This window comes from Quercus suber, unplaced genomic scaffold (genome assembly GCF_002906115.3).
Source record: "Quercus suber isolate HL8 unplaced genomic scaffold, Cork oak 2.0 scaffold_455, whole genome shotgun sequence".
NCBI classification, from domain to species: Eukaryota; Viridiplantae; Streptophyta; class Magnoliopsida; order Fagales; family Fagaceae; genus Quercus; species Quercus suber.
In genome coordinates, this window is record NW_027069906.1 from 83,344 (window position 1) to 149,469 (window position 66,126).

Here is a 66,126-nt window from a genome sequence, read left to right on the forward strand (position 1 = left end):
GTGGTTCAAAACTTATCACTTTGCCCACCTGAACTTCAATCCGTTACTCCCCCGTTGCCCACCTCACCCCCAGACGTTAGACAAACACGTTTTAATTCCAAATTAGAACATATCACGGATCAAACAACACAAACTCACTCTCTTCTCACTCTCTTTCCCTCGCGAGCCCTAGGAACGCGAAAATCCATTTCTGCATCTGATATTGACATTCTGTTGCAAGTGTAAACCCAGACGAGCAACAGGTTGTTCGAGGGACTAAAATCCTGGTAAGAAATCAGTCACTGTTTGGGTTTTTACTTTGGGCTCGTGGTTGTTTATTGTGTTTTTAGTAATCAATCAATGGTCAATGTTACATGTAATGGAATGAGAATATTGGTTGTGTTTGTTGATGCTTATGAAAAATGTGACCACCTGTTCTTTGGATTTGTGTTTATTTGTGGGCATTTTGTCTGTCGTGGTCATTGTGTCTCACAGTGGCCCCAAGTTTCTATTAGCTTTAAATTTTAGTGTTTGCATGTGCTATTTATTAAAACAGAATAAAAAACAAAGCAGAAAATGTGCTCCCTCTGTGTGTGTTATGTGGTCCCTCTGTGTGTGTTGCATCCCAAAAGCAAAACAGAATACTTTGGTGTTTCTATTACTCTTTTGTTGTTTACAATTTTTAATTGTTAATTGTATACGTGTCAAATGGTAATTTGTTATTGCAGATGGATGAGGAAGTGAAATTGGAGGTACATTATGGGGGTGCTTTTCTGTGGAACCCTAGTTTAGAATACTTTGGTGGGAAAGTTGAAATAGTGTATAGGGATCCTGATTTGCTTAGTTATTTTGAACTAAAAGGTATATGTGAGGAATTGGGGATTGATGAACCGTGTAGGGTTCTTATTTAGGTCCTGGGGGCAACTTGGAGCAAGACTTGAGGCTCATACAAGATGATCAAGATGTGGTACCCCTGTACAAGCCTAATGAGGGAGGGCCAAGAGACACCATCATACTGTATGTGAAGAGTGGTAATGCTCCACTTGCAGTTGAAGTTCCTGATGGTGCAGGGGTTGGTGTAGGAGCTGGTGCAGAGGGTGCAGGGGCTGGTGCAGAGGGTGCAGGGGCTGGTGCAGGGGCTGCTACAGGGGTGATGATCTGGAGGAGGAGTTGGATTGGTTGAATGAAGGTCTGGAAGGAGAAGACTTTGCTGATGACATTTTTGGTGAGTCTTCTCCACCTCATCCAAACACTGATACACCTCATCATCCAAACACTGATACACCTCAGCCAAACACAGATGCACCTGGCCCAAGCAATGTTCCTCCTCCAAACATAGATTTAGATGAAGAGTGGGCTGAACCAGCTTTAGAGGATGATATTGCAAGTGTGGATAGTTCTGATGATGAGAGGGTGGCAATTTGGAGTTCAATGAGAGGACTGATATGGAAAATGTTAGGTTGGCAAAAGGGATGAGGTTCCCAAACTCCCAGGTGTTTAGGAAGGCTTTGAGGGAGTATGTAATTCAGCATCACATTGATGTCAAGTGGAAGTTGAATGAGAAGAAGAAGATTTCTGTACATTGCAAGAACAGTTGTGGATGGAGGTGTTATGCCTCAATGGTGACTGGAGAATGCACATTTGAGATCAAGACATTTTATCCTGAGTGTACCTGCCCCTAACATTTAAAAATGGGCAAGTTACATCAGCCTATGTGGCAAAGAGGTATTTGGGGGATTTTTGTAAGAATCCTAATTGGGAGGTCTCAGGTGTTAAGCACCATGTGATGCAGAAGGTTTCAGTTGATTTAAGTCTTAGTCAGGTGTATAGAGCAAGGGCGGCAGCTAGGGGGCTGATTACTGGGAATGAAGAGGCTCAGTATGGCTTACTTAGAGATTATACAGAAATGATATTAAGGACAGATGTAGGAAGTAGGGTGATTCTGCAAACAGAGATGGAAAATGAGAATGCAGAGCCCAATTTTAAAAGGATGTACATTAGGTACAATGCTCAGAAGGTTGGCTTTCTAGGTGGTTACGGGTAGGCAAAGTGAAAACGGGCCAAACCTCAGGTGGGTTTACTGTAATTATCCCTTTAATGAACAAATAAGGAAATTTTAATGGCTCAAGGGCATAATAAAATTACTTTCCTCAAACAATTTTTGCCTCCACAGTAAGTTGTTAAAGCCTTAAAACTACAAACTTATCCTCAAGATACAATCAAAACTCTTGGAGTCCTCAAATAACAATTTTAAAGAAAACATACAAGATTTCGAGTGTTAGACTCTCAGCCAATCGAGAATCTACTGAAAATACAATCGATATATTTTCATTTTGTTTTTCTATTGTTTCTTTCACTCTATCTCTTTTAAAGAGATAATAAGGCTCTTCTACTTCCAAAGTAGAATTAACCAACATTCTTTCACTCCTAAAGTAAGATCAAACTTGCATTACAACTTATTTTAATATACTAAACATCCAATAGTCAAAAAGGGTGCATGTGATGCTTACCACCCTTCCCACTTAGAGGCATCAATCACACCAGTTTAAAAGGAATAAATTACTTCACACGTGTGCTACTCTTCTTGACTGACCATGTAATTTGTTATACATATTGCCAAAGTAGTCCAAATTAATTGTAAATCTATATATTTAACAATAGACTAATCCAAGATTTTTTTTTTTTTTTTTTTTTGAGAAAGACTAATCCAAGATTAATATGTTTATTTAACAAATATATGAGCTTACAATTAATTTGGACCACTTCCGCCACAATATGTGTAACATAAATTAACATAATTCCTCACCATAGTAATTTCACAAATTGGAAGTGTATTTTCCTCTTATTCTTTACCTATGTAAGATAGAAGCCAATGAATATCATAAAGGTACAAATAATAATAGTAACAATAATATAAAACAAAGGAAGAGGTAAATTACCAATAAAATCAGCCACATGATTTATGGGTACAATTTCCAGTAGAGAGCACCCTTGTCTCATCGTAAAAATATCTTTTAAAAAATAAAATAAAATAAAAAATCAACACACATTTCCGTACACTGTTGTAATATATAATGTTCTTGCTCTGTGGTTCTTTATAATAATAGTTTGGGAAACCAAAGTCGTATATGAATGAATGAGGGGCGTGAATGAAGTTGGGATATTCTGAAACACGGCATGGAACGGACACTAAAAAACAATGACCGGCCAGTTACATGCCAAAATAACATCAAACCATTCGTCCCCCAAAAAACAAAAAATAATGCCAAGGGATTGTTCTAGTGGTTTTTGTAACATCCATAAGTCTTGCACTCAAAATCATTGGCCACTATATTGGAACACAACAAAATATTCCTTCTTATAATTACAAGATATATTATGCATCCATTTGAATTAAGCTTATTTTACTGAAAATACTATAGCAAAATAATTTTTAAATGTATGAATAGTGCCGTGGAACTCATTTTTTATGAAAAATTTGCTAAAAAAAGATTTGTGGGTCCCGTGAACAATACACGAGATCCACTGAAAACAACAATAGAAACGTGCTTTCCAAAAAAAAAACATGAAATGCAAATGTGTATCCAAATGCATACTATATGTGTGGAATGAAAAAACTACACAAACTCATAGGAATAGTTAGGTGTTTAAAGAACTCTAGACACTCTAGCAGCAAAACAAAACATAAAATCGAAAAAATTCATATGTTTAGGCTTTTGTTTAGTAAAAATTTTCTCTTTATAGTCATTTTTATTTTCAATGAAAAAGTTAGAGCAAGACCTTGTTAGTTTTGAGACGTTTCTTAGAGTCCATAAGATTTGATTTTGTAATTTTCTCAATTTTTTTTTCTCTTTTGACAATTTCTCGTATTTTCTAAACTAATTTTGTGTCAAACACGAATTAGGATTTTCAATGGTTTCTTAAGAGTCTCCTAATCATATAAAGATTTATTTTCTATAAATCAGTGGTTGTAGCCCATTGGAAATTTAGACTTTGCTTTGTAAAATTTTCTTAGAGGTTTTCTCTTTTTCTTTTTTGGTGGATTTCAAGAATAGACACATCTTATAAATTCAAAATTATTTAGAGGTTTTCTCTTTTTCTTTTTTGGTGGATTTCAAGAATAGTCACATCTTATAAATTCAAAATTATTTTCTTAAGGAAGACATATTTAATACTTCGTGGCTTTTCATATGCGTAAATGGGAATGTAAATTTTAGAGGCTATGCCCCAAATTTTTATTTACATGGAATTTTTTTTTTGAGAGAGAGTTTCAACCTATGGCATCCGCTCTTAATGATAATTTTTTATCATCAGACCAAGATATCAATCAGTTTTTGGTGTAGGCAGAGATTGAACCCCAAATCTTTTATACTTCCATCAGAAACTTTACCAGTTGAGCTAACTGGAACCCACTATTTACATGGAATATTAGTCATTATTATATGATTCATTTGCTCTAAAGTAAGAATAATACACTTAACCACTGTGCACTCTTGGTGCGGTAGTCACTCTACAAGTATAAATGTTTTTGAAGTGTGGGGGGTAAGGACCGAGATTCAAGTCTCTAAGAGAGAGTTTTACGCACATATACACTTAGATTAGGCTAGAGTAGAAATTTTATCTTGTATAAAAAAAAAAAAAAAAGAATAATATGCCTAAATTTAAGTTACAATGTAAGAGCATTCACATTTGCTTCTTTAAAATAAATAAATAAATAAATATATATATATATATATATATATGCTACAGTAACACATGGATATGCCAATAGGGGGGGGGGGGGAATTAAAAAAAATGATATACATGGTGCTACAATAATATTTATTTTTAGACGCTACTGTGGCAACATATATTGTTATCTACAATAATAGATAGCCCAATTAATGGACTGTTTTAATGATTTCGCTTTTTACAATATAATGCAAATTGCACTTTACGTTATCTATTGGAAATGCTCTTGATTTTTTTATTATTCTAAATATTCTTATTTATCACCAAAAAAAAAAGAAAAAAGAAAAAAGAAAATGGGAGAAATTATCTAAAACCCCAAAATGCCCTCACTTTGGGAAAGGAAAAAGCAAAAGGCAAAACAGCCCCAAGGATGATAGGAGTAGGACCACAACAAGAAGTTTCAAATATAAAAGTGAAGCAAGCACATGTAGTGGAAGATCTGGGACAAATCGGATAATGAAAATGGACATGCTTTTTGTGCAGGAATCTTCTTTCACAAACACATAAATATATAATAATTATATATACATTGCATACATGCGTGCGTAATGATGGTCAACACGAAATTTAGCGGAATGTACCATGAAGATTTTCATAATTGTCTGGGGACTCTGTCGACTGTCGAGAAGAAATCATTCATTTTCTTCTCAAGAGGACAACATACAATGATGAATGCTTCTTAATTTTCTTTCAACCTGTTTTTTTCCTCTTTCATTTTACCACCATGGTTGGGTTAACCTTTTCCTTTCTCAAATCCGTCCCTACCTATATATACTGTTGCTTCTAGTCAAATCTAAACTTTAATACCATTTTTGAAAGCTCATGAATGTTAAAAAAAATGCCCATACATTGTACAAGAATGGAATAGAACCAATAGATATTGTCTCTATTTTGAACCACATATATATATTTTGAGTGATTATTTTCCAAAAGAATCTAGGAGGAATGTTTTACGAAGATTTTTAAAGAGTGCTTAATTTTCTTTCAAGCTTTTGCTCTTTCATATTAGCACAAGGTTTAAGCTTGATTGGTTAATGAAGTTAAAGGCCAAGAGTCTACAAAAATTTGTTTAATATATCATCTTTGTGGGGATAGTAATACTAGCTAGGATTCATAGTGGGTGTCATCGCGGTTGTTTGATGTAAAATGTGAAAAACACTATTCAAAATAGAGTTCTTTGGAGTCTTTGAAGGCTCCTACTTCTTTTTTTAGGAGATAACTAGCTAGGTTATGGGTTTGTTTATTTTCGCTCTGTTTTTTTGTTTGTTGTTCTTAGTGGCAAGGTGTTTTGTGCTAGCTAGCTTTACTAATGTTTTATTTTGAATTGGTGTCAGGTTTTAATGAAAATTTTCATTTATTAAAAAAAGAAAAAAAAATAGTAGAATGGAATCAATTAAAGTGAGTATTCTTTTTTTCAATGTGTTTGAAAGTTTATAAAATATGTGAAGGTAAAAAAATAAAATGTTATTTTTAATAATTGTACTTTTAAGTAAAACAACAAAAAAAAAAAAAACAAAAAAGAGACAAAAATATAATTTCTCCATAGTTAATTAAAAAAATGAATCGCTCTCCTAACTCTAGGTGTACATCAGCTAATTTGGAGGAGCTTTTTGGCCGCACTAACCTCGTTGGTCTTCTTAAAACACAAACCGCCACCACACCATTGGATCAAAATTCAGGTTGCATCAATGGTGTTGGTATGGTTGTTGAATGCTTCGATTGCTTGAAAGAAAAATGGAAAATAAAATATACAACCATACATACCCAAACATATCTCAAATGAGAGAGAAAATATATCTAGATCCCAAAACTCAGTAGATCTAGAGATCCAAAAGATGCTATAGTGCAATGGTTCGAGCTAAGTGGTGTAAGAGACCAAAGAGGTGAGGGGAGGAGAATGGTGTGGCCAACTTAGCTTAGGCCAGTTTCATTGATTCCGATCAAAGGTTGAACAACCCTACTGTTAACCAAACAAAATTTTCTTTTAACTAGTTTGGTGGAAGATTTCTCCAACTCACTACTTGGCGACTTAAATGATAATTTGCATGTATTTTTAGTCATATAAACTATTCAATAATCATGTAACTGATTTAGAAAAATGTAAGTACACAGTCATTTGAATAGTCACATAATAAACAGAAGGAATCTCCTTGAATCCGATTTGATTTATTCCTCCAACCTAATTTGATTTAATCAGAGAAGATTCACTAATGAAGTTGACTTGATTTTGAAGTTTGAGCAAGTAAATTTGGCGCTACAAATAGGTGAGGAATCAAATTGAATATTTCCCTACAAGGCTACAATTGGAGGATCGAATTAATAATTTAGCCTAAAGAGAATAAAAGAAAAGAAAAAGTTTTGGTTATTTACGGACTCTGAGTCTCCGACCTGAGAAAAAGGTTTTAAAAAAAAAAGGACCAAAAAATTGTGTAGCACATTTATTTTGCAATGACCGGCCCTCATAAAGGGGAACAAAAAAAGGTATGTGTTCCTGCATGCATGACGCTTTTTTTCTCATTTCTAGTGAAAGGTCCAAAGACTAAAAGTTTAAAAAGCATTTATTGGTAGTGGGCCGAAGTGGGCAACAATGAATTGAGCAATTGGGTTGCTAAAAACCTCGTCCACAATTTTGTACTACGTTTGCGGGCAAATAGCACTCTGCAGTATGTACTATGTCTATCGTATGTGGATCACTCACAGATAACAAATCTGATTTCTGGGGGCTTTTTGAAACTCTCAAAATGCATTGTGTTACTGTCCCTAATCTTCTATAGGATTCAAAGGATCCATAGCCATCTATATTCTGATTAGGTAGAAGGTTAAATCAATTCAACAAGTTGCACTCAAAGGAGGGAGAGAGAGAGAGAGATTGAAATCATTGTTCAAGATATTTGACACTAACTTGACCCACCTCCTGTCCTTAATCTGGACCTCTTGTCCTTAATCTGGACCCTCCAATGGGCCTGACATGGCTCAAGTATGGCCCATGGGTCCATGGACTGAAAACTATCATGATGTTTTACTGAATTTAAGGTCCTTCTGATAAAGCCATCAAAAGAATGCCTTGGAACTCACGGACTATAGCAAAATGTTTCATATAATAGAGTTGTACCATTCACTTTTCTTTTTTCCCCTCCAATCGAGACAAAACTCAAATAAATATGGAACAAAAATCATGCAGAATTAGATAACATTTTTCCCCCCATATTCACGATGAAATAACATTATACAAATAGGGATATATGCTTTTGCTCGTAGTGTTTAACATTTGAGAAGGGCTAACTCAGTTGAGGACTCAACATAGTCCATTTGCCAATTTGGCCTTCCTAGAGTGAACTCCAGATTAAGCAATGTATTCGATGGTGACATAGAGCTAGAGTCCAACCTCTCCTTCGCGCCATCAGACGCATTAACATGGGGGGCTTCAATATTGTGTCCGTCCTCCTATATTAAAAAAAATGATAATTAATCATTATATTAATTTACAAAGAACTGAATATTTTACAAAAAGAAACAAAAATTCAACATGTTTGGTCTTGTTTTTGATGATACAAACATATATATATATATATATGCATATATATATACCTTGGTATCCTTTGCCTTGAAATCAGAATATATCAAAGCATTTTCATGACTTGATCTACTCCCACTGCTTGTCTCCATTCTGCTCACAAATTTATTGAGATAATCAAAATTAATATGTTAGGATTAAGAATGAAGACATTAGCACAAAGACAAACAAGAGAGGGAAAAAAATGCAAGGCTGTAGCAGTGCTAGGTAGTGGTTTTATTGGTAGGTGGGTAGGGATCAATATTCTACGGGCAATTAGTTGTTAATAACTTGGCAACCACAGTACTGAGAGGTTTTAACTTATTTGGAATACTGAGTTAGAAATATAAAAAAAGAATCCTCGGAATCTCAAATTGAAAACCTATGTTAACAACGAGATAGAGACCAGTTAATTTGCGAACAAAACTTTAGTACATTTCTTTAGGTTTTGTCCCTAAAGTTTCTCAATTAAATTTAATCATGCATTTGTATTTTGTATATATTGACCAGTGCCATCAATGTTATCATTTTCATTGATAATTGAATTCAAATATATGACATTTTTGACAATGCAAACACATTTTTGAATTTGATCAAACAATGTAGAGTACAATACTAATGAAATTTAAGTATTATCATGGGATAACATAAAGGTTAATCCTTATTCATCTAGAGAATACAGCATTATTACAGAGAGATAACATCTTCCTTCCATGAGATCATGCTTAATTATCAACTGATGGATCCTAATACTACTAAATCATGAGTAAAAATGCATCTAATATCAAGGTTACTCCTTGTTCATCTTCAAAAGTTAATGCTGCATTAAAACACAAAGCACTAAAGCAGTCCTCCGCATGTACGTTTTTTGTCAGTGTCCACAGCCATGGTGAAATCAAGAAAATGGCAACCAAAGATGAAACTTTAATCAACTACTCTACTCGATCAGCAAAAAGGCAGCCTAGCTATTACAGAGGTACCCTTTGTGAGCTGTGAGTTAAGAAGCAACCTTAATGTACTCTTTAGATTACAACAGCATTGAGATTTGAACCAAACCCTTGACTTTAAGGACACATTGGGATCAATAATTTCAAAATCTAACGGATATGGGATGTAGGACTTGTTAATAAGGGCGAACATTAAAATCACCCTCACTATTCCTATTGAAACCCTAGGCTTTGTTCACCAAAATCTATGACTTGAGACTCTCACTAATAAATCCTCATTATCTACACCATCAACAAAGACAGACACCTTGTTGGACCAAAAAGTCCATCCCCTAGGCGTTTGTGAGTATTCATGCATGTATATGCTTGCACCCAAAAAAAAAAAATGTGCGCAAAAATTAATGACCTATTAACACTAGTATTAACAGTAGTATTCACTATTCAAAGAGGTGAAGTTGCATGTTATAAGAAACAAGCATAGGCATTCACCTTTGGGTTTTTTCTAGTGTTGTGATTGGACTAGCCTTCTCACAAGGTAAGACTCCTTCCACATTAACAAGTCCTGGCCTTTGTTTCAATCCAATATCTGTCTGCCCCAGACCTGCAATATTCATCATAGATATAGAGCAATTGCTCTAGCTTTATCAGACACTGATCCAATAATTCACATGGGACTAAGGTCAGTCCTAGCCCAACTCACTGTGAATCAAATGATAGAGTTTCTGTCGCACTTGGATATATAATATCCAAGCTAGCTCAACAACAAAGAGAATAACAGGAAGATAAATAATGCTTGGTGGGGGTCCTTAGGTGTGGGGAAAATCCAATTACCTGATCCTTTGTCAGTGCTCTTCACTGTTCTATACATCTGCATGAACACCATGGAGAAAAAAATGAGACAATAGTCCACATTGCTAAGATTACCCTCTAGATGCCCTTTTGTCCTTACCCTTTGTTTTCACATCCCTCACTACAAATGGATTTTATCAACTTCAATATAGAAGAATATGTATGATAACTAAAGAGTGAAAAACAAATCTATGTTCAAAGAAAGGGTGATTTAACAGTACATTAACCCCACCTGCAAATGGCTCTTCACGTGAGCTAGGGTTAGATCCTTCACATTCATCAACTCTAACACAGACTTTGGTGTTGCTCCTGTTAGCAAGGGGAAAAAACAAAAAAAGTGAGCTTATTAAAATGTAAAACAAAAGATGTATAATCAACACATTTGTGCTACATAAGGAAAAAAAAAATCCTCCTAATAATCATGAGAGATAGAATAAATAGGTCCAAAAGCTATTCACCAAGAACTTGTAACTTAGTGACATTCTCCAATTCTTCTTATAAGAAGAACCGAGGTTCAAATTGCCCTCCCCACTTGTTAAAAGCAAAATAAATAAATAAAAATAAGAGTCTAGGACTTGGTCTATATTATTACTTTCATGGCCGCCGAGAAGTTCTACTGCGTGAACAAAATGGGCATGGAGGGTCGTAGTCCATCTCATTCTTGGAGCTCTGACACTTCTTTTCACACCACTAATCAATCTTGCATTTCTCTTGAACTCTCGGCCGTAGATTTGAGGTTGATGATTGTGGTGATGATGGTGCTGGTGCTGGTGATGGTGATGTTGATGATAGTTTCTTGGTAGTTGTAGAGACGGGGGACTCAAATCTGACATTTCGAACCCTAAGCTTAACGTGGGCTCAGTAAGACCAAGATTATAAGCCCCAGCTGGGTAGAAGCCGCCATTTTCATGGCTTAAATCGCTTCCACTGCTTCCAGAATCAGTGGTTGAGCTCCTATCACTGTGGATTACTGCTTTTCTTGTTATCAATCCATCATAGCTCACTTCCTTAGCTTCAAAATCTGCTGAAACTGAAGGTGGGCTGATCTGTAAGGAAAGGTCAGGTAAGGGTGATGGAGTAGTACTGCTAGTAGTTCTCATTATAGGGTTTGAGCTAAGAAACATGAGGGCTGTGGTGGAGATCTAATAGCTTAATCAAAAGACCCACTTGGGGTTCTTAAATAAACAAGGAAATGAGAGAGCTATGGAACAAATAAGGAAAAGCAAGAATTGGGATGAGAGAGAGGTAAAAAAGAAGGGTGTGAGTTGTGATTATATCATGAGTGCCTCATGATTTGCATTGGTATTAAGAGAGAGAAGAAGAGGCTAATAAGGTAGGCTTTTCAGTAGGATCCTATATACTAGGGTTGATGGAATAGCAAAATATATAGAGAGGTTAATAAGAAGAAAAAAAAAAGCAGAAACTACAAGTCAGATTAAAAATGCAGGAAAAAGAAAGAAAGAAAGCAGAGTTTTTTTTTGGGGGGGGGGGGGGAGATGAAGGCTTGAAGGAAAAGTTTGTGAAAAGGGTAAGTTGTGTATTTATGGGTGCAGAGGGATCAGAGACCTTTCCACAAAGACAGTCACACAGTAACAGAGAGAGAGAGGTCCGTTTTAATAAATACGGAATGATAAAGGAGGACCAGAAATATAATGGTGGTTTCTGAGGAGGATTGGTTGGAATTCGAGAAAACAAAAGGGGTACTGTTCTAAGGAATAATGGAATGGGAATTGAGTCACAGTCTCTCACTCTCTCTCTCTCTACATTGATGGATCGCGACCCATTTAAATTCTCCCACTCTTTTTGTATCTATCAGATTCTATTTTCATTGTTTCTCAAAAAAAAAAAAAAAAAGATTCTATTTTCATTGTTTATTTCTTATAAGCTTGTCTTGATTTGGTATATTTCTTTTTTTTTTTTTTTTTTCATTAACGAGGATTGACTAGCAGGGCTAAAATATCCCTGTTCAAAGTTTGCCCTTATTTAGTTTTTGTTCTTGTGGACGTGGCATGAATGATTGTGAAAATTTTAAGGATTTTTTATTTTGAAAATTCAACACAAACATTATGACTATGTTGCTCATGTCATGATGGCATTGTGTTAAATTGAAAATAAGAAATTTAAGGATTTTTTGTTCTTGGCTTGTTTGGGAATATAGGCTTAAGAAACAATGTTTTGGACATTATTATGAGTTTGTGACTATAGTTACACCTTCAAATAGCAAGTAGGAACAAGCCCCCGCTGTTGTGGAGTCTAATTATATTTGATCCGGTTGATTATCCAACCCAACTCGAATAATGTTGCGTGATTTTTAATGAGAGATTTTCTAAAACTTAGTCCATTGTGAATCTTGTGCGCAGAATATAGAAACCGTTTTTTTTTTTTTTTGTGATTAGAGTTTTGTCTTGTTGTTGTTTTTGAGAGGGTAAAAACACTGTAGTCGTACTCTGTATTTTTTTCTGATAATAGTAAAATCCCTACAACTCTGTGGACATAAGCAAATTGTCGAATCACATAAATATTGTCTTGTGCGTGTAATTATTTTTCTTTGGCTTGTGTTTTCACTATTTTTGTTTCTCATAGGTTAAGAATTTCGGGTTAATTTCCTACACCCACCACTCAAGAAAATTTATAAAAAAAAAATGGTTGAAAAAGATTAAGAACTTAAATATCGATTTTGTGGATAAATTATTTAAATGTGACATATATATGGCCATTAATGATTTTGTTTAAAATCTAAATTCGGAAAACGAACTTGGTATCATTTTTTATTATTTTGAATTATTCTAGTCAAGAAAAAGACCATTATATGTGTGATTTTTTTTTTTGGGGGGCCGGGGGGCGGGGGTGGTTCTTGAGGCATAATGTAAATGACTAAGGGTACGTTCGGTAGACTGAATGGAGATTACAACAGGAATTGTAATCTTTATTATTAGTAATAAAATGTGTTGTAATGTAATAACTAAACATATTCATTAGTTTGGTTATGAGTTATAACATCAGAATGAAATTTAACATTTATTTTTGGAAATATCTTACTCATACAATTATATTTTCTTAAAAATTGTTATTTTTAAATTTAAGAAAGATATTTTTTATTTTTTATGATTTTTTATTTTTATAATTATTAGATGTATATGGAAGGTTTGTTTATTTGGAAATATATTAAGTTTTAAAATTAATGCACTTACTAAGGAATAACTAATACAACATTTTAAAGAGGAATAATTATTCCTCATTTTGAAGAATAACTATTCATAAGGAATGACTATTCCTTGTAATAAAAACGTAACCAAACTAAAGAATAGCTAAATCATAAGAATAACTATTACATTACATACCTATTACAATCTACCAAACATGCCTTTAATAAAATCTAATTTCCCTTATTATTAAACCCTAAATAATTTCCTAATGATCACCAGAAAAAGAGCCCTCCATATCTTGGGATTCAGTCCAACCCTATAACTCAAGCTAAACCGACCATTGCCAGCCCTAGCTAGGGTATATAGTTTCTCTCCATTGACATGAGCAGAAGCCAGTGTTAACTGGTCTAAAGTCTTTGGTGCACGCAGCAAATTGCCAATAAATATCGAGCTGTACACGTGCGAACCTTATTTAACAAAAACAAAATCAGCAAAATAAAAATGGCCTCGTGAGAATTAAGGAGAGGAAGGAATATCCGAATATATATATATATATATATATATGGACTAATAGAAAAGAAGTAGTGTCAGAGAGGCTGGGGTGTCCGGCGACACCAGGGTCGCAGCCCCACATGCCATTCTCGATGACCCACTTCTCATTTTAATGTATAGACCTACGCGTTTTCCTACTCTCGTGCCACCCTATTGAGTGTTTACTGTGCTTAGTTTACTAGTCTCTTACCATCACCCCCTACCACTCAACCTACCGTCAAAGTCTTCTGTAATAATTGAGAGCCAAAAAAGTTTGCTTTCTTCTTTCATTTTTTTACTAGAAAAACTGGAATAAGAGTGGTTACAAGTAGAACTTTGTTTAAGTATGAGATCCCTTGATATGTGTGTTTCTTATTTGAATAAATCCAGTGGTATCTCATTGATCACTAATATAACAATAAAAAAAATAATGAATAGTTTTAGGAAAGTACTTATATACTCAATTTTATAATTTGTTGATTTGTGCAATTACGTCTAATATACACTTTTTGCTCACTATATATTGATTATATGAATCTATCACTTTTTATTAACTACTCACAATCACACAAGTTAACAAACTGTGACAAATGAGTGACAAATAATTGTGTCTGCAAGTAAATTGATCAAAATTTAATGTGCAACCCTATAAAAAATATACAACTTTGTTAAAGATGGAAGACAAGCCTTCCATTAACTACGATTACAACTTATCATATAAATTATTTGATTATTGTATTTCATATGATAATATCATTATTTGAAATAGATCAGTTTCATCGTTTAGATTAAATTTATAAATATATAAAGTGACACGTTACTTAGAATTCTGAAATACATGACACTGCCCAAATGGTTAAAAATGTAGGAAATAAACTCTCTCAATATGAAACTAAAAATAGAGAATCTCGTTCCAAGTTGAGTGTATAAGTTTAATGCCACAATTGAGCTTTGCCTTTAACATAATGGCATAAAAACCCAACCCAAAAATCATGTATAGTTGGCGCGTGAGGTAGAATGATGGTGAAACATGCAGGTGGGTATAGTAGTAGAGTGAAGTATAAAAACTTCTTAAGGTTTCAATTGAAACTTGAAAGGCTAGCTAGTGTTTGTCTAATCTATAATCAATCTCTCTCCCTTCCCCAATATTCCCTCTTCCGTGTCCAATTATTCCTTTGGCTACATCCATCTGTCGAGCCCCACCCGCGCGTGCATGGGAACTCACGAAGCGATCGAAAGACCATATTCCACGGCGTCAACATGGGGTTCCCATCACGTGACTTATAGACGTGACCTTGTCTAGGTGATAGGCTCTTCTTTGTTCTCTTCCTTTGTTTCTTACCTATTCTCTCCATCTCTCCCGTTTAATATGCTGCATATTCTGTGTTTTGTTTACTTGTATATTTTATACATATATGCTCGAAAACCCATGCTCCTTTTGCCTAAACTTTTTATTCCATTTGTTTATATTTGCTGATTACAGTAACAACAAGATGACTAGAAAACGTTAATCATTTGTTAATACTTTCCGAAGCTGCGGTCAGCGCCTGATGCGCTCTAGATTCTCCGGGAAATGAAACTTTTCTAACTTTTTCTATCTACTTTACACTAAATTATTAGTGTTAATTAATTCTCTCTCTCTCTTTCTCTGTGTATCACTCTTTTTTTCTTTGGTTGGATTGTTGAATACTAATAAAGTTTTGCAAGAGTGGGTATTATCCGGTCAACATGTCTCTGTATGGTTCGCTACTTGCAAAAGTTGTCAAAACTTTAGGGCTATATTCCATTATTCCATGTGTTTGTCCTATAAGACCATTTCACAGTTCCTACTCTCTTTCCTATTTTGGATCTCATATACCCATTAGTTTGTTTTTTTTTTTTTTTCTTACTCTTTTATTTTCTGATGGAAAAAAAAATATTTGGTGACGAAATATTTCATCACTGAAAGTAAGGTTTAGTGACGAAAACATTAGGTGACAAAAAACTTTTGTCACCTATCATTTTTTATTGGTGACGAAAAAATTTCGTCACCTATCTTTTCTTTTTTGGTGATGAAACATTTTCGTCACCAATACATAAGGTGACGGAGCTTAGGTGACGAATGTTTTTTCGTCATCATTTCGTCACCATATGTATTTGTGACGAAATAAGGACATATTGTGACGAAATGTTTTTATCACTATAGCCCACTTTTGTTGTAGTGAAATATCGAGCTGTACACGTGCGAACCTTATTTAACAAAAACAAAATCAGCAAAATAAAAATGGCCTCGTGAGAATTAAGGAGAGGAAGGAATATCCGAATATATATATATATATATATATATGGACTAATAGAAAAGAAGTAGTGTCAGAGAGGCTGGGGTGTCCGGCGACACCAGGGTCGCAGCCCCACATGCCATTCTCGATGACCCACTTCTCATTTTAATGTATAGACCTACGCGTTTTCCTACTCTCGTGCCACCCTATTGAGTGTTTACTGTGCTTAGTTTACTAGTCTCTTACCATCACCCCCTACCACTCAACCTACCGTCAAAGTCTTCTGTAATAATTGAGAGCCAAAAAAGTTTGCTTTCTTCTTTCATTTTTTTACTAGAAAAACTGGAATAAGAGTGGTTACAAGTAGAACTTTGTTTAAGTATGAGATCCCTTGATATGTGTGTTTCTTATTTGAATAAATCCAGTGGTATCTCATTGATCACTAATATAACAATAAAAAAAATAATGAATAGTTTTAGGAAAGTACTTATATACTCAATTTTATAATTTGTTGATTTGTGCAATTACGTCTAATATACACTTTTTGCTCACTATATATTGATTATATGAATCTATCACTTTTTATTAACTACTCACAATCACACAAGTTAACAAACTGTGACAAATGAGTGACAAATAATTGTGTCTGCAAGTAAATTGATCAAAATTTAATGTGCAACCCTATAAAAAATATACAACTTTGTTAAAGATGGAAGACAAGCCTTCCATTAACTACGATTACAACTTATCATATAAATTATTTGATTATTGTATTTCATATGATAATATCATTATTTGAAATAGATCAGTTTCATCGTTTAGATTAAATTTATAAATATATAAAGTGACACGTTACTTAGAATTCTGAAATACATGACACTGCCCAAATGGTTAAAAATGTAGGAAATAAACTCTCTCAATATGAAACTAAAAATAGAGAATCTCGTTCCAAGTTGAGTGTATAAGTTTAATGCCACAATTGAGCTTTGCCTTTAACATAATGGCATAAAAACCCAACCCAAAAATCATGTATAGTTGGCGCGTGAGGTAGAATGATGGTGAAACATGCAGGTGGGTATAGTAGTAGAGTGAAGTATAAAAACTTCTTAAGGTTTCAATTGAAACTTGAAAGGCTAGCTAGTGTTTGTCTAATCTATAATCAATCTCTCTCCCTTCCCCAATATTCCCTCTTCCGTGTCCAATTATTCCTTTGGCTACATCCATCTGTCGAGCCCCACCCGCGCGTGCATGGGAACTCACGAAGCGATCGAAAGACCATATTCCACGGCGTCAACATGGGGTTCCCATCACGTGACTTATAGACGTGACCTTGTCTAGGTGATAGGCTCTTCTTTGTTCTCTTCCTTTGTTTCTTACCTATTCTCTCCATCTCTCCCGTTTAATATGCTGCATATTCTGTGTTTTGTTTACTTGTATATTTTATACATATATGCTCGAAAACCCATGCTCCTTTTGCCTAAACTTTTTATTCCATTTGTTTATATTTGCTGATTACAGTAACAACAAGATGACTAGAAAACGTTAATCATTTGTTAATACTTTCCGAAGCTGCGGTCAGCGCCTGATGCGCTCTAGATTCTCCGGGAAATGAAACTTTTCTAACTTTTTCTATCTACTTTACACTAAATTATTAGTGTTAATTAATTCTCTCTCTCTCTTTCTCTGTGTATCACTCTTTTTTTCTTTGGTTGGATTGTTGAATACTAATAAAGTTTTGCAAGAGTGGGTATTATCCGGTCAACATGTCTCTGTATGGTTCGCTACTTGCAAAAGTTGTCAAAACTTTAGGGCTATATTCCATTATTCCATGTGTTTGTCCTATAAGACCATTTCACAGTTCCTACTCTCTTTCCTATTTTGGATCTCATATACCCATTAGTTTGTTTTTTTTTTTTTTTCTTACTCTTTTATTTTCTGACAACAAGGACCTCGATCCTTTGGTTTCTCATTGAAGCTATCTCTTGCGTGTTATTGTCATTAGGAATCTTTATTTTCTTCATTCTTAACTTATTACATATATATACATATACCTTAATCACCGTTTGCTTTTTTCTTCAAATTCGAGATATGATACACATGCCAAAGATCTCATCATTGCCTAACCACACTCTTGACTATATTTCAAAGGGTAAATTCGGATTTGACTTATCAATAGGAGAATTCCACGGTGCATACTTCTTTTTTTTTTTTTTTTTACTTATTATACATACCTAATTAACCTAAATCATTAGATAAGATATTGTCTTATTTCATATATGAACTTGATTATGTAATGTACACATGGTAATAATAGCATTTCAATTTTTTTTGGGCTAATATGAGTGTCCATAACTCTTTAAAATCCTAGCTATATATTCTTCTGTGTGTATAATTTTCTTATCCCACACATATCAGGTAATTAAAAAGAAGAAATCCATAGTGTGCTACAAGACTTGAACCTAGTATCTCATGGATTAATACATGACGTGCATTAGACCATCCCCTTGAATTGACATGTCAAAATTATTGATAATGTAGTAAAACTATATGTGTGTACATCATGTGAGTAAATTCATTAACCTTCAACAAAAATACTAACAGAAGTTTTGATTTGTCATAAATCTAAAATTCAAAAGTCTAATTGCTCAAGTCGAATGTGCAAGAATCAGATTGACAATCATGTCAAAGTTCATGGGTGGTACTCTTTATCAAAATTTTCCAACAGATACATTCATGATTTAAATCTCCCCTCCCCTCACTATCGAATTTGTAAACAATTAAAAATCCCTTATCCTTGCATTCATTCCTAGTTTAGTTTAGTTAACACAAGAATAGACCTATTCAGTGTTGTAAATCACCTAATTAATTAATTGTACTATTGTAGTTTTAGATTAGACTCCTCCATCTCAATCATTAAGTACTTAAGTAGAGTGGAGTTACCAATATCTTTAATATTTAAACAAACATTAGATAGCACAACTTTAGTATATATTGAAATTATTGATGATGTGGTAAAATCATTAGTTAATTGTGAATTCCATAATAAGAGAAAACGTTTCAAACCTCTCTTTTTTATGCAAGATTTTCTTTTCTGCCTGTCCTCTCTTTTTGGTTGGAACGTGGCTTTGATTAATTTCTTAGAAAGGAAATATTAAAATGGAGCTCAAAAGAAAAAAATTAGGCCAAAAAAAAAGAAAAGAAAAATTGGGAAGAAATGGATAGGTACAGAGGTTGAAAAAGGAGGGTATCCTCAACCCCCCAAAAAAAAAAAAAAAAAAGAGAGAGAGAGAGAGAGAGAGAAAAAAAAGAAAAGAAAAGGGAGAAGGTGAAAAAAATGAAGATTTAAATTCCTTGTGGTAGTGGATAAGACAAAAATGGAGTTGGAGAAAGGGAAATGAGGGCTTCATAATTAAATCTTGGTGTTCCCAATCTAAGAAAGTCAATGATCCTAATAGAATATATTTGTTTTATTGTTTATTTATTTTGAGAAATATTTAATTTATTGAAAACTTGACAAAATCAAAATCATTTATTTCACATATAATATAAGTTCGCTTTTAGTTTTCATTTTGACATTTTATTTATTTATTAATTGCCTCAAAGATATAAGTTTTATCCAAATTGTGTGAATAGGAATAGATGATTTCAAATCACAAGATTTTAAAATTTCCCACGTTTTACTAAAAGAACCCCACCCGTCCATACTTAAATCTGCAAGACTTATTAATAAAATCTGAAGGTTTTACTCCTCTAGTTTGAATTCTTTCATGTAAGAAAACATATAATTTCTTAAATTAAATTAAACTAATTACTCATTTTTTATGCATATATATCCTTGTGATGAGTGAGCGGAAAAGCAAAAACTAAAAAGACACTAGTTTGCTGGTTTGACATATAAGATGAGTCCAGCCTACGTGACCATAAGCTAGCAATTTTTTTTCTTTTTCTTTTTCTTTTTTTTTTGGTTTTTGGCCTAGCTAATCGGAAGAATATTAGCTTCTTCATGGTTATTCGTGAGATTAGGATACAGCCATACAAGCATGTGTTGCTTTGAAATTCGAAACTCAACTTCTCCACCCTCATCACCCTCTCCCTTTGAGTATCAATAAAAAGACAAAAAAAGAAAGAAAGAAAGAAAGTTATCACCGAAATCAACGCCGTTTAGGCTCAAGTGCACCGCGACATTACATCATTTATATTCTACTGGGAATAAATTTTGGTCACTATTCCCAGGCAAAATTTCGTCATGTCTTGTGTAGTATGTATTGACTATTTTTATCTTCTCAAGACCCTATAATAAATAATGGTCCTGAGATTTGAGAGCAATGTAAGACCAAGGCTTAATGATAGTGATTTGCTAACAATCATATTGTGATAATAATGAATTCATGTGGAAAAAAAACATGGATACATAGAACTAACTTCAAAATTTTCAACAGCTTTATAAAGATGTCCATCACTTTTTCTGGAGAAACATAGTTGACAGCAACATTTAATCAATAAAGAAGTGGGTTCACTGCTTCACAGTTCACCCACACACCACCAGAGCCCACCTAGCTCAGCAGCTGGAGCAAGCTTGATTGCAAAGTGGCTATAGTGAAACCAATAAATTTAGGAGGATATGTACAACAAAAATTATTAATTTTGGCAATTACTAACATGTCCTTTCATAATTTGCACATAATAAAACTAATATTAATGATGTAAAATAGGAGAGTGACGCTACTCTTATCATTCATTAACGCCTTAGTAAGTGGTGAAAAAAGTTATGTTCATTAACACTTTGGTGCATAATAAATTATCTTTCTCACTATAATTAATTTAAAAAATAAGTGTTTTTTAATTAGCTCTTTACTAAGAATTAGTAAAAATAGAGCTGTACCCAATTTTTTTTTTTTTTATGAAACAGTAATTTAATTAACAGTGAAATAAATAGAACAATCTGTACAAAGACCAAAGGTCACATTCCTAACTAATACAAATTCCTTGTCCCACTACAAGGCAATAAGTAAAATAACTATTTAAAAAAAAGGCTAATTCTAACTGATATAGGTCAGATCATAAGCAAAGTAGCAAATCTCACATAATTAATTTTTGATTTAGAAACAAATCTCAAAGCTTGTCACTTTCAAGATTCAACGCTTTTCTACTGTCGGACACCACTAGCAATAGACATCCTATTCGGCAAAACCCCTTTGCCGTTTGCTTTTCGTCAATTAATGCCCACATGGCTAGGGAATTAATGAAATATAAACTAAAATTAAATTATATAATGTTCTCAGGCTGACTTTTGGCAATTTGTTTATTCCTTTTTTTTTTTTTTGTGCTATATATAATTCACTTTGAGGAGTACAACACAAGTTGAAAACAAAATTTAAATGTGCATAGACACAAATAGCGTACTAAAGAAGTCTTGGACTTTTATGTATCCTTCTTATTAGTAGGAAGAAGAATGTTCTAGTTGCAAATTAAGGTCAGGTCCACGTAAGATCACTATAGCTTGTTAAGGACTTTATTCTTTTCTTTTGAACAAAATAGGGCAAGGGCCATGACGGTTGATTCCGGCTAAGGGTAGTGACGGTCATAGATCCGGTGACCGCAATACGAATCTAGGTCATTTGGCAACAAGGAGAGGCAGAGATTTATTAGACTTGGACGGAGATATTGTCGGAAATGGGAATTTTCAAAAAAAAAAAGGTCCGACGAGTCGAGTGTGTCAAACCCTATGCAGAAACTTGACACATAGAGATCTATTAGCCAAGGATACACAAAACTTGAATTTTATGTATCCTTCTTATTTGTTGGAAGAAGAATGTTTTAATTTTTATTAAAACTGTTAATATTATTATCATTATAGTTACTAATATCTTATATATTAGTATTATAATTTATAGGAAAAAATTAAATAATTTATTAAAAATGAAAAGTTTCATGAATTACTTAATATTTAATTTAATTAATTATTCAATTACTTTAATTTTCTTAAAATGTTTCATTTTCGTTTTTATAATGTAAGATTGCTAATATAGGCATAGAACATCCAAAATAATGTCACTCTGGCCAAGACATACCTTTATTTTGTTTTAAGTTATAGTATTTTGACTTTTATCCTAAGGATTTTCATTCACTTTTGTAAAAATTCATAATAAGGATATGACTACATTTATGTTAAGGATTGTGAGTTAGCAAACAAGTTGACATCTTGACGGCACATTGCCATAATTTTTAAAATAGTTATAGATTGACACCAAGATGCTAATTAGACTCATTAACATCTTTACCACATGAAACTATTAGACCTTGCTAAGAGCCTTATAACTCAACTGGTATCTCATGGTTTTCTAATAAAGACGTTTGTGTATAGGACGTAAGACTAATTTGAAAAATCAAATTTTATGTGTATAGACACATGAATGTTAATCATTTTATGAGTTTAAGAAAAATGAGATAACTTATACTTGAGTTTTATCTAATTTTTGAAAATTAGTATATGATAACTATAAATAAATTATTAATTTCAATGAAAAAATGATAAAGTTTTCCTCCAAATTGATTTGGAGAAATCTTTTCTGACCAATACGTGGTGATTCATATAGTCATCTCTGCATATTAAATCACATATAAGGTTACTAAAAATATACGTGGATGATCATTTGAATCACCACATAATGGATTAAAGAATTTTACTCCAAATTATAACTAGTTTGAAAGTATTCCATATCTATATGGAAATATTATTGAGCAACTTGTTTATATATACTGAATATGTTATCTATTTTTGAGTTTTCTAATATTGAAGCTCTATATGGTATAGACATAGTATAATTTTATTGTCCAATTGATCTCAGTATTTTTATCATTAATGTGTATGCATTGTGGGTGTGCATAATGTGTCCCTACATATGTCTATGTATATGAAAACGTGTACGTACGTTACCTACAAATTTTATCCCCTTTAATCAAAATTTGACTAAGCCACTGGGGTGTCCCTATCTGCCCCTCTTTCTCCTAGGGGTAAAAAAGTGAGCCAGAAGATTACCAATTGCCATTGACCAAGGCTTGTCAAAAAGTCCCATTAAATTTCACAGAAGGCCCACAAGATTGGCACATAATTCTTTCTACATTAATGGAGACTTGAAATGTATATATCACTATCCTTTCATGCGAGTAATAAAGCACGAGTTGGTAAAACTTTTCAAGAATTTCAAGCCCTTTGTCGTTCGTATTTCGGTTTCAATCACAGTCACAATGGAATTTAGGTGCCATGAAGCTGATGGATGAATTTGTAACATATCAACCAAAGTAGTCCTATCTCTTTTTCTCTCTACCATAACATTCATGTTTTTCAAACCTTTTCTTTTATATTTTCTTTTGGGTATTTTTATTTTCTTTGGAATCTAAATAATATGGTACAGAATGATTCTTATCTCTTAAGAACTGAAAGTAAAGAGCTCTAGGAATAATTTTTGGACTGGGGGATGAGATCATATTCATGAGAATGAACAGACAGAGAGAGTGGACAAGGCCTACTATTCTAAACCAGGTCTGAGAAAACGTTTTCCAATAGGACAAAGAAAAAAATGGTTTATATGTTTAGGCCTGGGAATTGCATAAAATGCTGAGTTTGAGGTCCTCTTCTTCTTTCTTTTTTTTCTTTGTTGCTGTATAACAAGGTTCGACTATTCCTTTGTCAAGGGACCCACAGAGAGGCAGATCATCATGTGGGTGTGGCCAGAAACCAGTTCTCGTTGGGTTTTTCAGAATGGCCACTGAAATCTGGCCCGTTCATTTTTGGTCTCCAGAGCTGCCCACCTGACCCAGTTGCCAATTATCTTCGATGCATTGAACATGAGAAAGATAGAAAGGTGAAAACTTTATCACCATGGAGGTGGTGAGGGTTTTACCAATATAATTTTTAGCAATGGCATCTCTATATATTTTGTCGTATCAAATTGTTATTCATGCTAAAAATCTTATAACTTAACTAATCAGTACTTCTTGCTCATCACAAAACATTTACGGTTCAAATTATAATTTATTATTCTTGTGAGAATTTGTACTTAGAACATATTTTTATATATGTCATGAAGTTAACAATTATGAAAAAAAAAAGTTATAAAAAATTGGTTTTGTTAGATTTATTGTTAATTGTCATGTTTATCAGTTTATCTTCAAAAAGTACTCAACAAGTTCTTTAGAGGAAATAAAAAAGGTTCTCAATGAAGCATTTCATTTTCTTTCTTTTTCACTCCAACCCTTTCGTTTTCGTTCAATTTTCTTACCATTTCCCTAAGCTCCAAACCTGGCATATGTCAATGATCTTCTGGTAGTCCAATACTTTATTAGGTACACCAATTACAGAGTTTTGTAGATAGCTTTTTCGTTCGAAAAAATTGTTGCTTTGGTAATTATAGAATCCCATCCCCATCGCTTTCATACTCACGTCCCCTCCTACTTTTCTTTTTCATTACAAATTTTTTATTTTTTATTTTTCATTTTTCCTTTCCTTTTCTATTGCCCGGAGAAAGTGCCTTTAAAAATACTCGTGAAGCTGTCTCTCTATCATTTTCCCACTGTCGTTGCATGGACCACACGAGGTACAGTTTTTATATGTTTAAAAAAATTTATTTGGTGCATTGCCTATGTTTTTCATTTCCTCCATTTGAATCATTCTAACAGTGCCATAAATAAAGAATGCCACTTTCATATGCTGTCAATTGTCTTGCTCCTCATCAATAATATATAAGAAAAAAAAAACTAAACTTTAAAATTGTCAACATCAAACAAAATAATTCCTCAGGATGTCTGTGGGTTTGAAATTTGAACTTGGTTCTATATAAATTCACCGATAACTAGACAATTAAGCATCATGTTTAAATTATTCAAACACTTCTAGTAGCAATGTTCTAGTTCTAACATTTGCAAATAAATATTATTCTTGAAACAAATACATTTGAAAAGAACAAAAATTGTTGTTAACGTTCTAATTGTGTGCCAACAATAATGAAATGACATAAAGAGTTGAAAGTAGGCCCAAAAAAAAATAAAAATAAACGTCGTTTCTGTTTGCCGTTGTATGTGACTTTGCAAGAGCACTATCCTAGAATTAAGAATTAAGCAAAGTAGAATAATGTTTTTGAAGAAGCAAAACAAGCTAAAAATATGGTTATCTTCTTGTTGTACTTGTTGAAATATCACACCCACTTGGATTCTCTATGATATGGTCAATGCAAGGAATGTATTTTTTTTTTTTTACCTGTCATTTCAATTGTGGGGAGATTAATAATTAGAAAAATACAACTAGAATAGTAGAATCTCTCAAAATGGGAAATGGAAGACACATGACTATATCAGATTCTTAAGTACTCCACCCATATAAAAAAAATGAAAAAAAAAGAAAAGAAAAAGAAAAAAGAAAAAGTCAGATCAAGTAGAATTCATCCAAATGTAGCCTGGAAGGAGTGTCACAGGGTCACAGGCACAACAGCACTCGAGCCAAAATAGAATAAATATAGATCATGTGAGGCCAGGGAGAATAGATCCCTAGTCAATGATATCAATGATTTAAACAAAGATGGAGAACTTGGGGCACATAAGATGGTCCAGGAGTATAATTGCTGGTTATTTTGAGTGCGAAATTGGTCATATCATTGCTGCACAGATGGTTAAGCTACAAAGTCCCTAGCTAGATCCTATTAATTATCTCATACACACTACAAAAAAAAGGGGCTATAGCCGCATTTGAAAAACGCAGCTATAGACCCTAAAAACGCAGCTATAGCCTATAGCTGCGTTTTTATAGCCGCGTTTTGTTGAAATATCACACCCACTTGGATTCTCTATGATATGGTCAATGCAAGGAATGTATTTTTTTTTTTTTACCTGTCATTTCAATTGTGGGGAGATTAATAATTAGAAAAATACAACTAGAATAGTAGAATCTCTCAAAATGGGAAATGGAAGACACATGACTATATCAGATTCTTAAGTACTCCACCCATATAAAAAAAATGAAAAAAAAAGAAAAGAAAAAGAAAAAAGAAAAAGTCAGATCAAGTAGAATTCATCCAAATGTAGCCTGGAAGGAGTGTCACAGGGTCACAGGCACAACAGCACTCGAGCCAAAATAGAATAAATATAGATCATGTGAGGCCAGGGAGAATAGATCCCTAGTCAATGATATCAATGATTTAAACAAAGATGGAGAACTTGGGGCACATAAGATGGTCCAGGAGTATAATTGCTGGTTATTTTGAGTGCGAAATTGGTCATATCATTGCTGCACAGATGGTTAAGCTACAAAGTCCCTAGCTAGATCCTATTAATTATCTCATACATTTTGAATATATGCACTTCACATGTGAAAAAGGAGGATACTGATATATGAAATACATCCACATTGAAAACACACATCCTCCTTTTTCTTTTTCTTTTTTTTCTTGTTTTTGTTCAAAGATAAGTATGTGATACGGATAATCTTTCTCTGTTCATAAATAAAGAATTTAAGATCAATCACAAACTTTTGTGTCACAACTTTGATGAGACAGATAATAAATAGTAGGTCAATTTGCCACAAAGAATAAGTATGGGAAATGGTGTGATAAATGTTATGAATCTTATGATCCTAGATTAACTCATTCATAAATCTGCCAACTTGGATGGACGGAATTCGATCTAAAGTGTTTGATGGATAGCAATGCAGAATGCTTGTGTGTGTGTGGGTGTATTTTTGACTGGTCAAGTTTGGAATTCTATACCTGGGCCATGATAAAAGAGAAGTCCTAGTATTTTTATGATTCTGTTCCCCTTTTTTGGGTCCAACCCAAGCTTTTTCAATTGGTCTCTCTCAACACCAATTATTTTAACCGGTCACCAATCATCATGTATAAATTCACTCTTTCAATTGTTAGGCTGAGGCCCAAATCTAAACTAGAGGCCATTCCTTTGTTTAAGCTGGGCCTAGACTGACCTCAACTGATTTTCTATTGGGCCTAATTCAAAATCATCAAACCAGATCGTGTGGACTCCAAGTCCACCATCCCTCCGTTTTTGCAGAGTATTAAATTTCGTCAATTATCAAACAACTAGGCCTTATTTTATTTTATACAGGATGACCTCACTAACACACTACAGGCTTGTTTTTGGTAACCCATAGCCATTGGGTCTAGTGATTCTCGATGGCTCATAAGACCCATGAGTTTTTGGGTTCAAATTTTCTAACTAGTATATTGGGACCATTCTGAAAGGATTTAGAGGGGTATGTACTAGGAAATACAAAGTTACGCACACATGAAGAAATGTTCAAACTCTCAAAGAACTCTAAAAAGTCATATTAAAACTCTAAATACTATGTCTAACCAAATTTTGATACGCACTACTTTAATTCACCTTTTTTTTTTTTAATTATTATCATTTTCACATATTTATTTTTTTGTTCATATATTTTCTCTTTTTACCCATGTTTTCATCTCTTTCTTTTGTATTTGGGAAAACAACATCATTTTGTTGTACTCTCTTTAATATAAAGTGGAATTTAAAAAAAAAAAAAAAAAACATTCATAGCAAAACAATACTTCATGTTGCTATACTTTCTCCAATTATGAAGAGAAAAAAAAATTACTTCTTTTAATAATTCAAAAGTTGGAGAATGAGACTATCTCCTTTAGAAATATCAAATGTAAGAATCAGTTTTGGGTCCCTAACTCAAAAGATGAACTTAGGTTCAAAAATCTTAATATGATGAATTTGTAGAGAGTGAGTTGGAAAACTGAACTTTAATGAGTTGGACAACAAGTAAAGTGAATTCAGATGACAAGAAAATGAAGATGGACTAGTTTAATCTAAGAAAATTGTCCTCAGTATAATCCGAGGATATCAATTCTTATATATTTCTTTCAAGTTTGATTACAAATTCAGTTCTTAATTGCTACAGTCTTTTTCTCTTAATTTCTCTATCATTTTCTCCCAGAGCCTCCTCTCTATTTTATACTATCCTCCTCTCTTTATCTCTGCCCTTCATGTGTAAATTAGATTGTTGTCCTGATCCCTGTCCCATCAACCCTTTCTTGAAATTTTTGAGAAGTAGTTGTAAGACTAAAAACTACTGTTCAAGTATCACTTCCTCATTAATGCGGCCATAGAGTTAGCTACAAAGCATTTAATGCGGTGGTAGCAACTTTCCCTTAGATATTTTTCAGCTCCCATTTGTCTTGTATGTTCACAATGCATATCCTTATCAACAAAACTTCCTAGAACGTCATTCTGGATGACAAAACACACTTTTTGACCTCCAACTCGTTACCTGAGGAAATACTCCTCCTCAGCACACTTCCCCCCTCATTTACAGTCATAGCTTGCTCGTAAAGTTCATTTGCCTTACTGTTGATCTACCCTTGGACTACTGAGCCTCCTCGACCAAGCCCAAAGCCCAACATATATTTTTGGGCCCCTTGTCCCTCCATTAGAATATATCAATCAAGTTACAAAACTCTTGAAAAAAAAAAATCACTCATAACTCGTAGCAAAACAATGCTATTTTAGCATAATAAATGTCAATCAAACAATATTTTCCCCTTAAAATAACTTATTAAAAATCAAAAGTTGAGGTTTAATTTTCAAGAGAGCTTCTTTTTTTTTTCTTCTTTTTTTTTTAATTTTAAATAATAATAACTTATTATTATTATTATTATTATTATTATTAAATGGTAAGTGGAATTTAAAAAAAAAAAAAAAACATTCATAGCAAAACAATACTTCATGTTGCTATACTTTCTCCAATTATGAAGAGAAAAAAAAAATTACTTCTTTTAATAATTCAAAAGTTGGAGAATGAGACTATCTCCTTTAGAAATATCAAATGTAAGAATCAGTTTTGGGTCCCTAACTCAAAGGATGAACTTAGGTTCAAAAATCTTAATATGATGAATTTGTAGAGAGTGAGTTAGAAAACTGAACTTTAATGAGTTAGACAACAAGTAAAGTGAATTCAGATGACAAGAAAATGAAGATGGACTGGTTTAATCTAAGAAAATTGTCCTCAGTATAATCCGAGGATATCAATTCTTATATATTTCTTTCAAGTTTGATTACAAATTCAGTTCTTAATTGCTACAGTCTTTTTCTCTTAATTTCTCTATCATTTTCTCCTAGAGCCTCCTCTCTATTTTATACTATCCTCCTCTCTTTATCTCTGCCCTTCATGTGTAAATTAGATTGTTGTCCTGATCCCTGTCCCATCAACCCTTTCTTGAAATTTTTGAGAAGTAGTTGTAAGACTAAAAATTACTGTTCAAGTATCACTTCCTCATTAATGCGGCCAGAGAGTTAGCTACAAAGCATTTAATGCGGTGGTAGCAACTTTTCCTTAGATATTTTTCAGCTCTCATTTGTCTTGTATGTTCACAGTGCATATCCTTATCAACAGAACTTCCTAGAACGTCATTCTGGATGACAAAACACACTTTTTGACCTCTAACTCGTTACCTGAGGAAATACTCCTCCTCAGCACACTTCGCCCCTCATTCACAGTCATAGCTTGCTCGTAAAGTTCATTTGCCTTACTGTTGATCTGCCCTTGGATTACTAAGCCTCCTCGGCCAAGCCCAAGGCCCAACATATATTTTTGGGCCCCTTGTCCATCCATTAGAATATATCAATCAAGTTACAAAACTCTTGAAAAAAAAAAATCACTCATAGCTCGTAGCAAACCAATGCTATTTTAGCATAATAAATGTCAATCAAACAATATTTTCCCCTTAAAATAACTTATTAAAAATCAAAAGTTGAGGTTTAATTTTCAAGAGAGCTTCTTTTTTTTTTTTTTTTTTTTTTTCTTTTTAATTTTAAATAATAATAACTTATTATTATTATATATTATTATTAAATGGAATTAAGATTTTGATTTTATAAATGTACTGGTTTACTACTTTTGATTTAGTGGAGTATTTTGTTATTATGAAAAAAGTAATATATCATTTTGCATATTTCTTTCCACAACAAGTCCTCACAACTGGTCTGGCACTGGCACACTGATCGCAATCAGATTAGAAATTAAAGTTAAACAAATCAGGCCACAACTCCAACCCTCTGTTTCTTATCAGTCGTTTGTTAAATCTCACTATTAATAGTAATTTCAGACAGAGAAGAGAAGAGAGAGAAGAGAATGACGGTGTTTCATTTCTTCAACTGCGCAATCCTCACGTTCGGCCCCCACGCCGTTTACTACTCCGCCACTCCCTTGTCAGTTTCCCTTCACTTTTATTTTTTTAGAATTTACATCTGTCTTCTTCTATTCATATTATTAATTTTCCCGATCTGTTACATTTCCGGAGCTCAATTCTATTACTATGTTCTAACGGAAACCCTAACTTATTACAATCCCGATCTGACTATGCAACCCTTAGGGTGTTTCATACTCTGTAAACTTATATTCTATTTACTAGGATTTTCTGTTTATATTTAGCTCAAACTTTTGTGATAATTAGACATGAATTAATAAGATGAAATGAAACTTTTCTGTATAGAATCAAACTTTTGTGTAATTTATTTGTTTTGTCAATGTGTAAATTGGTTTTGCACTAATAATAAACATGCGTGTGCAGATCCGAGTACGATACGCTCGTACCTCTATTAAGGCAGCTCTTGTCTATCTCGGAACAGCTTTAGTAAAGGTTCGACATCGTTGTTATAGATGCAACTTCTAGCTTACGTTTGGTTTTTCCCTGATGAGCTATATATGTTGTGCTAATGCTTTCAACCACTCTTTTTTTTTTTTGGGTGAGCAGCTTGTTTGTTTGGCAACCTTCCTAAAGGTATCCGAGAATGATAGCTTTGATCCATACCAGGTACAGAATGGTTTTATTTATTGAATCCAAGGCTTATAAATTTCACNTATTTATTTTTTTTAATGTTCATATATATTCTCTTTTTACCCATGTTTTCATCTCTTTCTTTTGTATTTGGGAAAACAACATCATTTTGTTGTACTCTCTTTAATATAAAGTGGAATTTAAAAAAAAAAAAAAAACATTCATAGCAAAACAATACTTCATGTTGCTATACTTTCTCCAATTATGAAGAGAAAAAAAATTACTTCTTTTAATAATATCAAAAGTTGGAGAATGAGACTATCTCCTTTAGAAATATCAAATGTAAGAATCAGTTTTGGGTCCCTAACTCAAAGGATGAACTTAGGTTCAAAAATCTTAATATGATGAATTTGTAGAGAGTGAGTTAGAAAACTGAACTTTAATGAGTTAGACAACAAGTAAAGTGAATTCAGATGACAAGAAAATGAAGATGGACTGGTTTAATCTAAGAAAATTGTCCTCAGTATAATCCGAGGATATCAATTCTTATATATTTCTTTCAAGTTTGATTACAAATTCAGTTCTTAATTGCTACAGTCTTTTTCTCTTAATTTCTCTATCATTTTCTCCTAGAGCCTCCTCTCTATTTTATACTATCCTCCTCTCTTTATCTCTGCCCTTCATGTGTAAATTAGATTGTTGTCCTGATCCCTGTCCCATCAACCCTTTCTTGAAATTTTTGAGAAGTAGTTGTAAGACTAAAAATTACTGTTCAAGTATCACTTCCTCATTAATGCGGCCAGAGAGTTAGCTACAAAGCATTTAATGCGGTGGTAGCAACTTTTCCTTAGATATTTTTCAGCTCTCATTTGTCTTGTATGTTCACAGTGCATATCCTTATCAACAGAACTTCCTAGAACGTCATTCTGGATGACAAAACACACTTTTTGACCTCCAACTCGTTACCTGAGGAATACTCCTCCTCAGCACACTTCGCCCCTCATTCACAGTCATAGCTTGCTCGTAAAGTTCATTTGCCTTACTGTTGATCTGCCCTTGGATTACTAAGCCTCCTCGGCCAAGCCCAAGGCCCAACATATATTTTTGGGCCCCTTGTCCCTCCATTAGAATATATCAATCAAGTTACAAAACTCTTGAAAAAAAAAAATCACTCATAGCTCGTAGCAAAACAATGCTATTTTAGCATAATAAATGTCAATCAAACAATATTTTCCCCTTAAAATAACTTATTAAAAATCAAAAGTTGAGGTTTAATTTTCAAGAGAGCTTCTTTTTTTTTTTTTTTTTTTTTTTAATTTTAAATAATAATAACTTATTATTATTATTATTATTATTATTAAATGGAATTAAGATTTTGATTTTATAAATGTACTGGTTTACTACTTTTGATTTAGTGGAGTATTTTGTTATTATGAAAAAAGTAATATATCATTTTGCATATTTCTTTCCCACAACAAGTCCTCACAACTGGTCTGGCACTGGCACACTGATCGCAATCAGATTAGAAATTAAAGTTAAACAAATCAGGCCACAACTCCAACCCTCTGTTTCTTATCAGTCGTTTGTTAAATCTCACTATTAATAGTAATTTCAGACAGAGAAGAGAAGAGAGAGAAGAGAATGACGTGTTTTCATTTCTTCAACTGCGCAATCCTCACGTTCGGCCCCCACGCCGTTTACTACTCCGCCACTCCCTTGTCAGTTTCCCTTCACTTTTTTATTTTTTAGAATTTACATCTGTCTTCTTCTATTCATATTATTAATTTTCCCGATCTGTTACATTTCCGGAGCTCAATTCTATTACTATGTTCTAACGGAAACCCTAACTTATTACAATCCCGATCTGACTATGCAACCCTTAGGGTGTTTCATACTCTGTAAACTTATATTCTATTTACTAGGATTTTCTGTTTATATTTAGCTCAAACTTTTGTGATAATTAGACATGAATTAATAAGATGAAATGAAACTTTTCTGTATAGAATCAAACTTTTGTGTAATTTATTTGTTTTGTCAATGTGTAAATTGGTTTTGCACTAATAATAAACATGCGTGTGCAGATCCGAGTACGATACGCTCGGTACCTCTATTAAGGCAGCTCTTGTCTATCTCGGAACAGCTTTAGTAAAGGTTCGACATCGTTGTTATAGATGCAACTTCTAGCTTACGTTTGGTTTTTCCCTGATGAGCTATATATGTTGTGCTAATGCTTTCAACCACTCTTTTTTTTTTTTTTTGGGTGAGCAGCTTGTTTGTTTGGCAACCTTCCTAAAGGTATCCGAGAATGATAGCTTTGATCCATACCAGGTACAGAATGGTTTTATTTATTGAATCCAAGGCTTATAAATTTCACTTGTAGTGGGTTCCAATATGTCAACAGCAGAACTTCCATTATTCACATAGAGAAATACACTTTATTGTTTCCCTCCAATCCTTCCTGCCCCAAAATGTGCGTGCGCGTCTATAGTTTAGTACTCTAGAATCACTTATCCATGCTAATTCAGGGCAGTCTTCTGTTGAATCAAGGATAATCTAATTTTGCTATGGAATGTAGATAAGTTGTAAAAGTGTGTGTGTTTGGGGAGGGTGGGGGGGATTGAGAAAGAAAGAGTCCTACATATAATGAACTTTTTGAATTATCATATAAATTTGAATGTTAAAATCCATCTGAAGGTTGCAATGCTTATTATGTCTCCCACAAATCTCTGAATCCGTTGGTTTTCTCAGCAATTTATGCATGTTGATGGATTGAATAATCTCATATCTATATTAGTTGTTGGTGTATATTACCTATCAAAAAAAAATTGTTTGTTGATGTATATTGGAGAGAGAGAGAGAGAGAGAGGTGCTTGAATTACTCAAATTCAAGTTGACTAGTCTCTATAAGTTAGCCAAACCAAACATCTTAAACCTCGAACTTTAGAGGATTCCAGTTTTCTGAATAGATATACTTATCAACAGTGTTTAAGGATCTTGACGAAACAATGAAAACAGTTAATGGTCTTACTCCACAACTTTGTCCCACTCACCCTTCACAAGTCTCTGTCTCTAAGTACAGCTCCTTCAAAAGAAAGCCCTAAGCTACCAAAGAAAAATATGGCAAGAGGATCTGCTCAGGAAACCCCAGATCTGTTGCCATCCTGAAATGCTTCAGATTCAATGTCACTGCCTCCCCTGCCACTGCCTATGCGCTCCACCTCCACCACTGCTGCCAGTTCACATTGGCTTTCTCAATTTCAACCAGTTTTCATGTTGGTTTACTAGATTAGGCTGCTGTTTTGTGGTATCAGGATCTAGTTGTGACTGGCATTTGGGTGTGGTGGTTTGGTGTCTTAAGATTTATATATATAGATGTAGGTATATTAATTTGGGTTGGTTTGGAATTTGGGACTTCGGTAGAGATGAGGTTGTTGGTAGTATAGGTTTTTTTTTTTTTATGGAGTTTGTGTTTTTGTAGAGTGGTTATGGTGTTTGGATTTGGGGATGTGTGTGGGGGTTTTGTATTTGGAGAAGAATGAGTGGAAGATATTAGGTTTATTCCTCCTTGGGTCTAAACTTTTCTTTCAGATTTATCTCAAAGAAAATTTCAAACTAAAGAAAGTGGTTTAACCGCTTCTTCTTCTTCTTCTTCTTCTTCTTTTTAAATTAAGAAAGTGATTTGGTCCACGGCACGTAATCATTTTCCATCATTCACAGCAAATTGAAGTGGGATGAAGGGTTTAATAATATCATTTTTGATATCTCACGGATCTATAAAACCATAATTAAAACTACAAGGGGTCTGTTTGCAATTGATCAACCCAGGGGGTCTTTTTGCATTTTGCCGAACATGGTGATATATTCAAATGCTCGTTAGGAATTTTCATTTTTGAGGGTTCATGTGCATCACATCTGAGAGAACTACTTCTGCTAATAACAAAAACCAAGTGGCCAGTGAGCTCTAGCTTAACTGGCACATTTTCCCCTTACAAGTGTTAGGCGGAGGGTGAGGTTGTAGGTTCAAAATGTAACTTACCAATAAAAAAAGTAATAATAATAATAATTATCATAACTAAAACCAAGTGATTTTAAGCGGTGGCTTTGGAGGCCTTCTGTCAGATGCTTGAATATACAATTCTTGATTGCTCTTTGGACTTTGGGCAATTGTGAATAAATAAAGCTCCAGTATAGTGTAGTTATTTTTGCTTTGAAACATTAATTTTCTTTTGTATTGACTATGAGTTTGAGTTGTTAACCTTAAATAAATAATGCCTTTCATTTTCAGGAACTGCTGAAAGCTCTGATTGGTTTTGTAGATGTCGCTGGGCTATACTTTGCCTTGACTCAGTTGACTCACAGGAACATTGCTCAGAATCATAAATTTCAAGCAGTTGGACTTGGTGAGTAAAAGATTAAAATATCTATTTTAAAAACCAGTTGCTTTTTCTTTGAATTCTAAATCAATTTTCAAGCACTTGTCATCTTTGAATATTATTTTTTGTGACTGCATATTTGTCAACTTATTAGGGCTATGACACCTTTTCTCCTGTTGATAGGGTGGGCTTTTGCTGACTCTGTTCTGCATAGATTGGCACCTCTCTGGGTTGGCGCTAGAGGACTAGAATTTACATGGGATTACATTTTGCAAGGCATTGAAGCAAATGCGAATCTGGTATATATATTTCTTCTTGTTTCTCATCTATTTTCCATTTTCTGTGGCAGCTTCAGACTGTATCCTTATTTTAGTTCTAGACTTCTAGATTAGGGGTTTTGGACAGATATCCAGTTTGACAGTCCAAAGATTTAGGGGTTGCGTGCATTATATTGTGTATTTGGCAGAACACAATGCTCAAAGCTTTGAGGACCATAAATGGACGATTCCTGAGCTTAAACTTTTTCTCTTCAAAACTTTGTTTAATTGGATGTTTCCCTTAGGCTCTTTCTCTGTGTGTTTTCTTCTGAATATACTTGATCTTTGTACTCTGAGAGCATGATTTTATTGTTCCCATGTACTCCCTGTGTACTTGGGCCATTTCTTTCAACAATAAGATTGTTATTTATCAAAAAATATTGGCCAGATTCCAGGAGATTATAGGTCATTTTGTTGATGTAGAAACTTGGCTGTTCTATATAGCTTCTGACAATATCTGTAGTTCTAGACTTCTAGGTTAGTGCTTTTGGGCAAATGCATCCAGTTTGAAAGTCCAAAGTATTCGTGTAATGATTTTGTATTGGTCAGATTCCAGGCAATTGTAGGTCATTTTGTTTTTTGGTTTTTTGTTTTTGATTAGTGATTGTAGGTCTCTTTTTGTTGATGAGAAACTTGTCTGTTCTATATTTTAAAGTGTTATTTGCATGTTGAGTAAGTTTCTGTGTGTTTGTTGGTTACTTTTTCTGCCATTATCGGTTTTTTTGAATCTTTCTGAATTCAGGTGTTGAGTATATCCCTAGCTGCATTGGGATCTTTGATTTGGCTCCGGAAAAACAAACCCAAGACACTGATTCCCATAATATATGCATGCGCAGTGATTGTGGCAACCATGCCATCTATCACAAGGTATGCTCCTCAACATTCCTCACCAATGTCTCATTTAGAAGTTTGGGTGTACTTTTGCGTGGAAAACCATTGAATTTGAACCGTTATTATCACACATCAAAATTTGATTTACCTTAACCATGATTAAATCACTTTCATAAACTTTTATAATCCTAGCTTCATTACCAACTACTCATTATGTGTAGTGTAACTCCTGTAGCAAAATGCACTCTTATGTGTAGTGATTCATTCTGTATATGCTTGCCCACCCCCCACCCACCTTCTGTTTTGCAGCTATTTGAGGCGAGGTTTGGGTTGGCATTTTCCAAAGGTGGTTGGCTTTGAACTGTTCACCTCACTTGTGATGGCTTTTATTAGTTGTCAGCTCTTTGCTGCGTGTCAGAAACCCTCTGCCTAAAGAAGCCTATTGTTACCCCTCAATTTGGCAGATTGTTTGTCAAAGAAAGGTCAACGAGGCAACTTAATTCTCAACGGCACCTAGATTTGATTACTCATTCCCCCTAAGGAGGCTTAGCTGTTTTGCCTGAGCTTCACATTATTTTTAATTTGGTCTGTAGAAATTGTTGGCCTATTTTCTCTGTAGATGTAGACACTCAAGTACACATCTTCGAATAGATTTTCTGCTGGGTAACCTCGGTAAAATTTGCTTGGATAGAACTTATCAAGATTTTGGATGAAAATTGAGTTGAGTAAGCTTTACATTCCATGCCTTAACTTTGAGGACCATCCATCCTTTAAGCAAAATGGACTTAACAACATTAAACCATTGAACTTCTATTTGTGTTTCGTGGACAAACCTGACCATCTTCCGAGGCATGAATGTTATATCGTTGATGATAGAAATGGAGAATTGGAATACGAAATAAGTGTTGTATCTAATAGGTAATTTATGGGAAATAATAATTTTTTGTTCATTCAATTTCATTTTTTTCAAAGCATTACTTCTAAGAGAGTAAAAGGAATACTTCACTTTAAGAAAATAAATGAACTTAAAATATCAATTATATCTATATTTTGAGAAAAGATGATAAAACTGAATACTAATAGGAAGTTATATTTATTTATCATTCTTTCTTTTATAAAACCATAAAACACACTTAAAAAAAAAAAAAAAAACCCATAAGTCATAATCTAACCAATTTCAGTACATTCAATCTTTTTGTCAACTCCCAAGCATTGTGCTTCCTTTTTAGCTCCTGCTCGAAAGATATGAACTTGCATCACAGTCTGCGTGACAAACTCAAAAATGAAGGTGTCACCTGCTCCAATCTTATTCCCTCTACAAAAGTCAGGCCAACCATTTGTCATGTTCAAAAACCCATCAGCCACCAAATCAAGTCTAATGGGCCATGGGCTTCCAGTTGGATCAAGAAGCATTACCCTCTTCTTGCTAATTAGGTCTTTCTCAATAGCTACGAACTTTGGAATGGTCTGCAAATTTGAAGCATCAAAATACACAAAATTTAAGCTCTTAGACATAGCTGTCTTAAGACAAAGAATATTTTATTCTTGCTAAGCAATGTGTCAAGGAACTATACGCTAAACTCACCATGTAGTATTGGCTATACCAAGTCCAAGTTGCAATAAAGTATGAATTTTGTGATTTGAATGAAGATATTGACTTCATTCCTAGTTCTTCTATATCATCGTTAATAAGTTCTTCGCCAGACTTACTACATCCAGCTAAACACCAGAAATAAGACGTAATTACACATATGATATGAGAGATGCAAATTAAGAATACTACAAATTTTATTACATAATCTTAAATCAGTCACTAGTAATAAAAAAATTAATTCAAACATTTTTTTTCCTGGAAATAACACAAATCATATTTATCGTTGCTTTATTTAATAAAATTTGTAATAATATTAGCATATTCCATATAAATTTTTTATAATAAAATATATATTAACAATAGTATTTTTAGAGTATAAAAACACAATAATCAAAAGAGAAACAATAAGAAATAATTTAACTCACAAATTATTCTGTTGGAGTTGATTGCTTTTTGTCCAAAGCTCTCTTTGTAACAATCAGGTTTGAGTTCCTCAATGATGGCGTTTTCTTGAATTTGTTTACCTTTCTTCATAAAAGGAATTGGATATTCTTCTTCCCTCTTGGCTAACCTCACATCCTTCTCGCATGTATTTCTACCATATATCTTGACTTTGAACATTGTTGAATTACCATCGTATTTGAAAACAAGGAAATCCCCTATGTCCAAAGAATTATCTTTCACAAAGTCATGCCAACCACTCCAAAAGAACAAGCCATTGTTCCCTCTCTTTTCCACTCGTACTATGTAAACTTTTCCAGTTGAGCTTCTAAGCGAGCATTTGGAAAGTAACCTACCATTAAAGTTCTTAACAAAAGCAGGTGGTATACGCTACATATAATTGAGCACAAGTCAATTAAACAGAACATATAAACTCAAGAAAATTTATTTTGGAAGGCAGATGTAAGGAAATCGAAGTATTCTTACTTTTATTTATATATATAATAGTTGAGAAAGATATTTGAATTTTAGAAATCTTTGTTAGTATTCTATTAATCTAAGAAAAGAAGCGAAGTACATTACCAGTTGCTCAGAGAAGTCACCAATTAAGACCTTGAAAAATGATGGTTTATTACTTTTGTAACACTCTGGTTTTATAGCCATTAAGAACTCTTCAAGAATACGATCAAACTCAAACTCAAATCCAAATGTTGATACTTTAGGTTCAGTGTTAGGCCTAAGCAATTGAGAGATAACGAGATTCCACCCGCAGCTAGCTTTATATATAACAAGGCCTCTGAGAAATTTTTTGAGAAGCTCAATGGTTAATTTAAGTGCATAGTTCATGCATCTTTGTTTCACGGTGGTTCTTTACTAAATAGGAGTGATTTTAATGAATCAAGAAAACAATGTATAGACTTCCTCAAAAAAAAAAAAAAAAAAAAAAAAAAACAATGTATAGAGGCAAATCAAGGCCACGTCAAAAACTCTTGGTGAGTGCAATTTCTTTTGACATGTACTAATAACAAACACCATTTTCTGTGGTGTCTATTGCCTCTTCCTGTTCCCCAAATTTTGCATTAGCATGTAGTTAGGTGAAATGAACACAGTAATCAGACTAATTCGAGGAACGGAAATTAAAACACTAATTAAGCAGTAACATTAAAAAGGGGTTTCAATTATCCAAAAAGAAAAAAACATCAAACTCCAAGGAATGGAAAAGAAGGTAAAATGGAATGAGATCTACCATTGAAACGTGTTGCAACATTGAATTAAATAAATAATGACATTACCATCCGATTCTCATTTCAAATTTGTCGTTAAATAAATAATGACAATGACATTACCATTCGATTCTCATTTCAATTTTATTAAATAAATAATGACAATGACAATGACATTACCATTCGATTCTCATTTCAATTTTATAACGACAGAACATTCCATTCTATTCTATTCAAATTTCATTTTTAATTTTTTATTTTATATTTTTAATTCAAGGACTGAGATCAACTATTGAAATGTATTGCACTTGGTGCAATCAAATCTTGATTAAAACATCAAATCTTAATTTGTTTTAATCGAGCATTGTTGGGGACAAACATTTTCAGAATCTTCAACTATTCACATGGCGCGTTGTGATTGGAACGGCAATTTCACTTGACACCACCACGTACATTACTTTTTATTTACAGAAATCACAACATACCACCTCAACAATTATTTAGAAGATTGCACAAAATTATTTTGTGTTGCTACTCGCTAGGCAGATTGTTTCAGAGAGTGATAACCAACCACAAAGCAAAATTATATAATTAGAGAGGAGTCACAGACTCACAGTGCATTCCACTAAACATATTTACAAAACAAGGGTCACTAAACTGCTAATTACTGAAGTCCCCTTGAAGCATCCACAATAACAGTAAGTAGTCTGGAAATAAACTTATTTGAGTGCACAAAAGGCTAGTATGTTACATAAAGTGCAGTCCACAGATAGCAGAACAATTTTCCCTCCTCAGATATTCTAGACCACAATGAGGTTGCAAATCTTGTATGAATTACAAGCTTATGCTTCAGTGGATCTTGATTGAATTTTTCCTACCCCTTTTTCGTGGTGGAGTCAATAAAGTCCGAGGGCTAATCTCTTCGACAACCCTGAAAATGCTAACATCCAGGATAGTTGAGCCATCCATTTGACCAGCAGGCTTGAAGAGGCAGACATCAAATTCCTCAAGGTTGTTGTCTATAACAAAATGTTTCCACCCTCCCGTAATCCCTCCATAACCACGAACTCGATTATGGTTATATCTTGATCGCCATGTGTCTGTTTTAAAACGTAGGTGGATTTCTTGGTTTTCCAGTGAGAGATGATTCGTCGCCCATTCTAAAGGGATGTACTAATCAAGCAATAACCCAAGAACAATTAAGTATATTCATTGAACACCAAGACAGATTTTCAAATAGCAACAAGTACATCCATTTACGTGAGAATTTTGTTCAATATTAACCTGATAATGTAGAAGCAATACATGAAAAAGGACAAAAGTAAACAAAATGACGAGATTAGCTATATAATCAAAGTTTGCAATAGAGAACACTTACCACAAAGAATCTCTTGTATACATGTGTGGGTCGCATAACAACAAGGTATGTATCATCACTTGATGCCGCTTGGGCCAAAAGCAAGGCATTCTTGATCTCATCTTCAGATACATGCCTTCTATTTGACGAATATTGCGGGCCTTGTGTCCAATTCTTAAAGATGGGTGAACATTCAGCATCTGAACCATTCATAAACAAAATACTTCTATCAAACCAATATATTCTTGAACTACACGATTCGTTGTTTAAGGATGGCAGGTAGCAAGGTACTATAAAAGCCACATGCAGCTAAAAAATAGTGGGAAGGGGCCTAAAAGGTAATTCCGTATCAAAAACAGATATGCGTAGTATCATATGCGTTAAAGAGGTTTACCTTCACTTGCAGCAGACTTCACTCCCTCTCCACAAGTAGCAGGTTCCTTACTCCCAACACTCCTAGCACTCTGCCGGGTCCTTTTATTACTGACAAGAGAGATGATACATTGTTCTGAAGGCACTGTGACACTGTCATCACTTACATAGTTCAAAGGTGAAGGGCATGCAACACCATCATCCAAAGGGGTATGAACATCATCATCCAAAGGGGTATGAACATCATCAATAGAACCTTCCCTTGTTTTTTTCTTTGTCAAGCATCCATTGTCATGTTCAGTTGGCCCACATTTTCTGACAAAATACGAAGCCCCTTTCTCACACAAGTTCTTTCCATCAAAGATTAAAACGTCAAATTGTGACCAACCATTGTACCTAAAGACCAATAAATCAGTCTCTTCCAAAGAATGATCCTTGACAAATTCTTGCCAACCATGGTTAAAGAACAATGTATCATCAATAGTCTTCAATTCTACATCCCATGTTAAACCACTAGGACCTTTAAGAGTCACACTTTGAGGCAGCCTCTTTTTCACATTGTCAACAAATTTTTTGGGGATGGCCTGCAATGTCAATACAAAAATAAGCAAACTAGACAATTGAGGACAAAGCTGCAAGAGAGGGGCAAAGTGTTGCAGGAACAACAAACCAGAACTTGTAATAATTGACCCAAATGTGAAACATTCCCAGCAAGATATAACCTCAACTAAAATTCATCAGTTGTAGCAAAGATTCACTGAAAACTAACTCAAGACTTCTATCCAAAAAAGAAAAAGTAACTCAGGACTCCTTGACTCCATGTTCTCTAAAACGGGAACAAACCCCCATTCAGTTTGAATTTAGGATTCTCTCTTTTTGTACGACCAAATTCACAATGAAGATCTTATCTTTTGTAAATCCTAAAATGTCACATCATTCAAAATTTCATTAGTAACTGATTTTAAATAATGTAACACCACGTGCTCCTCAGGATTTTGGGAAAAGAAAATCTTCACCATGGATTAGCTTTTGTCCATTTCATAAGCAAATACAGAGGTTCTGTGACATAAAATACTGATGTGCTTCTAACTTAGAATGTGCTTAATTTGAGTCCAAACTACATTTAAAAATGACTGAAATCATGTTTTTACATACAAGCACCCCCCCCCCCCCCCCCCCAAATCATTTATTTTTTCTTTTCACTGGAACTGGGTGCACAAAAATTAAAATTAATCCAAAAAAATCATTTATTTTTTCTTTTCACTGGAACTGGGTGCACAAAAATTAAAATTAAAAAAAAAAAAAAAATCATAACACTCTAAAAAGAGAGCTACCAAGCAGAGGAACCTCAAAGCTTCCAATTATTCCATGTAAAAAAAAGGACCTTTTACATTCTAAAAGGCATGTTCAACAACCTTTCTAACGACCATGCAAAGCTACCACCGTTAGTGTTTTTCACAAACATAAAATTTCATAGATCCAAAAAGGTAAAAAGAGAAGCTTAAAAAACTTACAAGCTGGCGATCATAACCACCGAGGAGATACTGAGAGAAGTGAATTGTTTGGAAGTGGGTCCAATAGATTTCCTCTGCCCATTTGCTCCATTCTTTGCATGTTTCTCCCATTTCCACTAATCAATGGCTCTGGAGTAAAAAATTAAAGATAAAAAGTCAGGCTTATAATTATATCTATAAAAATAAACCAAAGATAACATTTTTAAACACAAGAAGCTCCAGACATTGAAAGATCAAAGAAGAGTAGACCCACTTCAGCAATTTACTTACCAGAAGCAACATCCACCTCAAAAATTGAAGAGAATTTTTTGCAACAAGTGAAAGAAACTAACTTTACTAGTAGAGAGAGAGAGAGAGAGAGAGGATAGATGAACCAGGTACAGTGCAAGTGCTAGCTCTTTTTTTTTTTTTTAGCAATAGCATCAGCCGTTCCTTCAAAAAAATAAAAAAGGAAACTATTTTGACGCGTAAAAAATTCATTTTATCTATTTTAACACAATACTTTACCATACATGCTACTTCAAATCTTCTATTAATTTATTTAAATATTATTTTTATTCTTTCTCTCTTCTTTTTAATTCTTTTTGGTTCCCAAAGGCCCAACGTCACACACACACGTACACAGACAAGAGAAGTAATAGCCACCGATCGATGGAAATAACTGAAGAAAGAGAAAAGTATGAATAAAAAACCCTAAAATATTAATAGCCTAGTTGTTCGTACGATGCTATTATTATTATTATTATTTTTTTATGGGAAAGAAAGAAGTCATTTTATTGCAAATGAGAAAGAGAGGTTACATCATGGATGAGAGCTTGCACAATATAGTAAGGGTTCTTTTCAATCCAAACTACATAATTATCTATGCTGGACGCATTTTTTGCTAATAAATGTGGTGGAACATTGCCCTGTCTTCGAACATGTGAAAAGTCTACACTCTGAAAGTCCCCACAAATATCTTGTATTCCTTGGACCATTGTATCAATAGAAGATGGGGTCGAGAAAATATTGCAAAGTGCTTTATATACTATCAGTGAGTCTCCTTCCAACATGACATCACGCATGCCAATGTCCCTAGCAAACAGTAGACCCATTTCAAAAGCCTTGGGCTCTACCTCAACAGCCCCTAGAGGTGCACGGATCTTTTTGCTTAGTGCTGCTTCAAGTCTCCCTTCCTCATCTCGAATCACCACTCCCACTCCCACTGATTTCTGCTTCAAAAAAACCGCCCCATCCACGTTAATTTTGAAGTGTCCAGCCCTTGGAGGAGACCATGCGACACCATGCTGAGGAACGGGTGTTGCTGGATTAGTTTGAGCTACCACCGCCCTATACTCCAACAAATAGTCCGATGCCCAACGTGACAATTGCTACCTTGACTTTCGAACTCCACCATATCTAATCTCATTTCGGTTATGCCACAGTGCCCATGCGATGGTGGCTGTCAACGCTACATGGTCATCTCCAACCTTATCCGTTAACATCATGGTCCACATAATGTCTTGGAAGGACAAGTTCGCTCCATCAGTTGGCTGAAACACCAACTTAGAGCATTCCCATGCCTCCCTAGCTCTCGGACACTCCCATAGAACATGACCCACGGACTCCGGCGCCTCCTTACATCCTTCACAAACTTCCTCCCAAAGAATCTTCCATTTCAGCAAGTTTTGTTTCGTCAATAACGCGTCGCGACACGCTCGATAAACAAAATGGCAATTTTTATGCGGAACCTGCATGCTCCAAATCCTCCTCCAAAACCACCTTAGGTCGCTTGTATCTGAGCTAGTGCCTCTGTTTGCTTCGTGAAACTGGTTCATAGCTAATTTATAAGCGTTGCGCACCGAAAATAGCCCATTTCGTGTCTCTGTCCAAATGATTTTGTCAGGTGGTAAGCGAGAGCTGATGGGTATACTCTTTATAATCTCAGCCTCGTGGGGTAGGAATAAAGAATCAATGACCGTGGCTTTCCATTTCGCTGTAGTAGCATTAATCAGTTCTTGTACCTGAGTGTCTAAGTGCAGGAACAATCTGGGAGAGCTTATCCTATATGTGGAAGGATTTGGTAACCACTTGTCCTCCCATACACGGATACTTGCTCCATTTCCAACTCTCCACCTCAAACCATCTTTGACTAGTTGTTGAGCCGCCATAATGCTACGCCACACGTACGATGGGTTCTTGCCAACTATAGCATCCATAAAATCACACCGTGGGAAATATTTGGCCTTTAAGACTCGATAAGCTAAAGAGTCATGGCCTACCCAGAGTCTCCATCCTTGTTTTGCCAACAAAGCCAAATTAAAAAGTTTTAGGTTCTTGAAACCCATACCTCCTTTTGCCTTTGGTTCACACATCTTCTACTAACTCAACCACGGGATTTTATTTTCATCCTTCCTTTGTCCCCACCAAAACTTCCTAATCATGGCTGTCAACTCATCACAAAGGGAATCTAGCAACTTGAAGCAACTCATGATGTAGGTTGGTATAGCTAGGGCCGCTGCCTTGATCAGAACTTCTTTCCCAGCTTTAGATAACATCTTCTCCTTCCACCCAAAAAATTTCCTCCCTAACTTCTCCTTTATGTCATTGAAAGTACTTCTTTTATTTCTTCCCACAAGGGAAGGCAAGCCTAAATACTTTTCATGCTGTTTGATTACTTGGGCACCAAATCTCCTTTTAATCTCCTCCTGGATTAGGAGTGTTGCTACTGAAAAATAGGGAAGTTTTTGCCTTGTTTAACTGTTGGCCTGAAGCTACTTCATACACTTCCAGAACTCGTTGAAGCATGTCACATTTTGCTAAGGATGCTTTGCATGCAGACTCAAATGCACTAAAAGTCAGGGAAGTCTGCACCAAATTTTGAAATGAAAGAGGATATTTAGCCATAGAGACAGAAGATGATGGCTCACTATCTCACAAGTCTAAATCTTGGCATCATCTTGTCAGAGCGGCCACCGTCAAAGTAGACCAAAGGCTATGAGTCCAACAATGCTAGCAGACTTCTCCTTCAGATTTGCGGAAAATCCAAATCTCATTTCACAAAACTGACCCCACAAGCATCTCAAACGGACTTCAATCTCCAAAACCCAGAAAGGCCATCAACAACGGAACTACCACGCGCTGCCACGCGCCACCACAATCTTTGAGGATCGCAGCCTACTTCCTCCAATTCACAAAAAAATCCAGACTTCATTTCGTTAAAGTGGCATCATCACTACATCCAGCGGCCTCCGATCTACAAAACCTAAAACATTCAAGCCCAAAAGCCTAGCCACGCGCCTCCACGCGCCACCGTAGGCTTCGAAGATCGTGGCCTCCTCCTTCACTTCTGTGTAAATTGGGCCACCAATTTAGAAAACAGAAACTACCGCTAGATCCAGCGGCCCTAGATCTACAAAACCCAAGAAAATAAACTCCAGAAGCCCAGCCACGCGCCTCCACGCGCCACCAGAAGGTCCGCCAATCTCTGCCTCAACGAACACGCGCTCCCACGCGCCTCCAGCTTCGTTCACGCGCTCACACGCGGCGGCTGTTTTCTCACGCGCTGGCACGCGCCTCACGTCACCAATGACGTCAGCCTCCGCGGGTTTGACCCGTTGTCTAGATTTGACCCGATCCGACCCGGTTTTACCCTGACCCGGTCCGAACCAACTGAAAAAAAAAAAAAAAAAATGCTTTGACCGAGTAGACTTTTGACTTTGACCAAAAAGTCAAAATTTTCAAGATAGGCCTGTCCCACTCAGTTTTTCGAGTACATTCCGATTTTGGGATCCGTTTCTTCATTCGAAGCTCAGAAATTGTGCAAACATCCAATTTCCCAAAAGTTGACTTTTGCGTAAATGTTGACCAAAAGTCAAAATTTTTAAGATGGACCTATCTTGCTCAATTTTTCGCGTACATTCCAATTTTGGAGTCCGTTCCATCATTTGAGACTCAAAAATTGCACAAATGATTCAATTCCAAGGGAGTTGATTTTTGTGTTGACGTCTACTCAAAGTCAAGATTTTCAAGCCAGACTTGTCTTGCATAGTTTTTCGTGACTTGAAAATCACCAATCTGACTCACATCTCCGAAGTACTGACAATGTCCAAAACTAAAGCTCTCAATATCAAAATTTGAGATTCATCCATTTAGTTTGGATCCCCTCAGGGTTATTCTCCAGACTTCATCAAGGCTTCCCTTTCAAAGTACAGATGAACTCTCACAAGTGTATCTTGAACTTAAAATCACATCGGGTCACCCGTCCAACCTACCACTCCCCTTTCAGTGCCAAACATTCCCACCTACCATTCGGCATCTACCAGTCAAGAATCTACCATTCTCACCAAAAATTTCCATCCGCCATTCTTGACTACTCCATCTACCATTCTTCATCTCTCTGCTATAAATAGAAGGGCCGGATTCACCAAAAACTCATTCAGAAAAACCCTAAGTCATGAAATGAAGATTTGCTTCTTTCAAATTTTCAAGTCCTCCTTCCCACAGCCATTTCTCACTATGGCTTCATCGTTCTCAACACTCAGCAACCAATATCGCTTCGTGATCAGTTTGAAATCAACCCTTTCATGGTTCGATAGGAACCCTCTTCACAGCATCATTGTAGTTTTGAGATCCAAACAAATTTTGTTTCTCCACCTAACGACCACGGTTGTCCATAAAATTTCTCATAACATAGCCCGTATCATTGTTCCTTGTAGTCTCAGATCTACCCAATCAAGAGATCTAAGGCCAACTGAATCTCCCGTACCCTAGCTCAAGGAGCTTCCTAACTGCTTTGAGAACTCCATAGTCCTTCTCAAGTTGTTTAGTCTTACAGCAAAGGTAGAGGTTCGGAACAAACATCTTTCATTTTGTTGTGCTTTTCCAACAAGTGTCAATAGGTGAAGATGGTAAAAAGTGTTGGGGTATCCTACAAATTGTCTTTCATCCAACACTTGAGACGACCTCCGGGGCACCAATTCATCAGAGTTCAACCTTTGGGGCTGGTAAATGGTTGCCAAAACCATATTCCATGTTCCCATCAGCGTGGGATCCAGAGGTCATCATTGCTAGTACCTCAAAACACACTTTCTGGAATTACTCCAACTTAAATTCAACTTGAAGTATTTCAGAATGCACTTTTCTGAAATTACTTCAACTTAACGTCTGTCAGTATGGTCCAATCACGCATGCACATTCTACGACTCACTGTCAGACCACATGCAACATACAGTCAGTCCCATATTCAAAGGTGTATCTCCTAGAAACACCTACACCAGAGGGGCCCCAACATACAGAACCAGTACCATGGTGGCGTATGTTTCACCCATTCGCTTTGCTTCATCCCCATCTTCTTCACCACCAACATCACCATCTCCAGAATCCATAAACTTCTGAAATTACCTCAACTTGACCTAAGTAAAGCGATGACACATGCGCACTCAATCACTTTCCCACATGGCCTCGCCGTAATCCGAAGTATACTCTTCTGAGATGACTTCACCAGTGGTTCTTAAAAGCACGAGGCTAGCCCCATGACTCTGTATGCTGTACCCAGCCACCATCCTCGCATCTTCCCCATCTTCTACACCATGTGATCGCCGCCAACGATCCAAAAACACTATTCTGAAGTTACTTCAACTTAACCTCTGCTAAGAAAGCTCGGTCATGCAAGTACATTCAAATACTCGCAGATCTCTTTTCGGCCTCATCAAAACCTTTCATATGGGTGGGTCTACTCCTCGAAAATTATCTCATCCTTCTGAAAGCTCCGCCACCTTCAATTACTTCATTTGAAGAGCCAAGAGTAAAAGTTTGTTTTCGAAACTCGTTCTCACACCACACTCTGAAACTGTGTGTGTGAACGAGTCTCGAGGGGGCATTTGTAGACAGGGAAAATTCCCGACCTATCACAAGTTGACACATCATACTATTAAGTCCACAAAATACGGCCAATTACAAAGCACCGCGTATTGCTGCTAGGTTTTGCTATCATTACTCAGAAACCAACAGAAATTTGCCAAGTGTCATGCAAAAAACCAATCACACATCATCGCACGTGTAAGCGATGACATAATCACCTTCGCACGTGTAAGCGATGACATAATCAACCTTGCATGTGTAAGCAATGACATAAGCGGACCAATCAAGCGCTGCCACGTGTCACCAATCAGACTCCGCCACGTGTCGCTTACCTACCCCTAAACTCCTATAAATAGAAGCCTTCCTAAGGCATTTGAGGGGGATCAGAGCTGAGGAGATCTAGAGATTTAGAGAGGGTACCAAACCATTTGAAGCACTCAGAAGTCTAGAAGCTCTGCCGAAATCAAGCTCTAAAGCCTCCAAGAACTTCAAGAACTTCAACCTTCAAATACGAAGAACATTCAAAGCAGAATTATCCAAACTACCTGCCTAGATCTCAAAGTTCACTGGAATCAAGCTCAAAAGCCTCCAGAAACCTCAACAAACCACAAATCAGTGAAGCTCTACGGATCAAGCCTCTAAAGCCCCGAAGAACTTCCACCACAAACCTTCAAGTACGAAGAACATTCAAAGAGGAATCATCCAAATCATATTCCTAAATCTCAAAGTTCACTGGAATCAAGCTCAAAAGCCTCCAGAAACCTCAACAAATCATAAATCAGCGAAGCTCTACGGATCAAGCCTCTAAAGCACCGAAGAACTTCCACCACAAACCTTCGAAGACGAAGAACGCACCAAGAACACGAAGAACACACGAAGAACACGAAGAACAAGGGATTTCTAACAAGCTCATAGCCAGAGATTCATTGTAATTCTGTTCCAACAATCTTCGATCTATCCCTCAACCAAATTGAAGGATATTTTGTGTTCAAATCAAAATTACATTATTACAATCCAAATTAACAAATCTTTCAAGGAGATTGAATCAGAGGATCACTCTTTTGTAATTACAGAGAATTGTACCACACATTCATCAATACAAATTCGCATTTGTGACACTATTTTACTTGTTTGACTTATTTCGAACCGAGAAATTTAGTCGTCCACACCCAGGACTCCGGTCTTTTCGCTGTATCGGGATTACCATAAAATCCCGTGAGGTGCCAGTGACTTCCATCCCAACCCCCTTCTACCCAGACGTCTATATGTTCCTAAGAGTACGTCTTGACCTCCACTTTGATCCCTTCTTTCCATAACATGGCCAAACCACCTTTACTTCCATCACTAGGGACGATTAATCCATGCTTCATCTTACATCAATCCTTAACTTGCTCCATCCACTCCCTGTTTGACTTCGTCTCCATCAAGAAAACAATGTTGGGATCTTCTTTATTAACCGCCTTCTCTAAGGCTTTAACTGTCTGGAGGTTCCCAAGCCCCCGGCAGTTCTAGCTTAAGAGACTCATTGGTCTCGGCGAGGTTGCCCAGCAACCTCTGCCGTTTTTGCACAGACATCCTCCGTATCCATCTTCTTCTTCTTTTCCTGTGTTATCACCTCAGCTATCTCACTGTTTAAACTTGTAGACTTTCTTTTCAAGCCAATCTCCACGTCCAAAGAAGGGCTTGCATGGTTGCATGGGCTCACTACTCTCCTCCATGTATCCTCACTTAAGCCCATTTCTCCATTATTAGCATTTTTATTTTTAGACACCACTGGTCCGCATATAGGCCTTATTTTTTGTTTTCCTTTACTTCCACTCTTGTTGGGCTTGGTTTTATTTTTCATCCCTTCCAAGCCCATTTCAGCCCAACCCACTTTAAATGCTACATTCTTCTCCACAGTGCCACCATCCGTCTTCATCAACTTTCCATTCAAATCCCAAGTTTGATTTTCCCAACCACGATTAGCCTCCATAACTGCAATATCTATCATTTTGCAGTAACTGTCGCTCTGATTTGCTGGGATTTTGGGGTCAACATCCTCTGAAATCGAGATCATAGGCTCTTTATGGATAGTGTCATCAATGTCCTGCAGAATCTCCTCGAAATCCAGGATCTTGTTCTGTGATTCACGCCCTTCCAGCTCATGCCTTTGTTCCTCACCCACTAACTCACTCCCGCTGCCGTTCATCTCCATCGGCACTGCTATAACAGAGTCACTAGCCTCCGTCCTTCCCGGCCTTTCCGTTGTCAACTTATTGGCATGCACCTCTAAGGAAGTACCGTGATGTGGCTTCATTCTCCTCTGATTGTCATATCCCTGAACCTCAATAACAGTCTTCTTTACATGGTTGAACTGAGGAGCTTTAATCCATGACCCAAACTGCTGATCCTCTAACCGGAGCGAACCATGACTGCTCAGCCATAAGTCACAGTCTTTGTCGTCATGCGAGATAAGTCCGCACCAGTAACATATGTTTGGCAGCCGCTCATACATAAACGCTACCTATCCCTCACCAGATTGATCCCATGAAATTTTCCTACCTCTACACAACGGTTTCTTAATATTGATCTCGACTCTAACTCTTATGAAATTTCCTCCCTTCATTTCTCCGATATCCTTTGGCCAGCTCATTTTTCCAATCGTTTCACCGATACTAAGAGTCGCTTCCATCGTTGATTGCTGAAAAGGTAGATTATGGATCTGAACCCAAAAGGTCGCTGACTTAAAAACTATGTGATGGACTGGTTCCACCCCATCATATCGCTACACTGCCACTAAATGTCTGTCGAATGCCCATGGTTGCCCTTGAAGCACCTTCTCCGCATCCACTTCCATTTCAAAAGCAATCAATGGAACATTATCCTTGCCATCACAGACCTCAAAATTTCCTTTAGTTCGCCAGATGGGTCGAAAAGTTTTTGCCACCGCCTCCACGTTGATATTTCGGCAAGTGAAAAATTAAGCTGCCAAGACAGTGCTCACCTTCTTTTTGTCTCTCGTCAGATCCACTTTCGACCCTTTTACCTTAATCAGCGAGAGATTCCTCCATCTAGATGTTAGGTCCTCCATTCTAATGCACGTACCACCCCAACTCTAAAAACAATATTGAGAACCTCCTAGTAAACGAAGTTACTAGAGGGACCTCAACATCCTTTACAAGTGAAGGGAAACTTACTACTATAGTAGAGAGAGCGTGGCACTACCCCCTACCGAGAACCAAAAAGAGTTTATTATAGACTGTGCTCACCTTGTATTGTTGTAAAGCCTAATTTGATTGATCTTGTGAATCCATTGAAGATTGGTGTGACTTACATTTACGATGCTATTATTGGAACGTCCCTAAGCAAATGTCAAATTTATTTGGCATTTGGAACTCCTCATAGTATTTGATGAAATGCCAAATTTTTTACATTTGACATAGCTTTTATTAAAAAAAAAAAAAAAACACAAAACAAAAACAAAAAACATTAAAACCTAAATATTACAAATAATCAATCACAATATGTCAAACAAAATAAATCACTACAACTAATAAGTTTATATACATATAGTTTTGAAGTGTATATTGGTGAAATAGCCTTTAGTTAAACAGGTTCAATAGGTTTTGTGGGTTGGACAGAGATACGATACATTTGTTAAATAGGTTAGTCGTGTCAACTCGAATATGATGGTGGGGTTTGGATTGGGCGTCTGCGTTTATAAGTTTGCATTTTCCTTTTCTTTTTTTTGGTCGCACGCGGTTCAACTTTTACAGACAAGGCACTGTAGCAGCACTGTTCACGAGACCCACATTCACTTTATTCAAAAAAAATATTAAAAATGGGTCTCACGACACTATTCACACATTTAAAAATTATTTTACTACAATGTTTTCAGTTTTCAGTTTTCAACTGTATCCAAACAGACCTGATATAAACCCATTAAACCTCAACTCTTTGTGTCATGATCATTGATCGTGTTAGATTTTGTCACCCCTATAGGACATCCCACAAGCTTTCACGCTATTCGCAACACCTGAAGAGTTTATTGGCTTGGATAGAAGAAATTCCTGCTTTCATTGAAGATGTTTTTCATTCTTACTACAATATTAATAAAAAATAAATAAATAAATAAACAAAAAAAAAAAAAAACACCATTCTTCTCCAAAAATAAATATCTAAATAAAAGAGATGAAAACCTAAGCAAAGCTAATCTACTCCTTTTTTTTTTTTTTTTCCTTTTTGGCTGATAGCAATAAAGCTAATCTACTCTAAACGGCACAACGCAGAAAAATCAAAACTAAATTATGCATTAGCAAGTTCTAGGCTAATTTTTAGGACCATAGCTCATACAACACATAAATGTAAGACTACGGTTCAAGAAATATTGGCCCAATATAGAACAATGAAAGTAAGCTTAGTCTTTTGTTTTGTTTTGGTTTTTTTTTTTTTTTTTTTGGCAATTATCATTTTGTTTTGAATGTATTAGCTTCTGCTTGGTTGATGAGAGAATTGAATGAAAGAAAAGAAATTTAAAATTTGAATATTTTGCATTGGTTCTATTACTATTAGGCTTGTTGGGATTTGTATTTCTTTTTGGACAAAATTTAGCTATAAAATTGATTATAGTTTAAGGCTATAAACTCACTCAATAAAATAAATATTACAACATATTTTGAAAATTTAACCATTGAATTACACGTTTTTTACGCTCTTAATACACATGTTAAATTTTGTGTCAATCAGATATTATTTACTATATGATCTACAGTATATATTTTGTGCATAATTTTAAATTACAAAAACTTGCAATTTAAAAAATTTATTAATAACATAGCTATTAATCTTTAATTTTCTTGAAATTTTGCAAGCATTGAGAATATAAGAAGAAGATACAATTTAATGGTGGATTTGTCAAAATTCATTTCCAATAAAAGATATTAAATAAGTTTGTAACTTAAGGTTACAACTTATTTTGTAACTAAATTTTATCATTTCTTTTTCATGACATAGTTAAATTCAAATTAATGCATTCCACCCAAAGTAATTTGTTTACTGCATGGCTTACAAGTGGAAAATACATCATATGCATGTTTACTAATTTATTTATTTTACATGTGAAAAAATACAGATTGACAAGACCTAACCTGCAACCTAACTCGCTTCCAACCAATGTAATGTTGACCTATTTTTAACCTAAACTCGTTTTTGAACCAACTCGACCCACTTGTCATATCTAACTTTTATTACCTCTACAAAAGTAACCCCACCCAAAGATGCCCCTAAATTAATATTTGAAAAATAAACTATTTATTAGTGTTAATAATTTTTTTTTAAATGCTCAATAATCACTTTCAATTGTGTTGTTTTGTCAATGACAAGCTTCACCTCATCTCTCAATTTTTTTTTTTTTGGAAACATCTCTCTACGTATTAAGTATTCATATTTGAACACATTTGTGGCATGCTTTACAATAGTAAGAATCGCATATAATCTATCATTTCTAAATTTTGGATGAGACTTTGATATATAAAATAAGCTGCATCGCATCATATCATCTTGGCAACTTTATGAAAAAAATTATAATAATTTACTATATGATTTAGAAAATAAAAAATTATTCATAAAAAACCTTCTAATTCTTAAAATCATCAACAAAAAATGCAATACATCATGAAATCTCATATGGTTTATTAAAGAAAATTATGATCAAGGATGGAGTCAGGAATCGAATCTTGGGAGGGCAAGCTTAATGTAAGCTCATTCAGGACGGAGCCAGGAATCGAATCTTGGGAGGGGCAAACTTAATGTAAGCTCATTCACTTTCATTATAACATTACAATGAAGTATTACCAATTTCATTGAAGTAAAACCATTATTTATTTATTTATTTTTAAGATGCTTAATTATTTTCATGTCTTACAAATATACTTTACTAGAAATTAATCCCTAACCAAAAAATTACATCATGAAATCTCATATGGTTTATTAAAGAAAATTATGATCAAGGATGGAGTCAGGAATCGAATCTTGGGAGGGCAAGCTTAATGTAAGCTCATTCAGGACGGAGCCAGGAATCGAATCTTGGGAGGGGCAAACTTAATGTAAGCTCATTCACTTTCATTATAACATTACAATGAAGTATTACCAATTTCATTGAAGTAAAACCATTATTTATTTATTTATTTTTAAGATGCTTAATTATTTTCATGTCTTACAAATATACTTTACTAGAAATTAATCCCTAACCAAAAAAACCAAATAAATATGCCCCACGAACCTAAACAAAAAATGTAAATAAAGTTTAAAGTAAACAAATACTTAAAAAAAAAAGTTAACAAACAAAAAATAGCATCAAGTAAAAAAAAATGTTATTTATAGTTAGTGGGTTATAGCCATTACCCATTATCTTGGTTTTAGAAAAAAATTATTTTTTTTATACAACCTTTTTAAAGCTTTTCACGTGCTATCTCAGTTATAAATCAAATCACAATTAAAAAAAAAATTCTTCTTTCTTTTTTGAACCTACTATTTGAAGTCTAGAAATCATGGTTTTATAAATCAATACGGTGAAAGAATCGAAAAATAAGCTAATTGTCGGTTTTATGGTCGGACCGGGGTTCAATCAATGATCAAATCGATGATGCCATAAATAATTTAATTATTATTTATTTTAATTATATAAATAATTAATAATTTTTTAATATACTAAAACTAACAAACCAATAGTAATAAATATGTTTCCTTTAAAAACAAATACAAGTATATAAGTATATAACATCTTTTTAAAGAATTTAACATAATGACATTACAAAACAATCATTCTTAATATAATAAACTTTCAACAAAACCAAATAAATAAGTTCATTAGTCATTACATTTACATCCAAATAGAAAATAACAAATAAGTTCATTACATTCAAATAGCAAATAAGTTTTAAAGTTTCAAACAAACAACTACTAAGTTTTAAGATCCAAGTCTCATTTGTTATGAAGAAAATTGAAATCAATATCATCATGTGAACCAAATGTTCCACCACTAGCATCATTATCATCATCCTCATTCTCATCTTCTTCATCTTCAACTTGAATAGGATTATTTTTATCTCTAAATCTGGGAAGAGCATCAAGTTCATCACCAAATGATTCCAAATTAATGTCATCATCATCCTTAATCACTTCATTGTCCATATCTATACAAATTCCAAAACCAAAGAACAATAGAAATCAAAATCAAAAGAAAAGAATATTAATTATTACCTGATGAAGCCGAGAGAAATCAAAAAAAAAAAAAAAAACCGAGAAAATCAAAATCAAGTAATCATAACAAAAGAAAAGAATATTACTCGACACCAAGAAGCAGAGAGGGCGAGGGCGAGACCGTGAGAGTGAAGGAAAAAAGAAAAAATACAGAACACTTCTTCACAACTTCAAACGCCTAAAGGATGAGAAGGGGGAAAAAATTTCAGAGGCGTGCGTGAGGTGAGACTATGAGAGTGAGGCAAAGAGAGTGAGGGATATTCATGATTTCAGAGAGAGTGAGCTTGAGTTGAGCGAGACAAAGAGGCAAAGAGCTTGAGACTGTGAGATGAGACGTCAGGCATGAGAGATGAGAGTGTTTAGGAGAGGCATAAGTCTTTAGGGTTAGTTTTTAGCCAAAATGACGTAGTTTTTGGCTGGAAAAAGGACAAAAAATCCCAATTTGTCAGTAACCAGTTCGACCATGCCAATTCCTGATTCTCTTGTTGAATCGACTAGTTTTCAAATTTTTTCGGTTTTTAGCCATAACCGGACCGAATTGAAGGCCGATTCCCAGTTGAACTGATCGGACCGGCCGGTCTGGTCCGGTTTTTAAAACCATACTAGAAATAAAATCAAATCACAACTAAGCCATCTTTTGTTGTGTTCGTTACTTCCTTCACCGTTAGATCTAAGAAGTTCACTGTTATTGCATCCATACACTGCTCGATCTCAGAAGCTTATCAGGTTCGACACTCATTGTCAAGAGCTCAAGTCTCAACACTCAAGCTCACAGTTGCTGCATCTTTCACTCTCTCTGTCTCTCACATTTAGTTTTGTTTTTTTTTTTTTTTTTTTGGAATTTGATGGAATGATTTGGTATGTATTTTTTTTTATAAGTCTTTTCTTTGGTTTAAAGGGGCAAGTTTAATTTTATTGAGTCAAATTGCTAAAAGTTAGGTAGCTATATATATACTATTGATTTTTTTTTTTCATCAACATTTAGAGGGGGCCATTGGCCATAAGCCAATGAATGGCTTTGTCCCTGACAATCATAAATAGTCATATCTTTATCCAAAAAATATTCAAATCAAGAAGGAAATAACATTAACTTACAAAGGTTGAAAGCTATATCTATTACTATATCATTATAGGTCCATCTTCTAGTTAAAGAAAGAAACAATTAGGTAAGATAAAAAAATAAAAATAAAACAAACAAACAAACAAAAACATAACAATACAAAACGCATAGACCATAAAAAAGCACACCAACACAATCTTTTATAAAACTTTTCGGTCCAAAATCCAAAGTCAAAACCATATATATTTATAGTATTAATAAAAGAAATTTAAAATTTCATTGGATGCCATAGGCCCTCCTAAGAGCATCTCCAATAGGCTCTCTAAAACCTAATTTGGAGAGCAAACACACACACACACACACACACACAAAACCTCCAATAGCCTCTCTAACTCCAAATTTATTTATTTTTTTAAAGATTTGCTATAGTAGCTCTCCAGGCCTGGAGAGCACTGTAGCAATCACTGTAGCATATTTAAAGAATATTTTCCCTTAAAATAATACCGGTTGAATTAAAAAAAATACTTTTTTCTCTTTCCTCCATTTCTGGTTCTTCTGCACTCCCTCTTTCTCTTGCTTCTCATCAGAAAACAATGGTTAAGCACAATCACAATTTTAAAACTAATCAAATTAGAACCAAAAGAAAAAGAAAAAGAGCAAAACTGACCGATCTGAGCCTCGGTGGGAGGACATGTAGTGGTGCTTCTTGAATGCTTTGGAGTAGACGTAGTGCTAAAGAAGAAAAGAAAAAAGAAAAGTGAAGATTGAAGATAGAGCTCTAGATGAAGTGCTAGAGAAGAAAATGAGAAGAAATGAAAAAAGAAAAGTGAAGATAAGAGGATAGAGCCCTAGACGAAGTACTATAGATAAAAAACAAAAGGGAAAAGTGAAGATAGAGATAAGGGAAAGGTGTGGAGGAGAAAAAAAAGGAAAAAAAAAACATATGGATGAAAAATAAAATAAAGAATAAGAAATTAAAATTGAGAAATGCTACTACAATATTTTCACAATAATTTTTCAGTGGTGGGTGAAATCAAAATCAAAAGAAAAGAATATTAATTATTACCTGATGAAGCCGAGAGAAATCAAAAAAAAAAAAAAAAAGACCGAGAAAATCAAAATCAAGTAATCATAACAAAAGAAAAGAATATTACTCGACACCAAGAAGCAGAGAGGGCGAGGGCGAGACCATGAGAGTGAAGGAAAAAAGAAAAAATACAGAACACTTCTTCACAACTTCAAACGCCTAAAGGATGAGAAGGGGGAAAAAATTTCAGAGGCGTGCGTGAGGTGAGACTATGAGAGTGAGGTAGAGAGAGTGAGGGATATTCATGAATTCAGAGAGAGTGAGCTTGAGTTGAGTGAGACAAAGAGGCAAAGAGCTTGAGACTGTGAGATGAGACGTCAGGCATGAGAGATGAGAGTGTTTAGGAGAGGCATAAGTCTTTAGGGTTAGTTTTTAGCCAAAATGACGTAGTTTTTGGCTGGAAAAAGGAAAAAAAATCCCAATTTGTCAGTAACCAGTTCGACCATGCCAATTCTTGATTCTCTTGTTGAATCGACTAGTTTTCAAATTTTTTCGGTTTTTAGCCATAACCGGACCGAATTGAAGGCCGATTCCCAGTTGAACTGATCGGACCGGCCGGTTTGGTCCGGTTTTTAAAACCATACTAGAAATAAAATCAAATCACAACGAAGCCATCTTTTGTTGTGTTCGTTACTTCCTTCACCGTTATGTCTAAGAAGTTCACTGTTATTGCATCCATACACTACTCGATCTCAGAAGCTTATCAGGTTCGACACTCATTGTCAAGAGCTCAAGTCTCAACACTCAAGCTCACAGCTGCTGCATCTTTCACTCTCTCTGTCTCTCACATTTAGTTTTGTTTTTTTTTTTTTTTTTTGGAATTTGATGGAATGATTTGGTATGTAATATTCACATTGATTTTGTTTCAAATATTTTTAAGGGCTAGGCTAATCTTTTGGTAAAATTTGTTGATTGGGCTAAGTTTTCTTTAACTTTTTATTATTGATTTTGTTGTTAAGTTATATTTTTGGGCTATCTAATTTATTTTTTGAATTTTAGATCAATAATTTTTTATGGGCCTTTCCTTTTATTTTTTTATAAGTCTTTTCTTTGGTTTAAAGGGGCAAGTTTAATTTTATTGAGTCAAATTGCTAAAAGTTAGGTAGCTATATATATACTATTGATTTTTTTTTTTCATCAACATTTAGGGGGGGCCATTGGCCATAAGCCAATGAATGGCTTTGTCCCCGACAATCATAAATAGTCATATCTTTATCCAAAAAATATTCAAATCAAGAAGGAAATAACATTATAGGTCCATCTTCTAGTTAAAGAAAGAAACAATTAGGTAAGATAAAAAAATAAAAATAAAACAAACAAACAAACAAAAACATAACAATACAAAACGCATAGACCATAAAAAAGCACACCAACACAATCTTTTATAAAACTTTTCGGTCCAAAATCCAAAGTCAAAACCATATATATTTATAGTATTAATAAAAGAAATTTAAAATTTCATTGGATGCCATAGGCCCCCCTAAGAGCATCTCCAATAAGCTCTCTAAAACCTAATTTGGAGAGCAAACACACACACACACACACACAAAAAAAACCACCAATAGCCTCTCTAACTCCAAATTTATTTTTTTTTTTTAAAGATTTGCTATAGTAGCTCTCTAGGCCTGGAGAGCACTGTAGCAATCACTGTAGCATATTTAAAGAATATTTCCCCTTAAAATAATACCGGTTGAATTAAAAAAAAAATACTCTTTTCTCTTTCCTCCATTTCTGGTTCTTCTGCACTCCCTCTTTCTCTTACTTCTCTTCAGAAAACAATGGTTAAGCACAATCACAATTTTAAAACTAATCAAATTAGAACCAAAAGAAAAAGAAAAAGAGCAAAACTGACCCATCTGAGCCTCGGTGGGAGGACATGTAGTGGTGCTTCTTGAATGCTTTGGAGTAGACGTAGTGCTAAAGAAGAAAAGAAAAAAGAAAAGTGAAGATTGAAGATAGAGCTCCAGATGAAGTGCTAGAGAAGAAAATGAGAAGAAAAGAAAAAAGAAAAGTGAAGATAAGAGGATAGAGCCCTAGACGAAGTACTATAGATAAAAAGCAAAAGGGAAAAGTGAAGATAGAGATAAGGGAAAGGTGTGGAGGAGAAAAAAAAGGAAAAAAAAACATATGGATGAAAAATAAAATAAAGAATAAGAAATTAAAATTGAGAAATGCTACTACAATATTTTCACAATAATTTTTCAGTGGTGGGTTGTTATTAACTAATACGGATGAACAAAAATATTTAAGTAATGTGTTCAAATTAAAATCAGTAATAACTTACCACATATAATTTATTGTGAAAATATTGTAAAATATTAAGAATGCAGCACTTCTCATTAAAATTAGATGAATGAAAGATGAACGAAAAAGAAATATTAAAGAAAGAATGAATATATAATATTTAAATGGGATAAAGAAAATAATAGAGAGTCTGTTAGAAAATGTATTTGAAAAAGTAAATAGGTAAAAGGTAAAATGAACTGTTTACTCTCTCAACAGTACAAAAATTAAAATTTGAAGAGCATGTTGGAGATGCTCTTGGTATGAGAATAGTTCCATCCCTCGTTGCAATAAAGCACAATATTTCTGAATTCTCAATTGCCAGTTCTTCCTCATCATCATTAACAATAACAGGTTCCTTGCTAGACATATTATATTCACCTAGACACCGGAAATAGCACATAAGTACAGATATGATATATATATATATATATATATATATAGTTTACAAAAACTAGTAATCAAAAGCAAAACAGTAAGATATAGTTTAACTCACAATTTATTTTGTTGGACTTAATTGCTTTCTTTCCAAAGCTCTCTTTTTCTTGGACTTGTTCCTCTTTCTTCTCTAAGGAAATAGGATTGTCACTGTTCTTTTTGGCTACCCTTACATCCTTCTCGCATCCATTTCTACCATATATCTTAACATTAAACGTTGATTTATCATCATATTCAAAAACAAGAAAATCTCCTATTTCCAAATAATTATCTTTCACAAAGTCTGGCCAACCATCTCCAAAAAACATTCTATTTCCTCTCACTTCCACTCGTACAATGCAAAATTTCCCAATTGGGCTTCTAAGAGCACATTTGGAAAGTGACATACCATTGAAGTTCTTGATAAAAGCAGGTGTATACACTACATGTAAATGAATTAACATTAATTACATGCATTGTCGACTCAATAGCACAAGCTATTCAAAATTTTAACAAAATAAATGTACTAATTATCTTGTAACAAAATGTATAATAATATTAAAAAGCCTTGTAATTAACTAGTAACCTCCTCACATAAATAAATAAAAAAATAAACTGGTAACCTCCTAGTATTTATAAATAGATACAACTAGAGTTCAAAACTTCAAATCATCCTTCCCAATTATCAAATTATCATTATAATATATGAGCCCCAAAGTTTTGCAAAATGATAGTACTACTAATTTGTGAGTTTTACGATAAATATTAAATATAACCAATGCAATTATACAACAATATCCCTATTTTACCCTTTGCTAGTCTGACTGGAGAATGTACTACTATTGAGTGCTGATTTTGCACCTCTTCAATAATATATTGATTTCTGATTTTTTTTTTTTTTTAATGTTAAAAACACCCTAATTTTATGGACTAAAACACTAGACTAATTTTATCAATTATTTAATTGAGTAAGAGAGTTCTTAATTTACCCTAATCTTATCGCTGAAATCTTTGAATTTTCCAATTCATCTGATTTATCCAATCATGTTCCATCCAATAAATCAAGTACAAAAAAAACACTATAATAGGAGGCAATGTTCTTTCATTGAGAAATCGTAATAGGGATCTAATTCTACCCTTAACTTATTGATGGAATCTCTAATTTCTCTTTGAATATTTCGATTTATCATATTTAAACAAATGTGATTAACCAATGACTAAGTGTTTGTTTGGATTGGCGTTTGTGTTCATCACATTTGCGTTTGTTTTTTTTTTTTTTTTTTTTAAGTCCAGCGCCTCTTGCACTTTTCATGGGACATAAACAATGCAAACAAGCAAAATGAACAGTGATTTCATTAATGAACAGTAACAGAATTTTTTTTTTTTTTATTTTCAGCAAAATAAGCAGTATCCAAACGCAACTAAAGACACTATGGTAGGAATGTCGGATAATTACCTCTTCATTGGGGAAAAAAAAATCTATTGATTAAATTAATCTAAGAAAAGAGGTGAGGTACATTACCAGTTGTTTAGAGAAATCATCAATAGGACCTTGAAAAACGATGGTTTACTACTTTTGTAACGCTTTAGCTCTGTAGCCATTTAGGACTCTTTTCACTCTTCGTCAATACAAAAAAACTCCAACCCAAATGTTGACACTTTAGGTTCAGGCAGGCTTCAGGACTAGGCAGTTGAGAGATTAAAGAAGGGAATGGAACGAATTCCCCACCATACATTTATATACACTTGTTCACCAAAAAAAATACATTTATACACACCACGACTTTCGAGAAAACCTTGAAAAGTTCAAAACTTCAAATAATTAAATGGTTTAAATTGAGGATATTTTTATTTTTATTTGATAATCTAATAGTTGAGATAGGGAGGATTTGAAATATCCAGTATCAATGTAGCCAATTTTGTATAGGAAGTTATTTGGCGAAATTACATTATTAGTTCTTGAAGTTTACTCTTTGTGTACAATTGGTACCTCAAGTTTTAATTAAGTACAATTGGCCCCTCAAGTTTTCAAAATGAGCAATATAAGTTCTTTGGTTAACTTCCGTTAGTGGTATTACTTACGTGGCTAACAAAATAATGATCTAACATTTTTTTTAATGATGTGGCATTTATTTTTATTAAAAAAATTATAAAATTAAATTTACTCATAAGAAAGAAACTAAATTCATTCCAATTCAAATCTTTATCCTAACCCAGTACACACACACACACACACATACACAAACTCCATTTGCAATTTGTTCAAGGCCTTCCTGCACTTCACCATGGTGGGTTGACGTTGGGATTGAATTCGCACACAAGAAGTGGCAATGTGAACGTAATATAACAACTCAATTCACACAATTCTTAACATGTTGAGCTGCATTAGATAATTACAAAAAATTAATAAAAAGATTATTCATCAAACAAAGCTTAAAACAACAAAAATCTAAAAACTTATTTCCCAGTAGCCAAATACTCCAAACCCAAATTCTTAATTCTTTATTTCAACTCACTTTTCCAGCAAAAAAAAAAAATCCCCAAGATTTCAAGAACCCCATAGATCTACTACCCAACCCCAAGCTTCCGGTGACTAGAGCTACAGCAACATAACGTCAGCAATATTCCCAAAGCAAATTATCTTGGGATGTTTGCAAATTCAAATTAGGGTTGTAATCGGTTCGGTTCGGTCAGTTTTTTCTAATCCGGCCAACCGAAATCGAAATTTTCAGTTTTTGAAAATCTCAAACGAAACCGACCGAAATAGTTGAAAAACCGTCGGTTTCGGTTTGTTTCGGTTTCGGTCGGTTTCGGTTTTTGGGCCTAGAGTTTGGGCCAGTTGGGCCTTCGATTTTTTTTTTCTAAACTTTTCTGTTTGGGCTTTTTTTTAAAAAAAAAATGCAGTATTCAAGTCTCTTTTTTTATGGTCTTTTATGCTCTAATTAAGTCTTTTTTAAAAACCTGTTTTGGGCCTTTGTTAGAAACCATTAAGTCTTTTTCAAAAACCTGTTTTGGGCCTTTGTTAGGAACCAGTTGTGGCCCAGATTCGGGCCTTCTCTATTTTGGAAATGGCCATCTTTGGGCATTTTTTAGCTTTCTGTTTTGGCCCTTATAGCCCAGATTCAGGCCTTTATTATTTTGGCCATTCTTGGGCCTTTTTACACATCCATAAAACATTTTACAAACAAAAAAAAAATTACAACTTGCTTTTACTCAAACATAAATCCAGAAATACACATAATCACAACCTGCTTTTACTCAACATAAATCCAGAAATACACATAATCACAACTTGCTTTTACTCAACATAAATCCAGGCTTTTACTCAACATAAATCTAGAAATACACATAATCACAACCTGATTTTACTCAACATAAATCCAGAAATACACATAATCACAACCTGCTTTTACTCAACATAAATCCAAAAATACACATAATAGCAAATTCTTCCACAAAAAAAATAAAATAAAATAACCTGTTACAGATTCATAAATCCAAAAATACAACACATATATAGCAAATTCATAAATTACAACCTATCATAAATTCATAACCTGTCCAAAATACATTTGCACAAACACAACCTGTCAACACAGATTCATAAATCTAGAAATAATCTAGAGCAAAAAATTGCTCTAGTGCTCAAAGCCTCAAACTAAGCTGTAAGCCTGTAACTTGTTACAAACACCCATCAAATACAAACAAGACTAAAAAATAAATTGTACAAGTCAAAATAAAATAACTAGTACATATTTAGTTACTTCATTAGTAATATGTCAATGTCCACATTGTCCATATGTCAATACCTACATAGCATTATAGCCAAAGACTCAAAATAAATTGGCTATATGTCAATGTCATCATATACAGTCCATATTTAATATTTGGCCAAATACTCAAAATAAATTGGCCATATGTCATTGCCTACTGCCTAATATCATATATTCTATATATTGTCTATGTATTATGTATAAGCCATTGTCAAAGCTCAAAATAAAGGCCTATATCTATATATACTTATGTAGGCCACTATCTAATAGCAAAAAGTGTGCAACTATACATATCAAAAAGTGTACATATAATCATCAATACCACCCGTCCAAAGAGCAAAGAGAAATCTTCAACCGTCAACTTCAATAGGTGTTGGTGTGGACATGCCTAGTTCTAATGTTAATGCAGCATCACTCACGAGTTCTACAAACAAAAAATGAAAAAAAACATAAAAATCACTTGTACAATAAAACAATAAATATGCAAGAATCCAAGACATTCAGTTTTTTTTTTTTTTTTTTAATAATAATAGACATGCATAATTTTTTTAATAAATAAAGAAATAGAAAGTCATTTTTTTTAATATAACAAATAATAATCATACCTCCATCAAGTTTTTCAAACTCCTCAACATCATCCATGGCAGCACGAAGGCAAATTGGAGCAGATGAAGGACGGAGCCAATTTTGACCACATATGAGGGCTTCCGCCATAAGGGAGACAATGAACTCCGGAAGGGATCAAGGACACGACCAGCCGTACTAAAGGCAGATTCTGAGGCCACAGTGGATACCGAAATTGCAAGAACATGTCGTGCAACTCTTGAAAGCACACGATATCGTGGGGAATTAACCTTCCACCAAGCCAAAATATCAAAATTATCATCAAAATCTTCACAACTCTCTAACAAGTATTTATCAACCTCTGATTTGATATTTGAAGAATCAATACCCTTCAAGTGCTTCCTAAATCCTATCATCCTAATTGCCTTCGCATCAACCACATTATAATCATCTCCCTCCATTAATCCACTTGGATTTTGGCCTTGGCTTGTGCAGTAGCACTAACACTACTACTCCCCACTTGATTTTGAGTATAAAATTTATATAAATCCTCCAAAACAGCCTTTACTTTTCCTACCATATCAACAGCCTTTTGCCTCTCATACAAAGTACCAAAACAGTACTCAAGATACCTCAACTTGTATCGAGGATCAAGAACCAACCCTACATACAACAAGTGATTCATATTATCAAAGTTCCCCAAATACTTTTCAAATTTGTTCTTCATGTAATCGAGCCATTTGTTCTCAACAAATAACTATCTTTTTTCATGCCTCTAACTCAATTGTGTCATGAATTGACATGAGCTCCAAAAAGAAAGAATTGCTAGTGACATAACTACACCCGAAAACCTCAAGGTTGCATCATAAAAAATTTTAAGAAATTTATAAAAGATCCTAATCTTCTCCCAATCCACATCATCCATTCCCCAAGCAACCTCATGTCTATCATTTCCTTCTTCCTTGGACTCCTCTCTAATTGTCATAAGAAAATTTGGATCATCTTCCTCTAATCTCTCAAAAGCCTTTTGATACTT

At 34.5% G+C, this 66,126-nt stretch overlaps 5 protein-coding genes across 6 annotated transcripts; 1 reads left to right on the forward strand and 4 right to left on the reverse strand.

Annotated features, from left to right (window-relative positions):
* Window positions 1–7,486: 7,486 nt before the first annotated feature.
* LOC112025770 (probable transcription factor KAN4) lies at window positions 7,487–11,822 on the reverse strand. Its single transcript, XM_024058455.2, has 6 exons — window positions 10,652–11,822; window positions 10,292–10,368; window positions 10,042–10,078; window positions 9,700–9,811; window positions 8,299–8,377; window positions 7,487–8,154 (listed from the first exon to the last, which is right to left on the reverse strand). Exons 1-6 carry the CDS (start codon window positions 11,181–11,183, stop codon window positions 7,972–7,974), a joined length of 1,020 nt encoding a protein of 339 aa, XP_023914223.1. The 5' UTR covers window positions 11,184–11,822; the 3' UTR covers window positions 7,487–7,971.
* Window positions 11,823–30,107: 18,285 nt separating this feature from the next.
* LOC112025779 (uncharacterized) lies at window positions 30,108–37,038 on the forward strand. Of its 2 annotated transcripts, none has more exons than XM_065762368.1 (7): window positions 30,108–30,232; window positions 32,883–32,952; window positions 33,070–33,129; window positions 35,087–35,201; window positions 35,358–35,473; window positions 36,234–36,358; window positions 36,632–37,038. In XM_065762368.1, exons 1-7 carry the CDS (start codon window positions 30,156–30,158, stop codon window positions 36,753–36,755), a joined length of 687 nt encoding a protein of 228 aa, XP_065618440.1. In that variant the 5' UTR covers window positions 30,108–30,155; the 3' UTR covers window positions 36,756–37,038. The 2 variants fall into 2 exon arrangements, with proteins under 2 accessions (XP_065618440.1, XP_023914236.2); XM_024058468.2 differs by lacking the exon at window positions 30,108–30,232 and adding an exon at window positions 32,234–32,519.
* A 195-nt stretch (window positions 37,039–37,233) lies between these two features.
* Window positions 37,234–39,020, reverse strand: LOC112025759 (B3 domain-containing protein LOC_Os12g40080). The gene is made up of 4 exons (XM_024058444.2): window positions 38,940–39,020; window positions 38,342–38,747; window positions 37,908–38,041; window positions 37,234–37,789 (listed from the first exon to the last, which is right to left on the reverse strand). Exons 1-4 carry the CDS (start codon window positions 39,018–39,020, stop codon window positions 37,490–37,492), a joined length of 921 nt encoding a protein of 306 aa, XP_023914212.1. The 3' UTR covers window positions 37,234–37,489.
* Window positions 39,021–40,140: 1,120 nt separating this feature from the next.
* LOC112028607 (B3 domain-containing protein REM16-like) lies at window positions 40,141–43,242 on the reverse strand. Its single transcript, XM_065762371.1, has 5 exons — window positions 43,094–43,242; window positions 42,824–42,952; window positions 41,332–41,893; window positions 40,959–41,137; window positions 40,141–40,753 (listed from the first exon to the last, which is right to left on the reverse strand). The coding sequence occupies exons 2-5, from the start codon at window positions 42,932–42,934 to the stop codon at window positions 40,430–40,432; spliced, it is 1,176 nt and encodes a 391-aa protein (XP_065618443.1). The 5' UTR covers window positions 42,935–42,952; window positions 43,094–43,242; the 3' UTR covers window positions 40,141–40,429.
* A 12,251-nt stretch (window positions 43,243–55,493) lies between these two features.
* Window positions 55,494–60,711, reverse strand: LOC136062812 (uncharacterized). The gene is made up of 3 exons (XM_065762382.1): window positions 60,545–60,711; window positions 59,906–59,970; window positions 55,494–55,839 (listed from the first exon to the last, which is right to left on the reverse strand). Exons 1-3 carry the CDS (start codon window positions 60,676–60,678, stop codon window positions 55,628–55,630), a joined length of 411 nt encoding a protein of 136 aa, XP_065618454.1. The 5' UTR covers window positions 60,679–60,711; the 3' UTR covers window positions 55,494–55,627.
* Window positions 60,712–66,126: the final 5,415 nt, after the last annotated feature.

Excerpts from the sequence above, each read along its gene's own strand:
- LOC112025770 (XM_024058455.2), bottom strand. The coding sequence starts at position 11,183 with ATGTTTCTTAGCTCAAACCCTATAATGAGAACTACTAGCAGTACTACT. Across the intron at positions 9,812-10,041 it reads GAGCACTGACAAAGGATCAG|GTCTGGGGCAGACAGATATT; the intron begins GTAATTGGATTT and ends TGAATATTGCAG. Across the intron at positions 8,155-8,298 it reads TCAAGGCAAAGGATACCAAG|GAGGACGGACACAATATTGA; the intron begins GTATATATATAT and ends TTTTTAATATAG.
- LOC112025779 (XM_065762368.1), top strand. The coding sequence starts at position 30,156 with ATGACGGTGTTTCATTTCTTCAACTGCGCAATCCTCACGTTCGGCCCC. Across the intron at positions 30,233-32,882 it reads TACTACTCCGCCACTCCCTT|ATCCGAGTACGATACGCTCG; the intron begins GTCAGTTTCCCT and ends ATGCGTGTGCAG. Across the intron at positions 35,474-36,233 it reads TTGAAGCAAATGCGAATCTG|GTGTTGAGTATATCCCTAGC; the intron begins GTATATATATTT and ends TTCTGAATTCAG.
- LOC112025759 (XM_024058444.2), bottom strand. The coding sequence starts at position 39,020 with ATGGCTATAAAACCAGAGTGTTACAAAAGTAATAAACCATCATTTTTC. Across the intron at positions 38,042-38,341 it reads CAACTCCAACAGAATAATTT|CTGGATGTAGTAAGTCTGGC; the intron begins GTGAGTTAAATT and ends TCTGGTGTTTAG. Across the intron at positions 37,790-37,907 it reads GGTATAGCCAATACTACATG|ACCATTCCAAAGTTCGTAGC; the intron begins GTGAGTTTAGCG and ends TCAAATTTGCAG.
- LOC112028607 (XM_065762371.1), bottom strand. The coding sequence starts at position 42,934 with ATGGGAGAAACATGCAAAGAATGGAGCAAATGGGCAGAGGAAATCTAT. Across the intron at positions 41,138-41,331 it reads GAAGTCTGCTGCAAGTGAAG|ATGCTGAATGTTCACCCATC; the intron begins GTAAACCTCTTT and ends TGAATGGTTCAG. Across the intron at positions 40,754-40,958 it reads TATACAAGAGATTCTTTGTG|TACATCCCTTTAGAATGGGC; the intron begins GTAAGTGTTCTC and ends TTGCTTGATTAG.
- LOC136062812 (XM_065762382.1), bottom strand. The coding sequence starts at position 60,678 with ATGATGATGAGGAAGAACTGGCAATTGAGAATTCAGAAATATTGTGCT. Across the intron at positions 59,971-60,544 it reads ATTTTTGTACTGTTGAGAGA|CACTACGTCTACTCCAAAGC; the intron begins GTAAACAGTTCA and ends TTTCTTCTTTAG. Across the intron at positions 55,840-59,905 it reads TCCCACCGAGGCTCAGATGG|ATATGGACAATGAAGTGATT; the intron begins GTCAGTTTTGCT and ends GAATTTGTATAG.